Source organism: Bidens hawaiensis, unplaced genomic scaffold (genome assembly GCF_021521415.1).
Source record: "Bidens hawaiensis isolate Kalapana, Puna unplaced genomic scaffold, B.hawaiensis_p1.1 tig00026643_1, whole genome shotgun sequence".
NCBI classification, from domain to species: Eukaryota; Viridiplantae; Streptophyta; class Magnoliopsida; order Asterales; family Asteraceae; genus Bidens; species Bidens hawaiensis.
In genome coordinates, this window is record NW_027494292.1 from 239,827 (window position 1) to 302,643 (window position 62,817).

Here is a 62,817-nt window from a genome sequence, read left to right on the forward strand (position 1 = left end):
TTAAACAAGGCATTATATGGCCCCGAGAGCTTGGTATGGCACGCTCGCCGACCATCTGACGGATAACGGCTTCAAACGTGGAACTGTTGACTGCACTTTATTTTATAAAAATATTGGTGATGATCTTCTACTCGTTCAGATCTATGTTGATGACATAATCTTTGGCTCTACAAATGATACATTGTGTAAGGAGTTCGAGAAATATATGCAAACCAAGTTTGAGATGAGTTCGATGGGAGAGATGAATTTCTTTTTAGGGTTGCAGGTTCATCAGTCTGCGAAGGGAATCTTCATTCATCAGACAAAATATGTGAACGACGTCTTGAGCCGATTCAAGATTACTGCCGGAAAAATCCCTTCTACTCCTCTTCCCGTGGGTCACAATTTATCACCGGATGAATTGGAGGATACCGTTGAAACGACCATCAATCGTGCCATGACTGGTTATTTAATGTATTAAACTGCTTCTCGACCTGACATAATGTTTGCTGTTTGTTTATGTGCTAGGTACCAAGCTAGTCCCCGAGTGACTTACCTGGCAGCGGTCAAGCGTATTCTGCAATATCTACGGGGAAATCCTGACAACGGGTTATGGTACCCCAAAGATGATACTTTCGATCTTACCGCTTATTCAGACTCAGATTGTGGAGGATGTAAGATCAATTTCAAGTCTACTATAGCGGGATGTCAATTCTTAGGAAGCCGGCTTGTTTCCTGGCAGTGTAAGAAGCAGACAACGGTCTCCACTTCAACCGTCGAAGCTGAGTATGTTGCAGCCTCGAGTTGCTGTTCCCAGGTTTTGTGGATACAACAACATCTTCGCAACTACGGTTTGAAGTTTCTTACTACTCTCATATTGATTGATAATTCTGCTGCTATTAGTATCACCAAGAATCCCGTACAACATTCTAAAACGAAACATATCAAAATTCGATATCATTTTATACGGGATTGTTATGAAAAGAAATTAATTGATCTTGAGAAAGTTCACACTGATTTTCAAAACGCCGATCTACTTACCAAAGCGTTTGATAAAACACGTTTCAAATTTTTGCTTGGTTTAAATGGATTGAAGACCCTTGCTGAGATCCTTAAATTAGGATAATTATCTTTATTTTCAGTTTTTATTCTTGTTTAAATTCCATTTTGTTTTTAGGTTTTAGGGGGTGAATTCTAGAAAATACAAAAATATTGTGTTTTGAGTTTGTATAGATAAAACCCAAAAACATTAGAAAACTTTAAAAAAAACAAAAATATTGTGTTATTTCTTGTTTAATTTTAAAAAAAATCTGAAAAACCAAAAACATTTTAAAATTAGAAAATTTCAAAAAGATTGTGATATCTGTTTGTACAGAAAAATTTCTGAAAAAGTCAAAAAGAATGTGAATTTTGATTTTGTTAAGAAAATTCCGAAAAGACAAAAAGATTGTGTTTTTTTTTAGTTTGTAAAGAGAAAAACCAAAAAGATTTTTGCTTATGATCGATGAAAATTATGTCATTTGTTTCTATTTTGAAGGACATATACTTGTATATGTTTAGTCCTGATAATTTCTTGTAAATCTTCGGGTTAGCCATTTACCTGACGAATGGATAGTACTTGGGGCGTTCTTTAAGCATTCTACTTTACTTTTAGCTGAGAATTTAGTCAGTTATTTAAGTTTGTGAAGCGTGCTTGCATGTTTTAGTCCCGTTCTCTACTTGTAGATTAATAGGATAGCCATTAATTTATGAACTTAAATTAACTGGGGCAATTTAAATCATTTTATTTCATGCTCCTCAAAATTTTGAGTTTTTGAAGGAAAAAGAGAAAATGATAGTACATTGATTATTTGACCCCAAATCCAGAAAGAAATAAGCTTAAAAGACTGTGTGCTTAATCATTGGTGCATTGATAGGTCTTAAACAAGCTGCTAGAGTAAAGTAAGTGATATAAACTGAAACAAATGCCAAATTGAAAGAGGTGTTAGTCTCTAGAAAAAGTCTCGGTAAAGATGGCAGAAATGTAATAACCGGTCATACTCAAGCCTTATAATTGTTGATCACCCAAAAATATAATAAAGAAAATAACAAACGTTAGGATTCTGGACACTGTGAGTCTTTATGCGGCTTAATCATCTGGGTATTCATAAGCATGAATATTTCACTCGCTTTCTAGAGCAAACCCAAAGTAATTAAACTTGATAACCGTTGTACTTTGTACAATCTAAATTACTGACTTGATCAAACTCCACTGTTAGTCATACAATTGTTCCTCCCTTGCGCGCGTCTCAATACCAATAAGAAACGGACCCCAGGGGATACAATGTATGTAAGCCGACAGATGGACTCGTGCATATTCACTCACAGTAAAGGAAACTTGATGCATTGCTCAAATATTCAAAACTTTCAAATTTTGATCAACGTTATAATGGTTTAAGTCAAGTTGGGTGATTTGGCAAAAATCAAATTAAGCTTGAACCGAGATTAGGGGCTGATAGTTTCTGATATTTTGTGCGCTAATTGAACCATAAATCATATCATAAAAATGCTCGAAGGTTTGTTATAAGATTTAAGTGGCCAACAATATCAATGACCGACTTAACGCCAGTCATAATATCGCTGAAATATAAAACTGTGATGGAAGGGCATTTTGGTCAATATGATTCTCTGCTCAAACTCATCAAAAATACAAAAATATGTTTTGTTTTTGATAAATCATTGAAAAACACAAGAAGATTGTCTATTTTTAATGTTCGGATATTCTTTGGTAAATACATTCTTTAATTTTTTACAAAATACCAAAAATATTTTCTTCATTTTCATTTTACATATTATTTAATGGTTTTATGTTATGTTTCGTAAAAATGAAACATTTTTAAAGTATTTTTGTTATCGGGATAAAATGGTTCTCGGAAACTAATTTAAGTTAAAAAAACATTATTGAAATCTATTAGATTTAATTTATTATTTAATTCATTTAATTTAATTTAAAATTAAATAAAGATTTTAAATTCGTTGAAAGTTACTTCGTTACTTATGGATAACGAACTAGGTGATTCTTTAGCGAACTAGTTTCTAGTTCGCTCACCTAATTCGCTTCCGCACTCTGTAACGAATCATCCTTCTTCGTTATACATATTTAACGAATCACAGACACGAATTATGTCTCATTCGCTACAATAATGTAACGAACTGTCATAGCGAATCATCTAATTCGTTATTTATAATTCAAACGAATTGGGTAATTCGTACACTGTGTACCTCGGGTAGCGTGTGAGCCTATATAAGACAAGAAACACGAACAGTCCTTCACTGTTCGTCTTCTTCCTTCACACTAAAGTCACCCTATTCAAATTTTTTCTGAAATTTCGACTTTCACTTTTCGACATTTCAATGATATCTCTGTGTGTCTAAGGTATACATGATCATGGCGATATGATTTTCGTCAAAAATGACTGAGCTTTGATAGTCTAATTATGGATTTTTGTGGTCTAAGGGTTTTCCGAGTTTATAAACCCATTTTATTTATGATTTGTGTTGATGAACTTGATTATTTATGTTTCAATGAAATCCGAATGCATTTCCGATACCCTTGGTGGACTTTAATCGACGTTTGATTATAGTTTGTCGGGTTGATTATGTTTTCATGGTTTCTGTGGTTCTTTTTGCTTCGGTTAACCTCAGTATATTTAGGTTTTGAGCCTCAATCTCATCACCATCAGCTTATGAGGGTGTTTCCAAGTTCAATACGCTCATTATTCTGATGATTCAACGATAGTTATGGACTAATTGATTCTGGGTTCATAGTGTTGACTATCGATGTTCATCTTAATTTTGACTTTGACATTGCAGGTCAAAGATTAAGTCTAATTGACCATTTATTATCCTTAGCGAATTGGAACTGCTTCGTGTCCAATTCGTTAAGGAATTACACGAACTAGCTCAGCGAATAATTTAATTCACGAATCAGATGTGGATTCATTAAAATCATACGAACTAGATCCTTAGTTCGTCATTTTGAAAAGTAATTCACTAAGACTACTTCGTTAGCTTATTTGCCTGATAGCGAATTGCTCGATTCGTTACTGAATAGTAACGAATCAGAGTAATACTTAATGAATGACATTTTAATTATTTAATCAAATTTAAAATTCACTTTTAAATTATATAGTATTTCAATCGACTAAACGCGTAAAATAAATTAAATATGACAATGAATACACCAATTATAAATAATTGAACATATTTTGATGATTAATATAGATTATATCTTCACATTTCTTATAATCATGTATATTTATACAGTTCAAATGGCTGATCAAGGACAACATGAGCAACCACCACCATAACAACCTCCACAAGATCAACCACCACAACAAGACGATGTTTTTTTTGCTACCCTTTGACAAGATACATAATATCTGTGCTTACGTCAATCAAGATGTGGCAAATGTGGATGTGTTTGGGGATATGTTAGCCTTCTTACGACGCTCGGTGATACACTATGCTATAACTGCTAGACCTAAAGTGTATCTGAGTATTATCAGGCAATTTTGGAACACAGCTGAATATGTTGAGGACGATAAATACATTCGAGCTACAATCAATCAAACCCCGATTACGATTGATGTTGAGGTTATTCGACGCGTACTTCAATTTGGTGATAATGATAACAACCCGAGTGAATTTGACAGGACGCTGGTTAAAGGTTTATTCACACGCTTGCGGTATGGTGGCGACATTCATAAATCGATGTTGAACAAGAACGGGTTATATCCACCATACAAGTATCTTCTACATGTTCTACTTCATTGTATGAGTGGGCTTCGTGGTGGGTTTGACGAGTGTAGACTTAGTTTGCAGTCAGCATTTGTTGCTTTGATTCTGAACATGCCGTTTAATTACTCAGAGTTAGTCTTCAACCATTTGAAGGAACAGGTTCAGCAAACACTTCAGTCAAAGAAGTTCTTGATGTATCCTCGCTTTCTTTAGCTGATTATTCAAGATTTAATTCTGAATTTGGCTATTGATCAGACGTTGGTGAACGATGTACTTCATATGGAACACATGACAGCTGAAACTGTGCATCGAATGTTAACTTATAGAAAGGAGAAGCCACAAGATAAATGGATGATTGGACATATAATCAATCCGAACTATGTATGTCCTCCTAATGAGCGTTGGATCTACGATGATTCGGATTCCGAGCGTGAAGGGGGAGAAGGTGGGAACGATGATGGTGGAGATGATGGTGGAAATGATGATGGTAATGATGGTGATGGTGGAGCTGGTAATGTTGCGTTTCAAGAGCAACAAGAGGCAGTCAATGCTTCTTTAGCTGCCACCATTGCAGCTCAACAAGAAAGGAAACGGAAAGGGAAAGCGGTGGCAACTGGTGAGCCACAGAAGAAGAGACGTGTTTCAGAGGGGGTTGGGGTAGTTATTGGGGTTCCACCACCACGTCAATCAACGCCCCATTGCTCGGTAGTGCCGCCTACTACTAGCACTCCGATGCTTACATTGACGACAACGTTGGTGTCACATGAAAGGCTTGGTTTAATCCCTCAAATGACATTATCCGAGATACCAAGGCCTCCTGCTACATTATCTACCGTTCTTTCAACACCATTGATGAGGCCTCCTCCTCCTCGTCCTCCTACTCCACCACCTCCTAGTGATGTCTCGTTTATAAGAATCACTCGACCTCACGAACCGATTCAACCTGTTCACCCCTCATTATACAACTTTCCATCAAACCGTTAGACGGAGATGCTGCTGAATCTTCTACATCTTTATGAAAACCAAATGGCAGCTGACCGTCAAAATCAAGAACGACTCATGGAGAATCAAAGACGGATGATGAGTTATATTTCATTTTCTCATAAGGAGACTAAGTCGTTGCGTACGATTGTTGAGTCTCAGGGGGTGAAATTAAAGGAACAAGAGGAGTTAATCCTTCAACTGACATGCAAAGAAGATGCCCTGAAGAAAATCAAAGATGATGATAAAGACCCTGACGAGTCTGGTGCAGGAGGTGAGCCTAAACAATCATATGGCTCATCTTCCGGTGCTGGTACTAGTGGCGGTGAAGACTCGGATAAACAGATTATTATTTATCAAGATCCAACTGCCGCCAAGCCAATTGAGATGATTGCGGCTAATACGGTGATTTTTGTGGATGGATCAGGGGTAGTTAAAAGTGTGGTGAACAAGGATGAGATAGAGGTTGGTGAGTTTGTGGATAGATCTCTAACACGGGAGCAGATTTCCTTACTGCTTGGGCTGAATGACTTAATTGTGTTAGAAATTGAACCTGATGTTGAAGTGGTGAATGAGGAAGATTTAGAAGATGATCCGTCAATTCAGATGAATACGGGCTTTATTTATGAAGACGAGGATATTGAGATGGAAGACGTCACTGCTGAGGAGTACCCTGACTTGTTTCAACACACTAATGTTGATTAAGGTGCTCCAGTATTCGATGAGCAGACGTTTAAAGAAACTGAGGATGAGTTGGAAAAGATCTTGAAGTGTAAGCGGACAGTTCACTCACTTGAAGTTATAACGGATGATGATATTGCACGATGGTTTAAACATCAAAAAGTGGGTAAAATTATTAGTGCGTATCGATATGTAGATCGAGAACGGAAAGACACTGCTGCTGCATGGGTCAAAGCAAATCAAGTGACCTCCTTCAAGACTGTTTCCAAGGTACATGGTGACATTGTCTCCTGGTTGTATGATTCTGAGCTAAAAGTATGTATAATCAAATGGGAGAAGGGGATTCAGTATTACGAGACGATAATGGATGTTCTTACTTTGCCGCGGTGGGATGTTCGTACCCTCGCGAGACGTCCATTTATCAATCGTGGGGGTTACCGAACAGCTGAGTGATTTCACCAACACTTACTGTTCGAGGTCAATCACGGCTTCTAGTTCTTCAAGCCCCAAGTCCCAAGGCATAAGCGTATTGACGAGATTGATCCGAGGACTGGCTGGAGGAAACTTGTCCTGAAGGTAAAGCCGCCAAAGATGATGAAACAGGTTCCTGTGAAGACGATTCCCCAACAGTTGCATCTCTCATTCAACCGCTGGTACTATGACAATCGTACTGGCGAGGCCGTCATTGTTCTTGGTAGAGGACTGAAGACTGAGCTCATCAAGATAATCGACCCGATGTGGTTGGTTAATTTTTCAGAGACAGACAATGACGTGCTCCAGAGAAAGCAGATTTTGTTCGAGCGCCAAGAAGACTATGACCTGGCTATGCAGTTCCAACGAGTTGTTCGTGTGTGCCATGAGCATGGAATTCATAGTTGCAGAGACTGGCAGTCCAAGCGCTTCAAACAATTTAAAGACAAAGAGCTCAAGACGAGGGGGTGTCTGTTAGTGCACGGTTTTGCGTCTTGAGTCTTTGTAATTATCGTTAACATTTTGTTTATTATTTAATGTAATAATTAGTTAAATTATTATCTAGTTCACTAGGGGATGTTAGCGAACTAAGACATTAAGTGTATTACCTCCTGATTCGTTAGGGGATGTTAACGAATCAGGGGGTGTTTCGTCAAAATTAATGTATGTAACGAAGCAGTGTCTGGTTCGCTAGGGATGTTAGCGAACCAGACCTCCTTCTATATATAGTGAACACTGTTCACTGTTAATTTAAGTTTAGAGAGTTAATTATCGAATCTCTGTCCAATCGTTCTCTCAATCTTCAAACTAATATTTTACGAATTACTAGTATACATATACTAATAATATATAAACACATACAACACTAAATCTATAGTAATTATGAGCTAGATCTATATAAACGTATTAATCGATTATCCACAGATCTGAGGTCTATTAGTGTTATAGTTATTGGATTAACAAGAAATGATGTGGACTTGATATAACATCAGATTATATTTCTTGGACCTTAATTTTAGTGATTTAGGGTCGTTTAGGAAGGATTATGCATAAAAAACGAATGAACTAGTTGAAAAAAAAATTGCAGACAAGATTTTGGTGATATGTCGTGACAAATTTCCTGGATTCCAGAATATGTTCTTTTTAGTCCTTTGTTTTAAACGTTTTTAAGTGATTTTAAAGTTGATATTAGGCCTAAAATATCTATTTAACATTTTGTTAGTGCACGGTTTTGCGTCTTGAGTCATTGTATTTATTGTTAACGTATTTGTCGTTTTGTTTTATGTAATAAACAATTAATTTATCTTGTAGTTCGTTAATGTATGAGTCTAGTTCGCTAAGGAAGTTTAGCGAACTAGATCTAAGTTAAGTCACTCCTGATTCGTTAAGGATATTTAACGAATCAGGGGGTGATTCGTTAAAGTTTATTTCGTTTAATGTATGTAACGAAGTGGACTCTAGTTCGTTAGGGTATGTTAACGAACTAGGTCCATCTTCTATTTATATGTGAACACTGTTCACAATTAAGTTAAGTTTTTGAGTTAATTAACGAACCTCTGTTCAAATACTCTCTCAATCTTCATACTGATAATATTAACATACATACAATCGATACATAGATATAGATAACGTATTAACTATAGATCAATGGCAATCATGAACTAGATCCTTATATAGGTTAATTTATATACAACTCAGATCTGAGATCTGTGTTAGTAAATGTAACAGTGAGATCAAACAAGTGGTATCAGAGCTTTCGGTGCTCTTTTGCTCTTGAATTTGATAGCTAACTCGTTATTTTAGAGGTTTAATTGTTAGTTTATGTTAATTTTATGTTCGGTTTGAGTTTGAATTGAATTAAGGTTGAATTGGATTAAGTATGGAAGGATTGGACTGGATTTGAGGTGGTTAAGGTATTGGTAAAAAATTGTGGATTGGAATTGAGGTTTGGACTGTGTTTGTATTGTTGAGATTGGATCTGAGTTTGGCCGAGAAAAACAGCGTATTGGTTTATGGTCAAACTGGATAGAGGTTAAGTGTAATTGTGTTACAAGATTGATACGATGAGATTCGTGATTGATTGACGAGTATTGTGGTAATTGATTTGTGCGATTTGGTCAAGTATTAAGTGTGTATTACAAATTTATGCTTTTGGGTTCATGTTCTTCATTTCCAGATTTCTGGAAATCTTCTTTGAAGATTTGAAGATTTGAATATGCTTATAATTCGCTAAGTATTTTCCTTAATTCGTTAACATATTCACGATTGATTCGTTAACCAATTTAGCCAATTCGTTATAAGATTTGGTTAATTCGTTAAATAGTTCGCTTTATTAGTTTATTCGTATCACTTGATTCGTGATTCATGTTAACTGATTCGTGTGACACGTGTTTACCTTGGAAGCTGTGTTATAACAACCTTTGCCACGTGGCATTAGGTGTCAGAGTTTGTTATAAACGGTTGTACAACCTGATTCGCTATAGATTGATTCGCTATCAACTGTAGCTGGTTCATCATCTTATTCGCTAAGTTTATCTTAGTGATTCGTTACAGAAAACTCTCTAATTCGCTAAGCCTGTACTGAGTGATTCGCTGAGTCAATTCGTTAGTTGGATTCATTCGTTAACCATCATATTCGTTAAATTTCAATTCTGATTCGTTATTTGATAAATCTTAACTTCGTTAAGGTTTAATTCGTTGATAACTGTTCACAGTTAGCTACAACTGTTCACTGTTCCCATTCGTTAATCTTATTTTTCAAAATTACCCCTTATAATTTTCAAAACTTGTCAAAATGGCTGGTGTGCAACAAATGTTGCAACTTGATAGAATATGTTAATGCAACAAATGTTGCAACTTGATACCGAGATAGGTTCACATTCGAAATGTCCAAGGTTGATGAAGTTTAGTGACTTTACCAAGTGGGAATCTTGGTTTCGTGCTCATCTAGGATCAGTCCACCCTGACTGTTCGTATTGCTTAGATGAAGTTTATATTGTTCCAATGATTGGAGATGAGACCACAGGTTTTAGACCTAAAGCTATTTCTCAATACTCACAGGATGAGAAGAAAGCATTAGAGATAGAGACAAAAGCTTATTCTACTCTAACCATGGCTCTACCTGAGAACATATTTCACCAAGTGGGTAGTATAAAAATTTGTGCATCTTTGTTTCAATATATCCGAATGAGAAGTATGGGAAACACTGCTGAAAGCAAAAAGGTTATGCTTAAGTTTCAATTCAGAGACTTTAATTTTCTCAAATGTGAGACGGTCAAAGAAATGACGACAAGATTTAATCACTTGATTGCAGAGATGGATAAAATGAAGTTGGAAATTTCTGAAATTGATAAGATTGATACTATTAAGAGTGCACTACCAAGTTCGTACTTTACTTTTCTAATGGTATTAAAAGAAAACAGTTATTTCAATGAAGACTTGACTGCAAGTGAGTTTTTACAAAAGATTGAAGCTCGTGAATATGATCTCAAGTGTCAAAAATCATCCAAGGAAAGTCAAGATCCTGCTTTCTATGATGGTAGTATGCCTCTAAGCTCAACCATTTCACCGATTACTGCATTTCTTACATAGAATGCAAAAGAAAATGAAACAAACATCAATAGTGATCCTAGAGCATGTTTTTATACTGCTGGTAACTCTGGATCACCAAATGTTTATGCTGGTTCGGGAAGTTCATCCACTACAAATCAATATTCGTCAGCTCCGAATGTCAATATGAAATAAGCTGAACAAAATTTTGCTTTTCTATCAGCTTTCATGACTTCTTATGAAAATTTGGTGAGTAACAAGATTGCCACTAGTGATCTGGCTGATGAAGATTATGATCAGATTGATCCAGACGACTTAAATTTAAAGTGGAACATGGCAATGATTGTTCGTAAGGTGAAAAGATTTATGCAAAGGACTGGAAAAGACCTTCCTGCCTTGAATAAAAAATTGGGATTTGACAAGTTAAAAGTGAAATGTTACAATTCTCAAGAATTCGGACATTTTTCAAAAGAATGTGACAAACCGAAAAAGGAATATACTGGTCCTCGTGGTCAAAATCAAAATTCTTCAACACCACGAAGTAATGATGTTGAGAATAAACCATCAAAATTCTTCACCTCCGAATGTCAATATGAAAGAAGCTGAAAAAAATTTTGCTTTTCTATCAGCTTTCATGACTTCTTATGAAAATTTGGTGAGTAGCAAGATTGCCACTAGTGATCTGACAGATGAAGATTATGATCAGATTGATCCAGACGACTTAGATTTAAAGTGGAACATGGCAATGACTGTTCGTAAGGTGAAAAGATTTATGCAAAGGACTGGAAAAGACCTTCCTGCCTTGAACAAGAAATTGGGATTTGACAAGTTAAAAGTGAAATGTTACAATTGTCAAGAATTCGGACATTTTGCAAAAGAATGTGACAAACCGAAAAAGGAATATACTGGTCCTCATGGTCAAAATCAAAATTCTTCAACACCACGAGGTAATGATGCTGAGAAGAAACCATCAAGTTCTGGATCACAAGCAATGTTAGCTGATGGTAATGATTGGTCACAACGACTACTGTGTAATGATACTCAAGCTAATTTGGCTTTGTTTGGGCTGACTCAAGATTTTCAAGATGCAAGTAGAAGTGAGTTGTCTTCTAATAATGATTTTGGATCTGATTCTGATGACTCATGCAACAAGCCTACAACTGTCTTTGCATGCATGGCTAAGATCAATGACGTTAGTCATTCTATTTCTGCTACATCATCGGTTAAAGTAAATTGTGTTGACTGTGAATCTAATAAACCTAAGTTAGAATCTTTAAAGAATCACAATGATAACTTAGTCGAGAAATTGCTTCGCTAAAAGATACTTATAGACAATCTCTCGAATCTAAAATGAGATCTCGTGAAAAGATTGAAGCATTGTCAACAAGTAACCATGATTTCAAAGCTGAATTATCGGTGAAAATGACAATTAACGACCAAAAGTTTCAAGAAATCTTGAAACATCGTTTAAAAATAACCGAACTTGAAAATGAGGTTCTTGAGTTGAAGAACAAATTGGGTAAATTTCGAAATTCATCTTTTCTGTTGAATGAAATTGTTGAAGTATCTGGAAAACAAAAGGATTCAAAGAAAGGTATAGGTTTTGTTGAAATTCCTCCACCGTTTCACAATAATTATAAAATTAATCCTTTTGCTCCTACTGAGGAAGATGTTATCGTTAAAGAACCTGTGATTTTAGAAAAAGCAAAACCAGTTACTACCAAAAATGTTAAAACCCAACCTTCAATTCAAAAACATCATGTTCAAAGTAACAAAGTCTTTATTGAAAATGTTGACAAAGTTATCATTGAGGATGTGTTCGAACATGAAATCATGCACAAGAATAAGAACATTCCAAGTTCTAATCACATACTTTGTGAACCTCATGAATTTGAGGAGGCTGTGTATGGTTCGTACACAACCAAGGTGAAACAAGATACTCATGTCAATGTTAAACCAGTAAGGGCTAAGAAATCAGAAAAACCCAAAATTTCTGATGAGGATTTGTTGCGTTTCATAAATCCAACAGTTTCCAAGCCATCTACTGGTAGAGTATTTAAGTTAAAGGCGATAGACACGATGTTCACAGAAAAAGATATTCCAATAAGTATCATTAAACCAGAACTTATTGAAAGTGTCTTTCAAAATGAAACTTCCAAGATTCAAGATCTTGAACGTCGATATGCTCAAGCGAAAACATCAGCCCCATCTGATCCATTGACTAAAGCAAAGCAAGTTTTAAAACAAGCTAAGAAAGTTCAATTTGTGAAGTCAACTGGGACAGATACATTAAAAAGTTTTTCAAATTGTTCTAACTTAGAGTTTTACTTGAAAAAGAAATCTGAGTTATCTGATGATTTTGCTAAGAACATGACCAAAAATGTGAGTCATCATTCATCATTTGTGTCACATGTTCCAACAAATTCTCAACATCATCATGTTGACATGCGAAGCTGTTTCCTTTGCAGTCAACAAGGTTATGTAGTGAGAATTTGTGGCCAGAAGAACTATCAGAATCTTCATCCTTTTGTCAAGGACCATTCCAAACCGGTTCCTTTGGTAAAAGAGATTCTAAAATGACCTATGTCGTATGCTGATGATACTCATATTATGTTTTCTAATGTACATCCTCGAAAAGTTGTTCATATGAATGAAACTCTTGGTTCCGTTAAACCTAAGTTTATTCCAACTGAACCGTTATGCAAAAATGTTAATTCAAATGTAGTTAAAGCTGCGTATCTAAGATGAAAGTCTAAGAAACTTGTAACTTATTCTCAAGTTTCTGAACAACAATTGAATGCAACAAAGTTTAACTTTTCTCAAGAAAACCAAAAGGTGCCCAAGACTGAGGCCTTGGCTGCCTTTTTGAACTAATCATTTTCATTTTTGTGTAGGGTACATCCAAGACCATTTTTGGTGAAAACTGGATTATGGATAGTGGATGTTCTCGTCATATTACTGGAAATCTCGACCTCTTAACAAATGTAAGAAATATTCAAGGGGGTTATGTGGCGTTTGCTGGGAATTCTGGGGGTATGATTACACAATAAGGTGATGTTTCGAATGGGCATATTACTTTTGAAAAGGTTAACTATTGTGATAAAGTGGACCATAATTTATTGAGTGTGTCGCAAATCTGTGATAAGCAATACACTACAGTATTTACAGACAAAGAGTGTTTGATTTTAAAACCGGGTTACGTGATTCCCGAGGACATGATTTTCATTTGATCACCTCGATCAAATGATATTTATGTCTTGAACATGAGCTCTAAAGTATCAACATCGATCGAAACATGTTTTCTCTCGAAAGAAACCGAGAAAGATTCTATTCTATGGCATCATAGAATGGGTCACATACATGTTCGAAAGATGAACTATCCCATGGCTAATGACTTCGTTGATGGCGTCTCGTTGGAGAATTTTAAGTTATCTGATCACTGTGTTGCTTGCAAGAAGAGCAAACAGGAGAAGAAGCCGCATCCATCTAAGTTATTAAATTCCATTGATACTCCTCTTGAACGACTTCATATGGATTTATTCGGTCCAGTGAATCGTGCGAGTATTTCTGGAGATTGGTATTGCCTGGTAGTTACTGATGATTATTCACGATACTCATGGGTCTTGTTTATGAGTTCAAAAGATCAAACACCGGTTCTTGTTCAAAATTTAATCACTAAGATCGAATCACTGTACAAACAGAAAGTGATAAGAATTCGAAGTGACAATGGTACTGAATTTAAAAATACTGTTTTGGACTACTTTTGTTTACAAAAGGGAATTCATCGAGAATACAGTGCCCCATATGTACCACAATAGAACGGTGTAGCTGAAAGAAATAATAGAACGTTGATTGAAGCTGCTAGAACGATGCTTGTTGATTCAAAGCTTCCAGTCCAGTTTTGGAATGAGGCGGTGAATACTGCTTTTTATACACTCAATCGAGTTCTAACTGTTAAAGGACTCAAGAAGACCAGTTATGAATTATTGAATAATCGTAAACCTAATTTAAAGTACTTGGAACCATTTGGGTGTCCTTGTACTATGTTGAAAAAGGATGTGGGAAAGTTTGATGAAAAATCCATTGAAGGTTATTTCTTGGGGTATGCGTCACCTAAGAAACGAGTGTTTAATTTTACGTCTGGTTGTGTTGAAGAAAGGTACCATGTGGACTGCCCAAAGTACACTACTCCTCTTCAAGGAAAAGGTCCCGACTGGATGTTTGACTATGATGGCTTATTTAATTCATTTACTCCAACGACCAATCATCCAGATGAAGATTTAGTTCGTGCTTATTTTGAAGAACACCTGGAAATTCCAAGGTTTGCAAGTTCTAATGATGTTGAAGTTCCGATTGATGCTCAAATTGAAGAACCTGATGATGAAACTCCTGTTCATTGTGATAATGCTTCTACTTCATCTAATGATAATGCAGTTGTGGATCAAGTTATTGAACTTGATAGTGATGTTTCATCTCATGAATTGGGTGAACATTACACTAATTTATTTGAAAATATTGTTGTTTCTGAAAATCCTACTCTCAGGATTCATAATTACCATCCACAAGAAAACATTATTGGAGAACTTAATGTGGGAGTTCAAACACGACATCAAGTTGCTTCATCAAGTGATAATAATGTCGTATGTGCTTATGCAGATTTACACTCGTCTGGAATTGTAAATCTTGCTAAATTCACTTGTTTTCTATCTCAAGTTGAGCCAACGACTCCTCGTGTGGCACTTCAAGATCCTTCTTGGGTAGAATCCATCCAAGAAGAATTACAGCAATTTGCACGTTTAGGTGTTTAGGATCTTATCAAAAAACCTGCTAGAGTCAAAAAGGCGATTCCGACTAAGTGGGTATACAAATGTAAGAAAGACGATCGTCGGGCAATTGTGAGAAACAAGGCACGATTAGAAGTGCAAGGTTTTCATCAGCAAGAGGGTATTGATTACACAGAAGTATATGCTCCAGTTGCAAGATTAGAGTCGATTCGAATCTTTCTGGCATATGCTGCCTACAAGAATATTAAAGTATATCAAATGGATGTCAAGAGTGCTTTTCTCAATGGTGAACTTCATGAGGAAGTGTTCGTCTTACATCCTCCAGGTTTTGAAGATCCTGATTATCCTGACCGTGTTTACAGATTAAACAAGGCATTATATGGTCTACATCAAGCCCCAAGAGCTTGGTATGGCACGCTTGCCGACCATCTGACGGATAATGGTTTCAAACGTGGAACTGTTGACTGCACTTTGTTTTATAAGAACATTGGTGATGATCTTCTCCTCGTTCAGATTTATGTTGATGACATAATCTTTGGGTCAACAAACGACATATTGTGTAAGGAGTTCGAGAAATCAATGCAAACCAAGTTCGAGATGAATTCGATGGGAGAGATGAACTTCTTTTTAGAGTTGCAGGTTCATCAGTCTGCGAAAGGAATCTTCATTCATCAGACAACATACATGAACAATGTCTTGAGCCGATTCAAGATTACTGCCGGGAAAATCCCTTCTACTCCTCTTCCCGTGGGTCACAATTTATCACCGGATGAATTGGAGGATACCGTTGATCCGACCCTCTATCGTGCTATTATCGGTTCTTTAATGTATCTAACTGCTTCTCGACCCGACATAATGTTTGTTGTTTGTTTATGTGCTAGGTACCAAGCAAGTCCCCGAGTGACTCACCTGGCAGCGGTCAAGCATATTTTGCAATATCTTAGGGGAAATCCTGACATCGGGTTATGGTACCCCAAAGATGATAATTTTGATCTTACCGCTTATTCCGACTCAGACTATGGAGGATGCAAGATTAATTTCAAGTCTACCACAGCGGGATGTCAATTCTTAGGAAGCCGGCTTGTTTCCTGGCAGTGTAAGACGCAGACAACGGTCTCCACTTCAACCGCCGAAGCTGAGTATGTTGTAGCCTCGAGTTGCTGTTCCCAGGTTTTGTGGATACAACAACATCTTCGCGACTACGGTTTGAAGTTTCTTACTACTCCCATCTTGATTGATAATTCTGCGGCAATTAGTATCACCAAAAATCCCGTACAACATTCTAAAACAAAACATATCGAAATTCGATATCATTTTATACGGGGTTGCTATGAAAAGAAATTAATTGACCTTGAGAAAGTACATACTGATTTTCAGAAGGCCGATCTATTTACCAAAGCCTTTGATAAAACGCGTTTTCAATTTTTGCTTGGTTTAAATGGATTGAAGACCCTCGCTGATATCGTGAAATAAGGATGATTATCTATCTTTTTTGTTCACTTTGGTTTATCATTCTATTTTGTTTTTAGGTTTTAGGGGGTTGAATCTTAGAAAATACAAAAAATATTGTGCGTTTCGTTTGTATAGATAAAACCCAAAAAAATTAGAAAAATTTTAAAAAAAACAAAAATACTGTGATCTTTCTTAATTTCTTGAACTTAATTTGAAAAACAAAAAACATCTTAAAATTTGAAAAATCAAAAAGATTGTGTTTTCAGTTTGTACAGAAAATTTTTGAAAAAGTCAAAAAGAATGTGAATTTCCTGTTTATAAAGAAAAATCCGAAAAGACAAAATTATTGTGATTTTAGTTTGTAAAAAGAAAAACAAAAAAGATTTTTGCTTACGTTCGCTGAAAATTATGTCATTTACTTCTATTTGAAAGACATATACTTGTATATGTTTGGTCCTGATAATTTCTTGTAAATCTTTGGGATAGCTATTTACCTGATAATGGAAAGTATTTGGGGTGTTCGTTAAGCTTTCTATTTTATTTTTAGATGAAAATTATGTCAGTTATTTAAGTTTGTGAAGCATGCTTGCATGTATTGGTTTTGTTATCTACTTGTAGATGGACAAGATAGCCATTAATTTATGAACTAAAAATTAACTGGGGCAATTAACTTTTGTTTATGCTCCTCAAAATTTTGAGTTTTTGAAGCAAAAAGAGAATATGATAGTACATTGATGATTTGACCCCAAATCCATAAAGAAATAAGCTTAAAAGACTGAGTGCTTAATCATTGGTGCATTAATAGGTCTTAAACAAGCTGTCAGAGTAAAGTAAGTGATATAAACCTAAAGAAAAGCCAAATTGAAAGAGGTGTTAGTCTCTAGCAAAAGTCTCAGTGAGGATGGCAGAAATGTAATAACCAGTCATACTCAAGCCTTATAGTTGTTGATCTCCCAAAAATATAATAAAGCAAATAACAAGCGTTAGGATTCTGGACACTGTGAGTCTTTATGCGGCTTAATCATCTGGGTATTCATATGCATGAATATTTCACTCGCTTTTAGAGCAAACCAAAAGTCATTAAACTTGATCACTACAGTACTTCGTACAATCCAAATTACTAACTTGATCAAACTCCACTGTTAGTCATACAATTGTTCCTCCCTTGCGCGCGTCTCAATACCAATAAGAAACGGACCCCAGGGGATACAATGTATGTAAGCCGACAGATGGACTCGTGCATACTCACTCACAGTAAAAGAAACTTGATGCATTGATCAAAGGTTCTAAAGTTTCAAATTTTGATCAACACTATAACGGTTTAAGTCAAGTTGGGGTGGTTTGGCAAAAATCAAATTAAGCTTGAACCGAGATTAGGGGCTAAAAGTTTCTGATATTTTGTACGCTAATTGAACCTTAAAATCATATCACAAAAATGCTCGAAGGTTTGTTATAAGATTTAAGTGGACAACAATATCAATCACCGAATTAACGCCAGTCATAATATCGCTGAAACATAAAACTGTGATGGAAGGGCATTTTGGTCAACATGATTCTCTGCTCAAACTCAACAAAAACACAAAAATATGTATGCTTTTGAAAAATCATAGAAAAACACAAAAAGATTGTCTATTTTCTAGTTCGGATATTCCTGTAAATACATTCTTTAATTTTTTTACAAAATACCAAAAATATTTTACTTTTTCATTTTACATATTATTTAAGTTGTAATTTAAATTATGTTTTTAAATGAACGTAAAAACTTTTTAAGTTATTTGATTTTCGAGATAAACGACCTCGGTAATTCCTGTAAGTTAATTGGATACAATTATTTATTTTTATTTAATTCTTTTATTTATTTATTTAATTAGTTAAGTTAAAAGTAAATAAACTATGATTCGTTAATTATGGATAACGAATTAGATTGTTTTCTAACGAACTACAGTCTAGTTCGCTCATCTAATTCGCTTCCGCACTCTATAACGAAACAATTATAGTTCGTTATACATACTTAACGAATAAGCCACGAATCATGGCTAATTCGCTATCACATGCGTTCAGTTTGAATAACGAATCAGCCAATTCGTTATTTCAAATCTCACACGAATTAGGCCAATTCGTACATTGGGAAGTGTGTAAGGACTGGGTATAAAGGACAGGTGTGAAACGAACCATCCTTCACTATTCATTCATCTTCCTTATACCTAAAGACACCCTATTCAAAATTTTTTTAATTTTCTCGACCTTCGAAATTTGAATTTTTGAGTTTACCAGTGTATTGCTAAGGTATAGATTATCACTTCTTTATGATTTTCGTCAAAAATGACACTGTGTTGATACGCTAATTATGCAATTTTGATATAAGGGTTTAACGATTTTGAATACTCCGTTTAATCTAGGACATACTGTATTAATTTAGTTTATTTTGATATCATTGTGAATGGAATGTGATTCCGAGACCCTTGGTGGACTTTAATCAGTTTTTGATTATCGTTTGTCGGGTCAATTATATTGTTTGAGGTTTCAGGTGTTTATGTTTGGTTAAAACCTTTAATAACCTAACTTATATCATGCTTTTGGTACCTCAATTCAACACCATTTGCTTTGTTTCGTGTTTCAGAGATCGTTACGGATGTCAACTTGATTATTCAACGATATTATGGAGTAATCAAACCTTGATTTAGCATGTTGACTCTCCGTGCTCTTGTGTAATTTTGACTTTGGCCAGGATTGTCAAAGATCAAGTCATTATTGACCATTCGTTACTTTTAGCGAATTGGAACTCTTTTGTGTCCAATTCGTTAATAAGTCACACGAACTAGATTAGCGAATAAATTAATCAACGAATTAGATATGAATTCGTTAAATCATAATGAACTAGATTCTAGTTCGTTTCTTTGAATAGTAATTCGCTAAGTCTATTTCGTTAACATATTTACATGATAGTGAATCAATTGAGTCGTTACATGTTTGTAACGAATAAGATTGATAATCAAACGAATGACATTTCAAAATTTACTTATTTAATTAATATAAATATTTTTTAATGTAAATTAACAAATGAATGTTTCTAAGATCTAAAATGTGTCGAAACATTGATTAAATACGAGATCTAAAATTAATTATACTGTCACATGATAAATTCATTTAACATGCTGAATTATGTTGTATAAATGTTCACCAATAGTTATCAAATACATTAATCTTGAAAATGTTAAATATAAATCACCAGTCACAACACAAATAACAAGTAAACCTCCACATGACTGATTTTCGTTCTTATTTATTCAGTATAATGGCTGATCAATTAAATCAAGATCCACCAGTTGCTGATCAAGGGCAACAAGAACAGCCACCACAAGAGCAACCACAACAAGAACAGCAAGAAGAAGTAATTTTATTACCATATGACACAAAACACAACATCTGTGGTTATGTTGATCAAGATGTTGCGGACGTTGCTGTGTTTGGAGATATGTTGGCATTCTTACGACGCTCAGTGATACTCTACGCAATAACTACTGACCTACGGTTTATCTAAGCATTATTAGGCAGTTTTGGGATACTGCTGAATTTGTAGAGACTGAGAATCACATTCGAGCCACGATTAATTGGACTCCTATTACTGTGGATGTTGAAGTAGTTCGTCGTGTGCTTCGTTTTAGAGACAATGATGACAATCCAAGTGAATTCCACAACCAGCTAATCAAGGGGTTGTTTACACGTGTACGTTACATTGGAGATATTGATGAATCTATGTTAAACAAGAATGGACTGTGCCCACCATACAAGTATCTGTTACATGTCTTGATTCATTGTATGAATGGTCGTCATGGTGGATTTGATCAATGCCGAAGCAGTTTGCAATCGGCTTTTGTGGCACTTATCCTAAACAAGCCGTTTAACTACTCAGAGCTGGTCTTCGATCATCTGAAAGAACAGGTTCAGCAAACGGCTCAGAAGAAGAAATTTTTAATGTATCCACGATTTCTACAACTGATTATTCAAGATTTAATACCCAATTTGGTTGTTGATCAGACTTTAGTGAATGATGTGCTTCCTATGGAACACATGAAGGCTGATACCGTGCGTCGAATTTCGATTTATCAAAAGGAGAGACCACGGGATAAACGTATGATTGGTCACATTATTAATCCTGTTTATGTATGTCCTCCCAATGAACGCTGGATCCATGATGACTCGGATTCCGAGCGTGAGGGAGGAGAAGGTGGGAATGATTATGATGGTAATGATGGTGGAGATGGTGGTAGTGGTGGTGCTGGTGATGCAGCTCTTCAAGAACAACAAGCTGCAGTTTATGCCGCATTAGCTGCTACAATTGCAGCTCAATGTGAAAGAAAAAAAAAAGGGAAAGCTCCAGATTCTGAAGTTCCAGCCAAAAGACGTGTATCTGCTGGAGCTGGTGAAATTATTGGTGTTCTACCGCCTCGTCAAACCATGTCTCATCGCCCGGTTGTGCCGCCTACTACTAGCACTCCGGCGCTTACATTGACAACTACGATGGTCCCTCATGAGCGGCTTGGTATGATTCCACAGATGGCACTAGCTGAAATACCAATGCCTTCTGCTACACCTTCCACTGCTCCTCCAATACCGTCAATGAGGCCTCCTCCACCTAGTGATGTCTCATTCATGAGAATTACAAGGCCTCAGGGACCAATCCAACCTGTCCACCCATCCTTGTACAACATGCCACAGAATCGTCAGACAGACATGCTATTGAACTTGCTACACTTGTATGAGAATCAGATGTCTGCTGACCGTCTGAATCAGGAACGTCTCATAGAGAATCAAAAAAGACTAATGGGATATGTCTCTTTCTGCCAGAAAGAAACGAAAGCCCTACGTGAGATTGTTACGTCTTAGGGGGTGAAATTAAAAGAGCATGAGGAACTTATTCTACAATTGACTTGTAAAGATGATGCACTGAAAAGACTCAAGAATGACGATGAAGACCCTAATGAGTCTGGTGCTGGTGGTGAGACGAAACAAGCTCACGACTCATCTACAGGTGCAGGTACGAGTGGTGGTGATGACTCGGGTAAGCAGATTGTTGTGTATCATGATTCAACTGCTGTTAAACCGATTGAAATGATTGAAGCCAATACCGTCATATTTATGGATGGATAGGGAATGGTTAGGAGTGTGGTGAACAGGGATGAGATTGAGGTTGGTGAGTTCATTTAAAGGTCTCTAACACGAGAGCAGATTTCCATACTGCTAGGGTTGAATGATGAACAGTTAACCGTGTTAGAGACAGAGCCTGACGTTGAGGTGGTGAATGAGGAAGGCATAATAAATGATCCGTCTATTCAAATAATACGGATTTTATTTATGAAGACGAGGAAGTTGAGGTAGAAGACGTCACTGCTGACGAGTATCCTGACCTGTTTCAACACACAAATGTTGATCAAGGTGCTCTAGTATTCGATGAGCAAACGTTTAAAGCTGCTGAGGATGATTTGGTAAAGGCTTCTAAGGGTAAACAGGCAGCTGATGCAGTATTTAATTCACTTGAAGTCATAACCGATGCCGATATTGCTAAGTGGTTCAGCTATAAAAAGGTGAGTAAGATTATCAAGGCATATCGGTACATCGATCAAGAACGGAAAGATGAAGCTGTAGCCTGGGTCAAAGCAAACCAAGTGACTTCTTTCAAGACCGTATCAAAGGTTCATGGTGATATTGTCTCCTGGCTATATGATTCTGATCTTAAGGTATGCATCGTTAAATGAGAGAAGGGAATCCAGTACTACGAGAAGATAATGGACGTTCTTACCCTACCGCGTTGGGATGTTCATACCCTCGCGTGTAGTCCGTTTATCAATCGTGGTGGTGACCGGACAGCTGAGTGGTTTCATCAACACTTATTGTTCAATGTCAATCATGGTTTCAAGTTTTTCAAGCCCCAGGTCCCCACACGTAAACGAACTGATGAAATTGATCCAAGGACGGGCTGGAGGAAGCTTGTTCTTAAGGTAAAGCCGCCAAAAACGATGAAACGTGTGCCGGTGAAGACTACGCACCAACATATGCATCTATCGTTTGACCGCTGGTACTACGACAATCGTACTGGCGAGGCCGTCATTGTGCTGGGTAAAGGTCTGAAGACTAAGCTTATTAAGGTTATCGACCTGATGTGCTTGGTTAACTTAACTGAGACCGATAATGACGTGCTTCACAAGAACAAGATTCTGATTGAGCGCGATGAAGACTATGATCTGGCTATGCAATTCCAACGAGTTGTGCGTGTTTGTTATGAAAACGGGATTCATAGCTGCATACACTGGCAGTCCAAGCGTTTCAAGTGAAGATCAAAGACAAAGAGCTCAAGACGAGGGGGTGTCTGTTAGTGCACGGTTTTGTGTCTTGAGTCATTGTATTTATCGTGAACGTATTTGTCGTTTTGTTTTATGTAATAAACAATTAATTTATCTTGTAGTTCGTTAATGTATGAGTCTAGTTCGCTAAGGATGTTTAGTGAACTAGATCTAAGTTAAGTCTCTCCTGATTCGTTAAGGATGTTTAACTAATCAGGGGGTGATTCGTTAAAGTTTATTTCGTTTAATGTATGTAACGAAGTGGACTCTAGTTCTTTAGGGGATGTTAACGAACTAGGTCCATCTTCTATTTATATGTGAACATTGTTCACAATTAAGTTAAGTTTTTGAGTTAATTAACGAACCTCTGCTCAAATACTCTCTCAATCTTCATACTGATAATATTAACATACATACAATCGATACATAGATATAGATAACGTATTAACTATAGATCAATGGCAATCATGAACTAGATCCTTATATAGGTTAATTTATATACAACTCAGATCTGAGATCTGTGTTAGTAAGTGTAACAGTGAGATCAAACACATTTTTAAACATTTTGACCAACTTTATAGCCCAAAAGTTTAAATGGGCCGGGTTTTCGGATTTTTTTTAAATTCGCAAATGTTACAACCGAATTCCTAAACTCTTGGTAAAGATACTGGTACGGAATATGTGTGTATGGTCGTAGGGTACTACAGAACAAGTACATGTACAAGTATTTATAGAAAAAATCACATACCTAATTGTTATTTTTTTTATTCTAAACTCGGCGGGTTGTCCTGACACCTGTCGCTCCATGACAGGTTATTATGTGTTTACTTCGTTAATAACCTCATCTCCTTTTCGTCAAAGAGACAAGACACCATTTATCGTTCGAGTGCTGAAGCTAAGTACCGAGGTTTCGCAAATGTTGTGGCCAAAATCTGCTGGCTACACAATCTTCTCCTTGAAGATCATCACCCGCTCTCACTTGCCACGCTTGTCTATTGTGACAATGTGAGTGGCATATATATATTCGACAACTCCGTTCAACACCAGCATACAAAACATACCAAGCTCAATATTTCGTCTGTGAAAAGGTGCAACGAGCACGGGTTCGAGTCCTACACATCCCCTCTCGGTATCAAGTAGCAAATATCTTCACGAATGGTCGTGTGCACTGTTTGAAGATTTTCGATCCAGTCTAAGCATACGGTCTCCTCTAACTTCGACTACGGGGGTATAATAGAAATAGAAGTAATGTCACTGTTCATGAATAGATTATTCCATAGCTATGAGGCAGTTCTTACCAAAAATATCATGTAATTATTTATACACATTGATTGTAATGAAAGAGACAAGGATCGTAATATTCATACAAGTGTATAATTATAATTAAACCCGTTTCTTATCCGGAATAGACGATAAGGTTGATAACCGAAACTAGTTAGACAGGTTATTTTATTTCAATCCCAGAAACTGCTTGCTAAGTACAACCATTTATAATCGATTAACCCGTATTTGCAACTCTAATCACATATGTGAGATGGGCATGAAACTACTTTTAGTTTTGGCTATTTGGTTTAATTTATTATGGTAATATGGATCACAAAATCTTAGGGAAGAAAAATAATGATATCTAGTTTGATCACTTGGTCTGGCACTCTGGCTTCTCGGTTCAACTCAACTAGTTGATTCAATTGGAGGCGGTTTAAATAAGGACGACAATGAGACAAATATTTGAATATCAATCTAAGGGTCAGGTTATTCTATAAAATGAGACAACAATGAGAAGGATTTGTAGCAAAAAAAATAATGAGAAATTAATAAAAAAAAATCATAACTCAAAATTTAATAAATAAACGAAAAATATGAAAACACAAAAATGTTTCCATCGTCTTCCTCGTTCAAGAAAATCTCGAAAAAGACACAATGTTGAGGAAAAAAGATTATTTATCATTGTGTTTTTTTGTTTATTTTCGTCACTAATTGTGTATTTTTTTTCCTTGACATTGTGTCTTTTTCTTGATATTATGTTGTAATTCTCAACATTGTGTTATATTTTGTTCGACATTATGTTATATTTTACGACATATTGTGTTTTTTTATTTATCATTATGTTGTTTGTTTATTTTCTGCATTATGTCTTTCTTTCTCGGCATTGTCTATTTTTAGCATTTTTTTTTTGGAACGGGAATGACGATAGAAACATTTTGGTTTTTTTAAATTTTTTTGTTTTTATTTATATTTTTAGCTATGATTTTTTTTATTATTTTTTTTTAAATTTGTTAGAGATTTTTTGTGTGGCCACAAATCTTTTCCACATTTCTCATTTTTTTCTTCCTTTGTATATTAACTTTTCCCTTAAATACAATTTGTAAAATCGCGTTCCAAAACCGGTTATGTGTAAGATAATTAATTACTTACGTATCAGGTATACCTATTAGTTTGTTAAAAATTATATTAAGATTCTCAAATATATATCCTACTATTTTAGCAAGAAAAGCTTTTATAACTTTGAAGCAAAGATTAACAAATGCCCCAATACTTGCATTACCAGAAGAAACTGAAGATTTTACAGTTTGTTGTGATGCTTCCAAATCATGATTGGGATGTGTATTAATGCAACGTGAAAAAGTTATTGCTTATGCATCCAGACAACTAAAGAAACATGAAGAGAATTACACAACACATGACTTGGGTTAGGAGCAACAATGTTTGCCCTAAAGATCTGGAGACACTATCTGTATGTAGTAAGTAAACTGTATTTACATACCATAAAAGTTTAAAATATATTTTGGGCAAAAGGAGCTCAACATGAGACAAAGACGCTGGATGGAAATTCTTAGTGATTATGATTGTGAAATCCAGTATCATGAAGGTAAATATAATGTAGTATCCGATGCATTAAGTAGAAAAGAGCTTGAGAAACCTAAAAGAGTACGAGCTCTAAGGTTAGAACTTCATATCAATTTAATTAATGAAGTGAAGAATGCTCAAAAACAGGCAATGGAAGAATATAAAACTCCTGATGAGAAAATAAATGGTACCATTGATCTACTTGAAAAAGGAAATGATTAAATTCTTCGAATGAGGAACAGAATCTGGGTACCAATTATAGGAGGATTACAAGAAAGGATTCTAGAAGAATCCCATAAATCCAAATACAATGCATCTTGGAAGAGATAAAATGTATCAAGATTTGAAGAAAATCTATTGGTGGATAGGAATAAAAAAGGACATAACTAATTATCTTTTGAAATGCGTAACTTGTTCGTAAGTTAAAGCTGAACATCAAAAGTCATCAAGATCACTTCAACAATTAGAAATGCCATAATGGAAATGGGAATTAATAACAATGATTTTGTTACTAAATTACCTACAACAAAAAGTGGAAATGACAAAATCTGGGTGATTGTGGATAGATTAACAAAAACAGTTCATTTTATACCAATGAAGGAAACTTTTAAAATGGAACAATTAGCTAAGTGTAGACAAATTTGTCTCACTAAATGGAGTTCCATTATCCATCGTGTCTGATCAGGATAGTCGTTTCACTTCTCATTTTTGGAAAAGTTTCCAAGTAGCCATGGGAACAAGGTTAAATTTGAACACAACATACCATCAACAGACTGACGGTCAAAGTGAAAGAACCATACAACCATTGGGGGACATGCTAAGAGCATGTGTAATAGATTTTGTTGGAAACTAGGATGACCATTTACCACTAATAGAATTCTCCTATAATAATAGTTATCATACAAGAATTAATGTTGCCCTATTTGAAGCACTTTATGGACGAAAGTGCAAAACCCAAGTGTGTGTTTTGAGCAGAAATAGGAGCAAAACAATTATCAGGTCCTGAAATCATACAAGAAACTACTGACAAGATAAATCAAGTCAAGGAAAGATTAAAGACGGCACGAGATCGTCAGAAGAGTTACGCAAATAATCGACGTAAACCATTAGAATTTCAGGTTGGAGATAAAGTGTTACTGAAAGTATCTCCATGGAAATGAGTAATTCAATTCGGCAAGAAAGGAAAGTTGAGTCCAAGGTTTGTCGGACCTTTCCAAATTATTAGACGAATTGGAACAGTAACTTCTCAGCTAGAGTTACCAGAAGAAATGACAAGTATACATGATGTATTTCATGTAAGCAACTTAAGGAAATGCCTAGCTGATGAATCATTGAAAGTATCCCTTAAAGATATAAAGGTAAATTAAAAGTTGAAATTCGTTGAGAAGCCTTTACAAATTGAAGATAGAAAAATCAGGAATCTCAAACATAAAAGAATAATTCTGGCCAAAGTGAAATGAGATTCAAGGCGTGGACCAGAATATACTTGGGAATTAGGATCAGAAATGAGAAGAAAGTATCCACACTTATTCTAGTAGATCTCGAAGACAAGATTCAAAATAAGCAGGGGAGACTAGAACAACCTATAATACAAACAAAAGGAAAAATGAAGAAAAGAAAAGAAGTAAATTCCATCCCACATTGGTAGAGGAAAATAAATGGAATCCTTCACCTTGGTATAAATAAGAAAGTGAGTTTTTGTCTCGCATCGCTAGATTATAAAGCTAGTAAGCTCTTTATAAGAAGTCTAGTTTATATGATAATGTTCTTATAAGAAAAATCACACCCAGTGGTCCTAGCGGAGGGTGCTAAGAACCCGCCGCGCACGGGCACGGGCTCGGGAAAGGTGCGATGGGCGCTTGCTTTGATAGCGCACTTTGCACTTCGCCCGCTTGAGAGCCACCTTAATGTTTTTGAAAACTTCTTTGTTGGTGCAATTTTTGACCGTCGCTATGCAATTCCGACTAGTTGGGGAAAAGTTGTGGAGGGAGCCAACTTTGTCATTGGTGAAGTTAGAACAACTTCACATGTTGGTGAAGTTAGGAACAACTTCACGTGTTGGTGAAGTTAATACAACTTCACGTGTTAGGACAAGTTCGCCGTCTGGCCCAAGCCCAAGCCCACGAGTTTGTGTATCTATATATACGTGTGTCATGTTTAGGGTTTGGTATCCAGAAAGAGTTAGTAGTTCAATTGTTAAGTTGTTTAGTTTCATAGAAAGAAACACAAAGATAGAGTCGGGTGGGCAGACCTGAGGTAGAGCTCACCTCGGGTCGGCCGTGTTTTGTTTTCTCGTTCAGTATGTAATGCGTTATGAATATTATATAAAGGATCTGCAGATTCGTTTATTTCGTTCGTGTGTTTGTTTGTGTTTAATCGTGTTATTCGTCTCCAACACCATAAACGAGTCTAGGTGGATTCCGCACTCCTAGACATCGTGCGGATCTCGTATCGATCACCATCACACCGGGGACTTACATTCTTCCTTCGCGCTATGCATAGGAATACATTCAAGATCCTTTGCGATACGCGAAGTAGTATCAGTTATTTGAAAACTATTTTGTCTTTCGTGTTGCGCTAAGTAATCCTTCGCGATACACGACGTGGTAGTCACGCAACAGTGAGACACGTGACGTGCCACGTGGCATAGCTAGGGATGACTTGGCAAAGCTATGGTTGCGTCATGCTAAGCTAATTCGTTGATTATGTTGGTTCGCACTGCGCGAACGGGCAAAATTTCAACTATAAATAGAATGGAAAATCAACCATCATGCTCGTCCCACATTTTCTCTCTCTCACTTTTCTTATATAAAGGTGTTAGTATTATACCCGAGCAGTCGTAACAATACCCTCTCCGATCGATAAAAACTTGTATGCGCGAATCTGAAAGATCTGCCTGTACAAGGTAAGACATTGTGCCATCGTGTAAAGTTTCTAATCTCGCGATTATCATTAAATTATTGGGTTTATACTAATTTAAATATGCTACATTGTGTTTAACCTAGGTGTTTAACACCAGGAAGCGCTCGTTTATTATAAACTTACAAGAATACAAGGTGAGATATTCGAGATTTTGTACAAGTCACATTTGTGTGAGACAACTAGTTTTTCAATACCGTCATGATGATTTTGAAACCTATTAAACTCATGACGGATAATACTTTCAGATATATTTTCAAAGGATTTTATTTACATTACAGTGATTAAGTCTCTGTAAACTTACGGGATGGTTACTACTGGTATTGTGGGGTTTGTATACATGGCTTGCCTATTGGGCTATTACACGTTACTTATTGGACAAGTATTAGCCAATAAGTAATATGACCATAGTCATAGATACAGTCGAGTGACAGGTACCTTTCGGTAATTTGTAAGAAGGCAGATGTAAAAACATATTAATGTTGTAACTGTAAAATGTGTCATTTATAAATGAATGTACTCACCAGTATTTCCCGCTGATCAAATATTTTTAAACATGTTGCATGTGACTTGTTAGAGACAAAGAAATGATGCATGCGGAGTTCTAGGTTAAATAAGTGGCTTGTCACTAGAATAAAGAAACGTCTTTTGAAATTAGGGTTTATCTCTATAAAACCTATGTTTGTATAAAAACTGGTGTATTCTCAGTTTATGAAATAAGAATCATGGTGTTTTTATAACTCTGATCATTTTTCCTAACTAGGAGCCTGATGAAATATTCCGTTGAAAATTTATTTTAATAAACACCGATACCATTAATCAATGTTCACAGCTCCCTCCCGGGTATAGGAATCGGGGGCTATGACATTTTGTCATCCTTAAAATATACACGAATGAACCAGTTACGTAGTTGAATCTTCGTCCGATCAGTCTGATCAATTTCTGAAAACATTTATTTTATAACACGTATAGCCATCGTAAAGGAAATGGATATTTGCTTAAAATAATATCCTTGAAACCATACGAATGTCGTTACTCATTTGGGTAAATATATTAGTATAAGGCTAATAAAACATCATATAGTTGACGTATGTGAGCTAAGTATGACAACCACCAGTGACGTAGCCAAGAATTTTTCCTACGGGTTTGTGGACAGGCAACAAATAGTTTATCACTTAAGTTTGGGTCTTCTATAGGTTCAATGTCAAAAATTTCTACGTATGCGATGTCAAAATACATGAAAATATAGCATTAAAAAGAAATTTGTACGTGTTCGGCCGAACACAGCCCCTACTAGTGTCGTGATGGTGATTTTAATGTGATCATTATCTTTAAGTAATCAATATTTACTTGTAGACCAAATATAAATTCTTAATACATATTGATTTGAGTTACGAGATGTGTAGTGCATATTTGCTCAATAATATTTTAGCTTTGATACTAAGGAATCCTTATAGCTTTGCTGCCATGAGGGGTTTCAATGGGACAACCAATGGTCAAGAGGTTGTGCCCTTTTTTAGGTGTAAGAGACTATCCCATTGTCAATTCAACATGAAAATTTAGATTATCTTAAAGGCGCTTCATTGTTAACACATCAAATCAGCATGGATGGCGAAAAGTTCTGTAAAGAAAGATCTTCAAACGATATCAAACATAAGTAGCAAGTTGCTACTAATAGGTAGCAACATGGATAATAAAGGTGAGTGGCGACCTGTAGTTTGATAGCAACTTTAAAGCTTGGTAGTAACCTAAACTTAAGATCAGTTGTATCTTTGACCTGCAATGACTTAGTAACAACTGAGATGCGGTAGCAACCTAAACTAAAGATCAGTAGTATCTTTGATCTGCAATGACTTGGTAGCAATTGAGATGCGGTAGCATCTTGTACTTTTGTAGGATCTTAGAGCATTTTTCATCCTATTCTCTATCCATAAATTCAAAATTATATTAAAACACATTACATTTTTAATTAAATAATATTCTTTTATACATTTATCATTACCATTTCTTTTTCCTTCACTCACAACCACTTTTAAAATATATTAAAAAATTATATAAGGTGTACATTAGTTTTTCAAATATACTATAAATCATTGAGTTTTCTAAAATATAAAAAAATTTCACTCACAACACCATAAATCACTCTATAAATTATTAAACACCCCTCAAATAAAATAGGGATTGAATGAAAATGCTCTTAGAACTTCGATAGAAACTGCAACACATTTAACTGTCATAGCTATTTATTTTAGCTGCGACATTTTACCCGGTTATTGTAATGGTCCGACCCATGTATAACAAATTAGCAAACCAAACGTGATTATTTTGTCAACTAAATTCATCACGTGCTACAATTTGTGTTTGATAGATTCAATCACTTCATATTACAATTCATTTGCTAGATTTCAATTCTTTAAAATAAAATTGTGTGAACCAAACCCCTCCCCTCTGATAACACGCATACTAACCGATAAAAACATGGGTAACTGATTACTTGCTCAGATTAAATCAAATCAAGATTATGAAAATGACCAAGATTTACATATAATTCTGCAGACATGATGGCTTATTATATTACAACAGCTCATTTCATTCACGTATAACAAGTTAACCGATTTAGGATCAGCAACCTCAAAATGATATTTTCCTTTCATTTTCGAAATGAATAAACTAGAGAAACCAAGATTTGACATATTAACTCCTACCACCAATCAATTGAACATATCAAATTAACTCCTACCACCAATCAATTGAACATATAAAACTATGGGTGTCCATCACTTCATGTAAATGGGTTTCGTGTTTGCGGGCTGAATTCTTCAACTCTAGCCTGATCCACAATTTATTAACGTTGTGTTAAACTCGTTTAAATTTGTGACCCGTTTGATGCTCATTTGTGGATACAAGTAATAACTAGTGACTTTGTGACAATTTATACAATCAACTACCACGACTCAGATAAAATCATCTGTAATTGTGTGGTTTAACTAACTATTTTTGTTTCTTTATCATTCACTCACAAGTTCAACCTTTGGTTTATATATTTAGCTTAATATAAAAAGAAGCCAATAGACTGATTGGAGAATCGATACTTAACTCAAAATAAATACGTTGTAAGTGAAGAATTCATGAAATACTTAAAAATGTAATATTCATTTCACTTGTAAAAGTAAGCATTTAGGAGGAAAAAATAAATCGATATACTTAACTTCAAATATTAACACTTTTCATATCTAAAATCTAAATACCTACATTTTTAAAAACCATTAAATGGGTTGACAATTTACCCACTTGTTAAACGGGTCGTGCTCGGGTTAACTTATTTATTAAATAGGTCGTGTTCTGGTTGACTTTTTAATCAAACGGGTCATATTAGCCGACTCAAAACCTGCATTTTCCGTGTCCTACTCGTGATGTGTCGGGAATTGTCACCCACATATAAAACTAAGATGCTCAAATGGGCAAAAAGAGTAAACAGGTTCCACGCAAGATGAGTTAATGTCAAATAGGACGTTTTAAAAAATATTGTGTCAATTTGGTTCGGTCAAAATGGTTTCTGACAAGGAATAAAAAAGTATAAAAATGGGTTCAGCTGCTATATTTCATATGGCGTGTGGAGTCACGACAGTGACAAGGTTGTGCCAGCAGTTGAATGATGTTTGCATTCGAGAATCCCTAGCATTTCATCAAACTCCATTTGACATTATGGATATACTTCAGTTTATTGCATATCACTTTCTTAATCGACCCAATATTGTAATACTTTGCTTGATTATCTAAACCATTGAGCATCAAAACTTCATCAACATGAACATACAAATGAATAAAGTTGCGTCAAGTGGGCAATGACTTGGCTGTATATCGAGTGGAGGCTACCGATAAAGTTCTGATACCCGATAGTTTTGATCATCTAGCAGAGCATGGCAATCGTGTTTATCTAAGAGTTTAAAGCTATCAAAGTATAACCAAACTAAAGAAGACAAAATAAAGTATGCGTAGTATGCCAATCGGGTTTATAAGTAATAAGATGAGCGCATTTTAACGGAACACATTTTGATACTTTTGTAAACTGCATGCTTTGACCTGGACACATTTTGCTCAAAACCAGTTTTGACCCAAACATGTTTCGACTCTTACCTAACCAACCTGACCCGACCCGCATGTTTTGTCAGGATTACGAGTATATCACAAAAAAAGTCCATAAACCACGTTTAAAAACGTACTAAAGCCAGCAATTAACTCAACTATAAAACCGAAAACACAGAATTCTACAAGTATTAGATCATGGAAAAGATAAACAAGAATCCATATTATAAGTCCACATACTTTTTAAAGCCTAAATTTTGAAGGAATAACATGTATAGTTAAGCTCATGCAGCCATAGCTAAAACATGAAACTCGAAAGAAGACGCAACAAACCAGTATCGCAGCCTCTTCACCAACTCGAAGGCAAGTACGCATGAACCGCATACCCCGTCTTCCAATTATCCAAGTACACGACTTTCCTCACAGCCCAAAACGAAACAACCATCGCTATAACCATAATAATCCTCTGCGCAACCAAACTCTTCACTCTAACCAACACATGAGTCACAAAAGCCAGCAACAGCCCAACAATCGTGTACAAAAACCCGATCGCAAAGCCCTCAGCCCCCAACTGCATTCCCGACCCCTGGTAAAAGAACACAAGCTTGCTCGGATCATTCCTGTCCGATATGAACAACGGCATTTTCCTAATTATGTTATGCATAGTGCCCGACACGCTAAAGAAGTACACAAACACCGACCCGGACAGCCAAAACCGCTTATCGTGAAACAATGTCTCACCGGCTAATAGCTTTCTAAGCAGGAAGGGTAAGGATATTAAAAAGGCGACGATCAAGAAGCCGACTTGGGTCTTGGATAGAATCGGTGGGCGGTGAATGAGACCGATGGCGAGCTTAGTCCTGGACTGGATAAAGTGTGCCATGGAGTCGGCCAGGCCCGAGAAATCGCCTGCGTCCATGGGGATGGAATCGGAGCTTAAGTTATTGGCCTCGGGCGGGAGGAGGCGGATATGGGGCAGGGCGTTGACACCGAATTGGGCGAAGGAAGGTTGGGATTCGCCGAATTCGATGTCGCAGAAGAATAATCTGGAGTGGGTGGATTGGGAGTGTTGGTTGTTGGTAGTGAAGGATTTGGATAGGGGGAAGAATTCAGACTTTAAGGACTTGAGGTGGAGTTCTGATTTGTCGTGGAGTTGGAGGGCGTCGAAGAATATTATTAAGTTGAAGGATCTGGGTTTGGTGGAGATGATGCGGCGGAGGAGGGTGTCGGAGAGGTGGATGACGCCGGAGTTGGAGCGTGATCGGATGGATTCCAGTTCGGAGAGTAGATCGGCGTCGGCGCTGGCGGTGAGGAATGGTGGTGCGGATAGTAGGATTAGTAAGAGGAGAATGGCTGTAGGCGACCTCGGTGGAATCGCCATGGCTGGATCTGGTGAAATGGGTTAGGGTTTGGTTGATGAAGAAGACGATGACTGGAGTTGACTTGGAATTTTGGGTTGGGGGATGAATCACTCGTTCCAATCAAATGTTGCCACGTGGTTAGTTATAATGACACGTCTGAAATATTCAAGTGTTTTAATGGTTAACGTTACTATTTGGACAAACAGATTTTTTTTCAGTTGTCTAAATACTTTGTAGGGGTGTTCAAAGTGATATAATGGTTAAAGATCAACGTCGTCTGGTCAAATTCAGCTTACGGAGCTCTTAAGCGTTTCTAAGTTATTTTCAGTTTTGTGGAAACTAATCCGTCCGAAGGTTCAGTTGTGGTAAAACCCGGACGTCTTCAGGATCGAACTAGAGAGCATAAAGAACACAGTCTTTCTTCTTTGAGCCAGTCATAACCCTCCAAAGTGTTGTTTGTCAAGATTGAACATAAGTGTTTATTGAGAAACTCAAGTTTCCTACCACTATACCACACTGAAAATGATGGTTATAATGATAAATTTTCCAAACTAACTCACTCATTGTCACGATGAGATTGAGTTCAATCTCAACATGAAAGATGAGATTTATAGCCACGTTATAGTTTCTCATTTTCAGTTGAACTTCATTGTGAAGGAATTTTTCAAAAAAGGTGGATTATTTTAGGAATCTTTATCCTTATTAATATATTGATAAATGATAAGTGACATGTAGACGAAGATAAGAGAACAACTTAATGTTGATGGTAAGTTGTGACTACATAAATAGTGTTTTATTAGTTATGATGAGTGGTTTTGGTTTACATAAACACATAACATAGATGAAAAGAATTAAGTCGAGTTATTACTCAGGTTAAACCATCTCAAGTTAATGTAATGTTATATAAATCTTTTAGTCTGGGTGATTCATTTTGGGGTGTTCTACCTAAGATAACAGGACCGACAAGAGATGTAGTTTATTATTACCGCTAACAATGATACGTGACATTCGTGAAATAGGATTTAAGTATTGTATTTGTATATGAAATTCAAGTGTACTTTCGAAGGATAACATTGCGTATTGGTGAATGATGATTTTGTAAGCTAAAAGCAAGACAGATGAAGGGACGTCGAAGTTGATTTAGGCTTTTAACATGATGAGTTGCATCAAGACATTATTCATTGAAATTGCAGTTTTGGTTAAATTCGATAACCCGTTAGAATACTCAAAACATAGCAGAACACATCCCAAGTCGAATGGACATAAGTTGTAAACCGCAATAACAAACATCCTCATAAACGATTGTCGTACTGCTATTTGATTTCCTAAATCCTAAACATTAAAACAGTCTCATGAGGTGAGAAGAAGTATGAACAATATTTAACAACCTATTTGGTCAGCGAAACATGTAAACGGGCTGGCCTTTATCGCGTTTAACTAAACACGCTGACCGGTTTAACCCCATTAACTAAACGGGCTGACCTGTTTGATCCATTTACTTGGTCGACCCGCTGGCGCCAACCTTTTTATGACCAACTTAATCCATTTTTTTCCAGCTTTAATACCACCATCAATCAACCTGTCTGACATGCTAGGTTGTGCAAGTGCTTGCAGGTTAAGTTGGATATTTTTACATGAATAAAAATATAGGTCGTGTCCGGGTTGAACAGCTAAAAACAGAACACTGATAATCTCACAACAATTTTACTTGAAATTACAAATCAGTCGTCTATACACTTTCGGGCTCGGTTTCAATCCCATCGCAAGCATTTCATCATGCAATTTCATGGCTTTTTTCAACTCATTCTCACGACAAAATCCATTAATCATGATCACAAAAGTTTCACCGGTAAGCAAGTTCTTCATTCTCATGTAATCAAAGATTTTTTCGGCTTCTTTAACCCTCACCACTTCCAAAAGTCCATTGATCAATGCATTGCAAGCCATTGAATCCGCATAGTAATCATTCTTCTCCATTTGATCATGCAAATTAACAGCTAAATCAATTTGTCTTTTTCTACAATAACGCTTCATTAAAAGACCACAACACGAAGACTCAAGCAAAATAGATTCTTGCATAGCCAACTCTGCAAGCTCCTCTGCTTCTTTCCATCTGTGTGTTTTGCACAGAGCGGTTATAAATTTTGATATCGTGTTTGGGCCCGGTTTAAACCCTTTTGAGATTAAATCTTTTAGTAAAGAATCAACTTCTTTTGATGCATTTTCATTGCAAAGAATGTTGATAAACTCGTTGTAAAAGACCGGGTTGACTTGAACTGATTTATGTTCAATAATGTGATGAATCTCGATTGCTTCTTTTACACGAGCTTCCATGGACAAGGCTCGGATCATACACCCGTAAGTCCTGTTTTTTAAAGATTGCTGTGAATCACACGCGGTCTTAAATAGCATGTATGCTGCATATGCTTTTCTCAAGTCACAAAGCTTTTGAATAAGTGAATCATGTTTGGTTAATGGTTTTGAAACGTATCCCTTTTCAGCCATGGATTCCATTGCAAATTCGATCATTTCATCGTTCTTGTATCTGCACGCACCGTTAAGAACCGAAGCAAAATTATTAAACCCTGGATTTAATTTTCTCTCAGACATTTCATCGAACATGTGGAGTGCATGTTCAAGCATCCCCAATTCACTGCAACGATCGATTACTAAATCGTATATTAACGGATCACTTGTATTGATACTGATCAATCTAAGCATTGCATTGATCTTCCCCTGTTTACTGAATATTTTGGCGATTACACGCAACGCAAACCGATCCACCGAAACCCCATTTCGAATCATGAAACCGTAAAAACACAAAGCCAGCTTAGCCTCATCGGTTTCGTATAACGCAGTAAGCAATGTATGATACGAACGAATCGAATATGTAGTAAAATCTCTGGTTAAATTAAAAACCTCCAGAGCTTGGATACACAAACCCTTTTCGCAATACCAATCGATAACACAATCGAACACAGCTGAAGCATCTTGACTACAAAAGTTTCGATCTTTTCGACACGAATTGATCAAAGATTCAGCAATTTGAGCAGGTGGGTTGTTTTCAAGTAGTGAATTTAAGATGGGTTTTGAAGGATCAACCAAACCCGACCCGATTAACAGATGGGTCATTCGGCATTGCACAACAATGTCCGGTTGAAAAGATGTGTTCTTGATTGCCCAATTGTAGAAATTAAAGGCGGTTTGGGGTTGGATTTGTGTGGTTTTGAGGATTTGGAGGAAAGTAGATGGGGTTAATGTGGATTTGAGACTTAGGGTTTGTAGAATTGAAGGCCAGTTGTGTCTTTGTTCAAGAATGGATGAGATTTGAGAGACTAAATGTGTCTGCTTGATGTGGGTTCTCCAACTGGTGGTTTTTGGTGTGTTGTTGGAGAGTGATTTGATCAAGAGTTTGGTTTTCCGCATACCTTACCTTCTGCGGGTTTTGAGTTTGGGAAACTATGAATGACATTTCTTCATTTTACTTTAAATTTTGAGTTTCTAACTTTCTATAAGGGTATAATCGTAATTTTATATTTGATGTTCTTTTTAACTTCAGTGCATGAGTCGTTTTAATATCTAGCGGAGACATTATTATTGGTTATTTGTTATCAACACATGGTTTAGTCGGTTAATTTGGTTAACTGAATTTCAAACAAGTTTACTGATGTTTTTTTTTTTTTAAATTCAACTTGAGGCCAAATGTTATAAAGATACTCTCATTACTTGTGTGTATAGCATTGTGACATGCTCTCTTATCGTCACATTCACACAAGTACACACCACAACTATGAGAATGGTCATTCATAAACTAATGGTTAACACTTGTAAAAAAAATGTGCTCTGGAACCCTTTATATCATTCACAGCTAAAGATCCTAACTTTAACAGTTCCAAACTTCAAACATGATTGAATAGGTTTGTTTACATAAACCGACATGTATAACTGACTGATAAACTCTACAAGTGAATTATTAAAAGAAGTCACACTTTATAACTAGTCTCAACTTTGACCTTATATACACAAAAATCATTTATATGATAAGTACCAACTCTAGTAAAACACACTATGCCAACAACTTTGTCCCACTAAATATTGTAAAGAACTTTGAACAGTGTTGAATAGGTTACATAAACTAACATGTAGTAACTGAATGATAAAGTTTATAAGTGATATTAAAATAATTTGTGTTTTAAAAGCAGTCTCAACTTCAACCTCATACATACATAAGATTATAACAATATCATACTTTCTATGTATAACTATCATTAAACAAGAATATACTTATAGATGAACTACTATTATATTATATATACTACACATAATTATTTTATATGTTAATGAATACACCTGATTAAGTTATTCTCGTTATGAGACACCTCAAACCAAGACAACAGTTGGTTTTGAGTTAAATTTGGCTCTATCGGTTAATTCGCTTATGGTTTGCTTATTCGGTTTTGCTTACCCAGATCAACTTATTTATCTATATTTATATCTATACTATATATAAAACAAATAGCAATAACCTCTTAAAATTTAAGAGGTACCACAATTTTCAACGTAAACTTTAATTTAAAAAAAATATAAATACAACCTTAGTCCCTCAACTTTACACACTTTTGGTAAATTTAAATAAAAGTTACACATTTAACCCTTATTATAAACTAACTACCCTCACGACCTATTTAACGAATATAACTTTTTAACATGCCAATATTTTTTTTATAAAAATTACATCATAAAAACGAGCATTTTATTCACTTTAATTTGAGTATTGTATTGATATACTTAACAAATTTGAAAAAATCAACATGTTACGTGATTACCAGTTTAGACGGCAAAAAGTCTAACAGACTCGAGTCAGGGGTTAATCCTTATTAGTGTCGGAACAAGTCGATGCATAAAATGGTTAATTTGGTTCGGGTAGGGTAAGTGCGGGTTTAAGTCGAAAGGGGTCATGTTAGAAAAGGTTTCTGTTAGAACGATGTTAGGTCGTAACGGGATTCAGGCCAAAACAAATTGGTCTAAAATAATGATGTTTTTTATATTGTTGCTTTCAGCTCTTGATTTCACCAAAGGTTACATGCGTTAAGGCATCAGTTATGTGTATGCCATTTTCACCCTTTCTTTTTTATCTTGGACCCATACTGACTAATTCCAAATTTTTCATTCTTTTAGTTTTGATTGATTCTGACTCATTAAGCATTTATGTTTGGTATAGGGTAATGGAATGGGTTATGGAATGGAATGAGCGAATGATTGAATGGACGAGGTAAAGGAATGATTCATTACCATTCCATTGACATGTTTGATTACCATGTGGGAATGCAATGAAATATTAGTTTTATATTATTTTTTGGTAAGCTAGAAAAAACCGGAATAAAATAAAAACGATAGCGAGTGGCGGTGGGATGGTGGTGGCGGTGGTGGGCGGCGGTGGCGTTGGGCGGGAGCCGGGGGAGCCGAGAGCGATTGTTGTTAGTGGTAGGTGGTGGTGATAGTGGGTGGTGGTGGCGGTGGTAAGCGACGAGTGGTGGGCGGTGATGGTCGGTTAGTGGTAGTGCTAGTGGGAGGCGCTGATAGGTGGAAGAGGGTGGTTGGTGGTGGCATCGGAGGTGGGTGATGGTGGTGGCAGGCGGCATAAGCGGTTGGTGGTGGTGGTCGGCGGCGGAGGCGGGTGGTGGTGGTCGGCGACGAAGGTGGCAGTGGGTGGTGGCAGCGGCAGAGGCGATGGTGGTGAGAGTGCAATGGGTAGTGGTGGGAGGTGTAAGGCCCCGTTACCGGTAGCCCTACTTTGGTGTTGGATTTACTTATAAACACAGTTCTACAAATCAGAGTTAATTAAAACTTTCGCGGAATAATATAAAACATCAATCATTCATTACATATATCCATAATTTGTCTTTCAAAACATAACCTAAATCATAACATTCAAAACATCATGACAATCTTCGGATGCCAGCCTCTTCAATCCTGCCATGTGTCCATCTCAAACTAGCTGTCTCAATCTGTTAACCTGCGTGCATACTAAAAGTCAGCTACGCTGAGTGAGTTCTAGTTAATCACATCACTTACTTTACATACACATATACGTGCCCGAGGGTACGCATTACTTACTTAACCTGTCCATCAATCATCATACGCAATCATAACTAACCTTATGTTATAAAGAGCATTCGCCCTACATACCTCGGATATTATTAAGGTCTGGTACCCTTCATCCTCGGATATTATTAGGGTCCGGTACCCTCCATCATCGGATATTATTAGGGTCCGGTACCCTCCATCCTCGGATATTATTAGGGTCCGGTACCCTTTCTTTCATACCTCCTTAACATACTTTTCTATATACATAATCGTAAGTTTCATACATACATCATTCATTCTTCATTTTACAACATACATATAACATCAACCATTTCCTGGCAATACATGCAATTCAGAAGATCGTTCATGTATCGACAAGAAACCATTCATTCATTTCACATAATACATATATGGCATACACTTATCACTTAGGATAAGTGTATTAACTAATCACATCGAGTATGCACACAGCCCCGAAAACATAACAAGGAATGGGGCTAGAAACTCACCTGAAGTCGGTTACGTTCGCCGTTAATAGTTATTCCCTTCTTTAGCTGTGCGCGACTAACTGTATAACAATTACTCGTATCACTTATCTATCACTAGCCATATCACGTTTCTATTCTAATTATAACCCTCAACGGACGGGGGTCCGGGGGCAGCGCCCCTGGCAGCGAGGTCTAGGGGCGGCAACCCCTAGCAGGGTCCAAGGGGCAGAGCCCCTGGTTGGGATCGAGCTTCCAGGTCAGTTTGGAAAAATTTTATTTCTATTAACTGGCGTAACACATTTTCCATTAGGATTTTAAATCATTATTTAATTCGCTAACTCAAAGTTCAAGGGCTTATTTGTAATTAATTCATTCTTTTAGAAGTCAAGGGACTGTTCTGACATTCTTTCAAAGTTCTAATTCGTTATGCAGTCCTTAACGAATGGGAGTTCATAGCGAATTAACTATTATAACAAATCTGGCTTTGTAACGAATCAAGCATTATAACGAACTGGTCCTTATGACGAATTGGACCCTTTCACGAACTGGTCCATATAGCGAAATGGTCCATCTAATTCGTTTTCTCTTTTAACGAACTGGTCATAACGAATCAAAGGTAATTCGTTACTCATTTTCCTTAACGAATTCGATATACGAATTAGAGCTAGTTCGTTATGCTCCCTTGTACGAATCAGCTAACGAATCACCTATTAATTCGTTAGGCTCCGCTAGCGAACTAGGGTTAGGTCAGAGAATGTCAGAACATTCTCTGACATTCCCCTTAACCTCGTACCACTTTTCGGCGCCGCCTTTGCAGGAAAATCGGGTTTTCACTGGAAAAACGAGATGTCACTCGTTTTTCCACCGTTTTCATCGTTTGTCGTCCCGTTCGATCCAGATCTGAGCTAGGGCGATTCCTCAGCTCATCTTAGGTTCGGTTTATACCCGATTCCACCCGGATCTCGTGATTTAAACGGTTTAACGGTGTCGGCTCGTCGTTTCGTTACTATATCTAACGGGTTAAGCTCATACAATATTAAACTATCATTACCTCGGGTCGGTGCTCTGATTCTTTCTTGGTTTCGGCTAGAGAAGGAGAGAACTAGAGAGAGATCTTAAGTGTGTGTTTTGGGTGGTGTATGGAATATGCGTAGAATGGAGAATTAGATGGCGATTAAGCTTTATATATTTATGGATCATGGGCTTAAGCCCATGGTCTTTCCTTCTTTCTTTATAACCCAAGTCCATAACCCATATCCATTTAACCCAACACTAGCCCAACTCGTATTCTATTTATCTAAACCGATAACGAACCATTATAAATAGACGAAATTTATATTATTGTTATAACCAAAAGTAGGAAGTTACAGGAGGGTGGTGGAGGTGATATAGTGTGAAAGATGAGTGGAATGAAAAAAAAAACAAGGGGGGTGGATGAAATGAATTTGGGGTGTTTTAGGGGGAATGAAATGAACATGGTAATGAGTGATTCCATTCCATCGACCAACCAAACACATCTTTTTTCATTCCATCGTAATGGTTCATTCCATTCCACCTCTCATTCATTCATACCAAACACTACCCTACTTTAACACATAATACCTTAATGAGTATATTTAGCAGGCTTATCTTAAACTGAACAAATAATTTTTTTTATTAATTTTATCATATCAAATGAATCTTTATAAGTTTACTTACAACTATTATGTGAAATATGTATGAGAAATGACGAAGCTGGAGAATCACATCACGCATAATCAGTTGTATGAAGCTCACTGGAATGACTTCAAAAGGCAGATTAAATAAACGTAGAAAATCCAGAAGAAATAAACATCGGCTACCGTACTATATGATATATCGCAAGAGGATTGATAAACTAACAAGAAACATGTATCGCGTTGTAAGTTATCGACGCCGCCGCATCGCGCGGGTGTTTTGCTAGTTAAAATAAATAAATAAAACTAGTAAGAGTGCCCGCGCGTTGCGGCGGGGACACATTTGTGATTCAGTTCGTAGCGGCTCGAGCCGGCGCTTTGCGACGGGGTCGTATGATGGTTTTTGATAAAACTAAATTACTACTTTTCTAAAATGAATCAAAAGAGATCATGACATCATAAAACGGATAATCAAGTTATTTTCTGATGCGTAAAACATCATGATATAGTATTTTCTGATGCGTAAAACATTAGCAAAGAAAATAAAAAAGAAAGAAAAGAATAAAAGAATTGCTTGAACATTACATACGAAGATTTATCCTTGCATTCTATACGTAACTCATCTAGAACATCAAAAATTAGTCAAATTAAGTGTTGTCAATTTGCATCACCCAAAAGTAGTGTTGAGCCTAATTTACAATCATAAAAATCCTATTTTGCTATTACAAGCCACTAATGTAAGCTAGCTGTAATAACTTTCGTTTTCCTGTATAAAGCCAAGTTACCCTTAATTGTTGCAGCATTTTCTGTCCTTCCTATAAGCCGTTCGGGGATGTGCATGAGTTCACATGTATCTGCAAATGGAGTTCCCTGCATAACCCAAAACATTCATCTCAGTATACACTACACACATTTTCAACACTATAGTTTCAATATGATTTAATTTGTATTTTTCCTCAAAATGTCACTTACTGACCTGTTTTTGCGAGCATTTTCAACACTATAGTCCTAAACCCTAAACCCTTTCGGGTTTCTGGGAGGCGACTCTGCTTATCATGCAAGTTAGAGTCACGTAACAAATCTAGATGTCATAAATCATTAAAATGCAATAAAAAAAGTCATCTTCAAGCTCATAAGCTGCTCATATGAGCCTAATATTTACATACTTTTAAGATTGTATATTTAATATATGTTTATACAGTCATATATTATTATAAACGAAAATAATTATAAATACGTTTACTAATTATTTAAAATGTATAAATTAATTAAAAACAATAAACGATCCAAACTCGAACTCGAGCTCAAGCTCTCGTAACTTAAACGTGTCGAATTAGAGCCTAGATGAGGTTGGGCTCGGCTCAGATCAACTCATTTACACACCAAATTTAGAAAGTTTTATTCATCAAAAACGCAAAGTAGCAACCTGGAGTTGACTCACCTTGAAATCGCCGATGTCATCGAAAGCAAATTCACCCTAAACCCTGAAATCGAAGACACACAACCACAGTTGTTATAAAGCATTAAAACAAAAAAAAACTTATGCTTTGCAAAGGAATGAAATATCCGGCCTATCGGAACGATAGAGCACAGTAGCACAACATTAGTCGCTAACATAAACAAAATCAAAACACAGTTAACACTAATTTAAATGTGTTTGGCGAAACTCCAACCTCAAGTAAAACCATAAATCGCACTTTCATGCTCAAACCGATCCAACAATGATATGACATAACACAAAAAGATTAGGTAGCCAACACATTTGTAATTGTTCTGAGAGATAATGGTCAAATTTGCCTAGTATTGTTCACTTGACCATGACTTGGATGATACTGGGTGTACCCGGTAAAGAAATGACCAACAGTCTATAATGAAGGAACAGGCCAGCAAGAAAACCCACAAATTAACATTAAACGAATTCCCAGTTCCAAGCTCTCAACCCAATTTCAAAAAACTTAAAAGACTAAGAACATAACCTGATAGAATGCAAGGGTTCCAATAAAACGTCAACGAAAGCAAGAGTAATATTAACATCTGTAAAGAACATGATTCGAGCCGATTATAACAAAGCTAATTACAAGCAAAAAAAGTCCATTTTTAAACTTTTGTACATAAAAGATACCTCCATTGCCCCATTATGCGGCGGGTACGCAAGGACTATTATTAAAAGTAAAAAATGAAAATCATACCTAATTGTAGGGATGTAAACGAGCCAAACCACTCGTGTGCTAGTCGAGATCAGCTCGCAAAAAGCTCAAATGGAATCGAGTTTAACCGAGGTCGAGACTAAAAATAAGCAGATAAATGAGCCCGAGCGCGAGCTTCACTTATCATGCTCGTGCTCGCTCTCGAGCCTAAACGAGCCTATTATACATACTTTTTTATTAAAAATATTTAGTATATACTTATTTAATTAGCATTAACCTGACCAGAACATGACCACACAATTTAATTAGCTACTAAACAAAATAAAAAGAACTGTTAAAAGCATAAAATAATATAAATTTTTTGTAAGAGCTTTAAGAAAAATTTTTAGTTACCTGTAGCTGCATATGGCCGTCTGGTTAGTTTAATGCGGCCCATCTAGGCGTCTATATTTCGCCCCACGCGCCTACTTCACCAACAACCAACTTTTTTTGTTCGAATTCTTGTACATTTCAAGCGGAATCAAATTAAAAAAAAAAAAAACAAAACAAGATACACAACTATTGTTCACAAAGAAGCACGTGTATGACATAGCACTTTCGGTTATTAATTTTATCTTTACTGTTGCATAGATGAATTTTGCATAATAAACAAGACTTCTTTATGCTACAGAGTAACACTAAAATATGCTTTTAAATATATTATATTCAAACAAGGTTCTGGAACTGCTCATACATAATCCTCATCGTGAAATTTCCATCTAATAGGCTGCTGATCCAAAATAGTCTTGCTCTATGCAAATTTAGAAATCAGAATACATTATTGTTGATACACTATTATAACTTTATTATAAGGTTTCGGGTGTACTCAAGTTAATTTATTCTATAATAATAATGCATGCAAAATTTTAATATAATGTATTATCACATTCTAACACAATGAATACAAGACGCGTGCTAGGGCGTTCAACGCATCTGTTAACCCTCTTCGAATCAACTTAAGGATCCAATGGGAAATTCCAATGGTCGTCCAAGAACAGAAAAACTTCCCAGGTAGTTCAAGTCTAACTTTAAATCCAGTTGACACAATGTTCGTAAACATACAAAACGCAAATGCTGCAACTTTGGTCACGCATTCATTAGTATAAAAGAAAATTATATAGGTGTCCATGGGTCGGTTTCATGTTCAAACCAAATCGAAATTTTGGTTTTTGAAAACCGTTTGGTTTGGGGTTTTTAAGTTTGTGATTCAGTTTTGCAATCCGGGTTTAATTTTTAGGCCAGAAAACTGGTCCAAAATAATGAATTTGGACCTAAATGTTTTTGTTAATTAAAACATATTATCAGATCTAGTCCCAATTTCACACAATTCAAGTTTAATAGCCAAAAGTTACACATACATACCGTCCAATTGCGTCGTGTTCAGAAGCGATTGAAGGGGAGAAGATTGACAGTAAGCTGCCGGTGGTTGGTCCCATGCTTCAAGTGATTTCATTTCAATTTCATCCTATTGAAGATTGACGATGATTGCACCATCCAATTGAAGACTGATGATGTATTGTAATTGCACCGTAACCGTTCAATTCAATTAATTGCAATTGAAGGTAGAGTGGCGCCAGGTAGACAAATATCGGAACGCTTGAGATGGTCGCCGGAGTTGATCGGAGAAATTATGAGGGCAACAAATTTTACGGCGTCTCTCTCACCAAGAAGCTGAAAGGTTGTCTTTCTATATTATAATAATGTAATATTAAGGGTATTTTCGTAATTTAAAAAAAGAGGTTTCCCATCGGATTTAAATACCAATTAACATGTTCGGGTTGTTACTGAGTTTTTTAACCAAGGAAATGAGAGGGAGGGACAAAAAAGGGAAAGGAATGGAAGAAATTTTTTTTAATTAGTTGTGTTGTTGAGTTTGAAGAAAATTAAAGGAATGAAAAAAACAACTATATTAAGAAATAGTTATCCTTAGTAATTATCCTATTTTTAAAAAGATAATTAATTAAAAAATATATTAATATAATCCCTCCTGTTCCTTTCTTTTCCCTCCTTTAAAAAAAACTCTAACAACTGGGGCGATTATTATGTATATTATTGATTCGTTTCTCTTCTCCCAGGAAATCCAATAACATCCACAATGGTTTGCGACAAGTGTAAGTCTTTAATCTTGATCCGTACTCTTCTAAGCAAAATATGTATTTTCATTCGTTTGCAATGATATTGATGTGATGTATGTTTCGTTTATTATTCAAAATTCGATTCGCTTTTATTCAAAATATCTATCTAGGGTTTATAATTAATTTAGGGGTAAATTGAAACAGGTGAGAAGAAATTGGCGAAAGTGATAGTGCCAGATAAGTGGAAAGAAGGAGCAAGCAACACTACCGAAGGCGGTGGCCGTAAGATCAACGAAAACAAGCTTCTCTCCAAGAAAAACAGGTACCACCATTCAACCACCAAACCCCCCCTATAAACTTTAAGCCATTGAATGAATTCATCTTCAACCACAGGGATGTGAAAATGATAATAGGTAACGATTCAGCCGGTTTTATAACCTTTAGGTATTCGTGATCCGTTGACTAAGCATTTGATTGTTGGCCTAAGGGTTACAATTGTTAGGATGTGAGATGAGTTGTATTTAATTATGCCTTTATTTTGAATTAAGGGTGTAAACAAGCCGAGCGGAGCCCGAGCTCAACTAGGCGTTTTGACCTATGAGAGCTCGAGCTCGCCTCTTTTCGAGCTCATATTTTAAAGCTCGAGCTCGGTCTCGGTGCATTTATTGTTAGTTAATTAAATAATTTATATTTTATATACATTTTTACGTATTTTTATATATATTGAGAAAAACCTTTAACGATCCAAAGCTCGGCTTTAACTCGATTGTGCTATGTAAAATTAATACATAGAAGTCAAAAAGAGGTCGAACTTCAAAAACACAAAGCTTGGTAAGGCTCGACGAGCCTGAACGAGGATCCCTTACAAGACTCAAGCTCGGGCTCAATAACTAAACGAGCTTTATTTGAGGCTTGGGCTCAGCTCGTTTTGAGCTTTTTATCGATTCGAGCTTGAGTCGCTTGTGAGTGGCTTGGCTCGTTTGCATCCCTAATTATGATTATATATTGTATTGGTAACTGTTGGAAGCCTGTAAATTATACTGGTAATTTAGTGGGCACTGGTTTTTGCGATGTACATTAATGCTGAAATTAACATTCTAAAAGTAGCGAAAAGGGATTTAATTATCTGGAAAATGACTAATGATAGTGCCTTAAATACGAGTAAGTGGATACATACAGCTCTTGTACACGAGTTTGTATAGGTTGGTCCTTTCTTTAAACTGTGTGTGTATGTACTGAGTGTTAGCATAGTGGCACTTTAGGCATCATTACTTATGGAGGATATTGATTTATCCATGTGGAGACTATTTTTATTCTATTTTTTTCACACTTGATACCTCACGTCTTCACCAACTCTCTTAAAAAGTGAGTTGATATAGTCATAGTTCATCTCTTAGATATAGCATTACCGCTGAAGAAACACTAATCGACCCCGGGCAGATTACGGATAATCTGGGGTTAAATAGATGTTTCCCACGAGGGGTTAGACCCGGCAAAGATGGTTCTTCTGATAACCTGCAAAACAGACACCGTGAGCTCGTCACTGAGAAGGGGGGTACCTCCTTGTGACCACCCTCCGGCGTGAGAATCAGACTAGATTGCTCTTGAATATAAGGGTATATTAAGAGATTGCTAGAGCAGATATCAGGTATAAGATGTAAGATACAAGATAAGATGAGATGATCATACCATTTGGGGTCTTTATAGCCGAAGGTAGGTTTCCAAGAGGGTATAGCCGGTTGAATAGTATTCCTATTCTACCAACTGTGGCCTACGCACGTGCCATGCTGGTAGTTGGTGGGTAGGCAGCGGCTGACAGTGACCAGGCCTGCTGTGTACTATTCCTTTTCCACCAACTGCAGGCTATGCACGTGGTATGACAGGAGTTGGTGAGTAGGTAGCGGCTAATAGTGACATACAGTACAAGAGCATGCTGCTCGCCATACTGTTGTCAATGGGCTGTCGTATCTCTGGTCAGATCTTTTGCCCATACCTCGTCAGGTACAGTACAAAAGATCTTCTAGTATCGTACGGACTGGCTCATTTGGGCGGGAGTATTCCCCCTCCCGCCTTTGTGCGGGATTGTTCCCGGCTTTGCTCATTCCTTCAGGTGACTACTGAATTATTGAGAGCTAAGTGCCTTGTGCGTGTAGCCTTGCTGCGCGGGTGGCCTTCCCTGATGGCTTGTATCCGCAGCTGCGGGAACAGGCGGAGTACTTCACCATTGGGAGGCATTTCCTGCGGGAACAGCTTGCGTACTGCGCGTAAGGACGTCACGTCTCTGAGCATGGTGGGTCTTGCGGATCCAGTTGGTTTCTGCGCAGACGTCTCTCTTCAAGGTGAGTTCTGTGGGTCCAACTGGGCTCTGTTGGGACCTACCTCTTCAAGTCCCCCTAGTCCAATGTTCTTCTCATGAGTGTTTAATAAGTGAGGTGAACTTTTGGACTTAAGCAAAGGGTTTTTGAAAAGGGTTTAGTTTTAAGGTTTTCCATGGGGATTCTTCCCGCGGAAGTCCTTATGTCACTTGCAGAAATTCCCGACTTTCCTGCTTGATCTTTGGGTATGATGCGGGTAGGTCTGTAACCTCCTCGCAAGTCAGGAGCGTTGAGTCCCACTTGTGTGGATTCTCCATGAGGTTTTGGTAGTTTTGAACATAGTGATCAATTATGTTAAAACCACCAATTCCATCTTGGAGCTTCAAACAATGTAGTTCTCGACGTTCCCGCTATGCGGGGATGTTATTCCCGTTTCCGCAAGCATTGCCCAGAAGATCCTTCTTGGTTTCAATTCCCTGCGGAGCGCTAGGTATGTGAAGGGTTTTGCCTTGACACTGTACCCGCACTCGTCTTACGGTTACTTTACTTCCAAGGTATTCCTGGCGTCAATTCCCTGCGGGTGCTAAGTATGTGAAGGGTTTTGCCTTTACACTGTACCCGCACCCGTCTTATAGTTACTTGGTCGCCGAGGTATTCTTGGCTTCAATTCCCTGCAGGTGCTAAGTATGTGAAGGGTTTTGCCTTAACACTGTACTCGCACCTGTCTTACAGTTACTTGGTTGCCAAGGTAAGGGGTATTTTCCCGCTTACTTTTGAATCTTTTTGAAATTTTGAAATTCGAAGAGTTGGTGAAAGGATAAGAACAGTCCAAACTGTTGAAATGTCGTCCGACGGTTTCTTCTGACTGTGTCAGGACGTGCAGGAAGTTATGGTGACGTGACAGTACATGGTCATTCCAGACACTTTTTCAGACGCGTGGGCGCGATTTTTAGGGCGCGTGGCCGCGAAATTAATGGCACGCGTACTTTCAACAGCTGTTGCCAACTTGCACTTTGCCACGTGTCATAGTTTCATTGCACCTGCGATTTCTCTCCCTTCCGCATTAAATTCATCGCATTAATTGCGATGAGTATATAAAGGGGGAGAGGGTCCTTTGCAATCCACACTTTCACTTCTCTTCATCTTCTAAACGATTTCCGGCGAATACTCACTATTCCGTCGAGCATTCTTCTGAAATCGTTTTTCTGTACATCCAAACATGTCTTCTTTAGCCGAGAAGTGTGACGTGTTCGTCGAGAATCCGTCGTCCACTTCTGATAAGGACGACAAGAGCACTGCTGGCGAGTGCCAGTGCGCTCTTCCTGCCGAGCTTTTTCAGTACATCGTCCGGAAGTTCATGCTCGAGCCGTTCGAGCCTGAGTTTCCGGAGCCACACCAAGGGTGTACGCTGCATTCTTCGTTTATGGGAATCTCAGGTTCCCATTGACGAAGTTTGTATACCGTGTCTTGGAGAGGCACAGCGTGCATCTGACGGAGGTACACCCGATGGCGATCGCCAAGATCCGCCACTTTGAGTGGGTGTGCCTCATTCTGGGCGTGGAGCCCCATGCTGACCGGTTGATGACCTTCTATTCTTGGAGGTGCATCCAGGGGTGGTACACCTTGGTCAATCGGATCAAGGGGTTGAAGATCTGCGCTACCGAGCGCAGTCTTCGGTCGTGGAAGCGTGAGTTTTTTTATATCTCCGCTCGCGTCATCCCTCTTGCGATGACCTTTAAGAATGGGAGAGCACTCCCCGCCCTTCACGCCCTCAACTACCAGGAGGCGGAGTGGTTCGCCAAGATCTCCCGTGTCCAGACTCCGGTATACCACTTTGCGGAGTCTGGGATGGTGATGCTTGGGATGAGCCGGGTGTGGAAGGAGGCGTCACAGGTTCCCATCGTCCTCGAATACGGTTTGAACTCTGTCCCTTACGGTATGCTCTGTCTTCTTTGTTTATATAGGTTTGTCTTCTAACTGTTTTTCTTTTGTTTCAGAGGGGAATGACTTGCAGTCGCTCCTGCATCCGCGGGAGGCTGATAGTCCCGCTCGGATGGGTACTCGTGCTCTAGATGAGAACGAGTTGCCCATCCTTGAACAGACGGCGGATCGGTTCGTGGAGGTCTACCCGCCAGGCCACGAGATCCTGAGCGCCAGGCGGCCAGGTAAGGAGTTATTCAACCCTCGACCCCTCAATGCTGAAACCTCTGCTGGAATTCCTCTAATCTTGTGTTCTGATGAGGAATCCGCAGATGGTCCTCCGTTGGTGCGGAAGAAGAAGGCTGCCGGCGGGAAGGGGAAGGCGAAGGTTGCCTCCACTGCCGATCCGGTGCCTCGGTCTGATTCAGAGACTGACAGCGAGGAGGTGGCGGGGAACCCTGGTGGTGATAAGACCACTGCTCCGGAGGCTGAGACGACCGTCCCCTCTGAGCAGCCCAGGACAACGACGGTGAGCGGCGTGAAGAGGCCGGCTCCATCGGGTTCGTCCCCGCCTGTTCGCACTTTTAGGCTCAAGAAAACCCGTAAGTACAAACTTCTTTTTAACTTCATATCTTTCCGCCATTATACTTATATCTTCTTTGTGCAGGCGTGGATGCTATCGCATTCCAGGGTGGAGCGGGGAGGAGCACCTCCGGACCCATGACGGTAGGTTTGGTCAGAGGTGCACAAATCGTTTTTTTTTAAAAAACCGGTTCGGTTATTAACCGGACCGGTTTTTTTTTGCCCGGAAAATTAACCGGACCGGTTAATAACCGGTTTTTGTCTGTCAAAACCCTAACCGGATAAACCGGTTAGGACCGGTTTAGAAACCGGTTAGAACCAGTTAATAAACCGGTTTTTTTATTAACCGGTTTTTTAATAACCGGTTTTTAGGTTAACCGGTTTTTTTTTTTTTTTTTTTTTTAATAACCATTATTTTTTCACAGTATAAACAAACCGGTAACTACAAGGCAAAACGGACTGACCGAAGCCATTCTTTGGTTTCGTTGTTAGGGTTCTTTGCTTGGAAGATGAGTATGAGTGTGTGTTGGTGAATGTGTTTTCAACAAACCAAAGATTAAAAACACATAACTTTCATTTATAGTTTTTACATTAAAAATACAAACATTAAATCGTTATCGCATATTCGTAACTCAAAAATACAAACACATAACTAATTTTCTTCGCTACCCGATCCCGAGCTATTTCTTAGGTAATCATCGTACGCGGCTTCTTCATCGGTCATTGGTTGAGTGTGTCCTTCATTGACCTCGTCTTCATACAAGCCCGCTTCATACTCCATTTCCCCCTCGAGTGAGCGTTGATGTTGTGCGCTATCTAAAGAGTCCAAGTAATCCTTGTAGCAAATCGACATCTCTATAGCTGGTGGAGTGAGTCGAGTCCTCCTAATCGATATAACCCTGCCAGAAACAGAAAAAGCAGACTCCGAAGCTACCGTGGAAGCTTGGACCGTTAGTAAATCTTTGGCCATGGCGGCGAGGATCGGAAACTCATCCTCCTTACCTCTCCACCAAGCCAGCAAATCAAGACTTCTAAATTCATCCGGAGTCATGTGTTTCACAAAGTTGGTACCACCATACCTTCCAAGTTCACTGCTTGGGGTGTTTACCTTTTGACGTTTACCGGCGTCTTCCCAAATCATGTAGTACATCCCCATTTCAAGGTCGGTTTGGGATTGGGATTGGGCAACAGCTCTTAACGAGTCATGAATTTGGGAAGACGACCCGTATTTTGTAAGGTAGACATCATACATGTTTGACAAGGTGGTGTTGAAAGCATTTTTTAAAGTTTGGCTATAATAGGGGTTTTGATCGTCGTTTAACTCTAGCTCATCACAAATTTTTTCTATTAAAGCTTCAACACCACCAACATTGATGCAAGGGTTTAACGCAGCAGCACATGTCAAAACAGCGGGTAGTTCTTGAAAATATTTTCAAACATATTACAAGTCGAGTTCCATCTTGTTGGACAATCCCAATTTGGCCCCAACCATTGACAATTAGCTTCTACACAAAATTTTTAGTATCTTGAAAATGTTTGATTGTTGCTAAAAACATCTCGTAACATTCTTTTAAAATTGTTTCTTTGCGTTTCGATCACGTTTAACCCATCTTGCACGGCCAAGTTGATAATATGTGCAATGCATCGGCTATGAAAAAACGCTCCATCACAAATAGGTTTATACTTTAATTTTAAATGGCCAACCGCGGCCGTATTGTTGGACGCGTTATCAAACGAAATTGAAAAGATTTTATGTTCAATCTTGTATTGTCGAATGACTTTATCCAAGATTTTAAAAATATTTCTACCCGTGTGCGGGTAATCAAACAATAGAAACGCAACGGTTCGTTTCATCATTTGCCACGACTCGGGGTCAACCCAATGAGCCGTCACACAAATGTATGAGTCGGGCGAACCATGAGGTGCCGACCACACATCCGTTGTTAAGTTTACACCAGTTTGTAAGTTTGAAAAGTATAAATTAGTTCGGATTTAGCGTCTTTCCATGCTTTAAGACAATCTCTTCTAAGGGTCGAACGACTTACGTGTTGGTAGCGTGGTTGAACATAGTTTTGCATCATCTCCGTGAATTGAGGGTTGTCGAAGTGGTTGAAAGGAAGACCTTGTTGAATCACAAAGTTTGAAAACTTTTGACGTACCGCTTCAAGGTCGTACGTAAACACCGCTCCTTGATTCGTCATCTCCGGCTGCGAACTACTTCCCGATTCGTCCTTCAAGGCATTGCAAAAGGGCCTTTGTACATGCGCTTTTAAAGTGGAGTTTGCATCTTTGCCATAAAACTTCAAACAATGTTTGCATCGAGCTTTTTGGCTACCGTTAGACATTTCGCATAGGTCGAAATGTTGCCAAACATCTTGGTTTCGTTTCGTGGGGATGACCCGAACGACCGTTTCTCCCGTGTTCGAGGCACCCATGTTGACGGATGAAGCAGCACTTTGGGAGGCCATGATAATCGACTACGAAATAAGAGCGTATGGAGTAGTAATGTGGTATAATTGAGCGTGAGATAACAAAATAATCGCGTATGAAATAAACGTTTAGAGCGTTTGGAGTTGTATAATCGAGTGTGATCTAACCAATACCCAACCTAAACTATATATAGATGTTTGTGGGGGTAAAATGGTAAAAAAAAAAACGGTCAAAAAAAAAACGGGCATATAGCCGTTATACAACGTTCAAAACCGGTTTTTAACCGGTTAACCGGTTTTTCCACAACGGTCAAAAACCTGTTTTATTTATAAACCGGTTAACCGGTTTCTCCATAACCGGTTATTAAAAAAAAACGGTTTTTTCATTAACCGGTTCGTTAACCGGTTTTGGATCTAAAACTTGTAACCGAAATACGAACCGGCGGTTTGTAAACCGGTCAAACCGGTTTTTAAAAAACCGGTTTCCGGTTTAAACCGGCAAACCGGTTGGGGAACCGGTTTTTTTGACCATCTCTATGTTTGGTCAACCTACCCGAGGCGATGACCCAGGCGGCTACGCCTGCTTCAGTTGTTGGTTCAGTTGCTCACCCAGTTGAGCCAACTGTTCCAACTGCGATGACATCTCCGCCGGCTGTCAGTGCCATATTTACTGAATCTGTTACTGAGTCGGCGGTGACTATTCCTGCGGGTACTTCCGCAGCGGCGACCACGGTTGTGAGTTCACCTCCGGTGAGTTCACCTCCGTTGGTTTCTACCGCGGCGGCCTCCATGCCTCCTCCGACTTCGGCAGCTACGGCCGATCCTCCAGGTATGCTTGGGGCTTCTCGCCAACCTCTGCCTCCTTCCCATCTGCCTGACCTCTTGGATGGATTTCCCTTGGGTTCAGGTGATGGGTTTGGCGGCTATCGGCCTGTTGTCGACCCTACAGTTGCGTAGGGTTCTTTTGGCCTTTTTTTTTTTTTTTATATATATCATCTTTTCCTAACTGCTTTTTGTTTTTTGCAGTGTCGGATTCCAATGAAGTGTATGTTCCACGATGGAACATCCGCCGAGGAACAACCCTTCGCACGCCTGTGGAGTGCGTGGAGTGGGCTCGTCACGCAGCTCCCAGTGGTGCGTTGGGGGAAGCCATGGCTAGCTACCAGGAGGGTAGGCTAACCAATGAGCTTCTGGTTCTCCTGGCCCGGATGCAGCCGCGCGTCGAGCTGCTTTGTCGTGAAAACGACAAGTTAAAAGCAGCTCGCATCCAAGAAGTAGCTCAGGCGCGGGCTGTCCGGGAGGAGAATAGGAGGCTTACCGCAGTGGCTGCGGAAAAGGAGAAGGCCTTCAAGGCCCTCGAGGTTGAAGTTCAGGCCCGGCTCGAGGCCCGTTCCAAGGCTGCCCAAGCTGTTAACGAACAGCTTCGGCTGGCTAAGGAAACTGCACGGAACGCAACCGAGAGGGCCACCAAGGCTGAAGCTGTTGCTGAGCCTTTACGCCTCGAGAATGAGGAACTTAGAGCCAAACTAGAGGCGCTCCAACAGGCTCATGATGCCTTGGCGATGGAAGACGCCAAGAAGCTCCAAGAGATCTTGGACCAGAGGGGGGTGCTTGACCATACTGAGCGGAAGCTAAAGGGCGTTGAAGAGGCTTCGGCTAAAGAAGTGTTGCTTGCCAACCTTAACAAAAGTGAAGCCGAACGCGCCCGTAACCAAGCTCAAGCTGCCCTCCAGGAAGCTCTGGTTACCAAGGAATGGCTTCTTCGAGAAGCGTTGTCTCAGGTAAGCTTAGCTTCGTAATGTCTTCACGCTTTTCTTTGTAAATAGAAAAGGTTTTGATACTTGTATATTTTTTTTGTAGGTTGTGCATCGAGTCTTCACGGACACATCATACGACGATGCCATGAGCGCAGCCCTCAACGCTTCTCATGAGGATGGGGAAAAGGCCGGCTTCCTGCTTGGTCTAGGGTTCGTTGGGAAAGGCATCCCGCCTTCCAACTTCCCTTTGTATGATGTGGATACTGAAGCTGTTTGACCAAGCAGTGAATCAGTATGCCGCTTTCCCGCATCCGGTGGTGGAGAAGGTGAACGAAGTTGCTGCTGCTGATGATGGGCTAGCTATCCTTAAAGCTTTCCTTGAACCGCCACGCTCTACTGATGGTGCTGGTCCAAGTGGAAGTGGTCCTGAAGCTTGATCCTGAAGATCCCTTCCCACTGTTAGGATAGGTTTAGCTTGTATAGATTTATATTCTTGTAGGCGGGTAGTTACCCGGCCCTTGTAATGAATATTATGAAATATAAATCTTTGTGCGGGTAAGACCGCTACTTTCACTGGATGACTTGCTTTATAAACGTTATATGACTTGCTCATGCATACTTTAGTTTAAATTAGCAATTTTCCAAGTGTTTAGAATAAGTTAACCTTTGAACGTGGTAGATAATAGGTTGAAGTTTTGCTTCCTCCTTCGTGATTGTGCGGGTAGGACCGTCACTTGCACTTAGTAGGATGGCTAAACTTTACCTATATCTGACCTGCGTGGAGGTTTTCCTCATCTTTTTAGAAATTTTCTAAGTGTTTAGAATAAGTTAACCTTTGAACGTGGTAGATAATAGGTTGAAGTTTTGCTTCCTCTTTCCTGATTGTGCGGGTAGGACCGTCACTTGCACTTAGTAGGATGGCTAAACTTTACCTACATCTAACCTGCGTGGAGGTTTTCCTCATCCTTCTGTTAGAAATTTTCTAAAGTATTTTGAATAAGTTAACCGTTCGACGCGCGGTTGTCAATAGGTTCGGTTTCCTCTCATGATTTGTGCGGTTAGGACCGGCACTTTCATTTAGTTGGATGACCAAAGTTTACCTATGACTGACCTGCGTGAAGGTTTGCCGTTTTTTGGGTTTATGCGGGTTTTGCCGCCTTCCCCACGCAACGACTTTCCACGTAATTATGCGGTGAAAACCGGCATATCAGTGTTGAGTAAATTAACCGTTCGACGCGCGATTGTTAATAGGTTAGTGTTCAGTTTCCTCTATCATGATTCGTGCGGTTAGGACCGGCACTTTCATTTAGTGGGATGACTGAACTTTACCTATGACTGACCTGCGTGAAGGTTTGCGTTTTTTGGGTTTATGCGGGTTTTTCCGCCTTCCCCACGCACGACTTCTTTCACACTTATGTATGCGGTGAAGACCGGCATATCCGTGTGGAAAGTTCATAAATATAAATGTAAAATCATCAGCGTCGATGTTTTAAGGAGAATCATTTCCATTAGAAGTGGCTCTGGGCCTTTTCTTTACAAATTTGGAATTGATCTACATGCAAACTGTGTAATTGAGCTCCCTTCCATGTTGTTGTGATGGGAGTGCCATCGAGCCGATATGCACCTGGTTCGGGATCTCGTTGTTTACGCAGTATGTAGTCTTCGGCATTGAAGCTGCAATTTTATTCGTGTTTTCCCCAGCTGGGGTTCTACACGCATCAGCCTGCTCAGCGTTCGTTACGCCACGAGGTGTGCGAGCGTCCCATCTCTGACAAATGCTTCGACGATGTCCTTTACGTCTGTGCATTCTTCAGTGTTGTGGCCTTTTGTCCTGTGAAAGTCACAGTATTTGCTCCGATCAGCATTGTGACGATGTCGGATTATTGGAGCCTTTGGCCATGGGAGCTCCTCAGTGGCGAATATCTCGGTGACGCTTTTGGTGAGTGGCGTCCATCTGGAGTTCTGGTTCGACTGTATGTTATCCCTTCCGCCTAACCGATGTTGCAAGCCGGATGAGGTGTCAAAGTTTACCCTTGACTGCCAAATGCCTAGCTTCCGCTTTTTGTTTAATCGGGCGGTAAGGGACGTTGTCTTCTCTTGTTTTCTGGGTGTAGAGGTTTGTGCTCTGGGGGAGATCTCTACCCAGTTGCTTCTCCGTTTCCACAAAGCGTTTAGCTGCTATCATGATGGCATCCCATGTGGATGGCATGCCATCTTTACCCGTTAAGGTGCGGATGAGCTCTGGGTCGTTCGTGCCCTGGATGAAAGCAGCGCGAACAAGATCTTCGCTAATATTACCCAGACTTAGCTTCTTTGAGTTGAAGCGAGTGATGAAGTCTGGCAAAGATTCATCTTCCTCTCGAATGCATTTGAGGATTGTCCATTGCTCTTCGGTATACTTTCTTTGTTGGCTGAAGTGTTGGCTAAACTTCTGTTGGAAGTCTGCCCAGTCGTAGATGTGGTTGACCGGTAGACGATCGAACCATGCTCTAGCTGGCCCAACAAGCGTCATTTGGAACATGTAACACCACGTAGGTTCCGTCCAATTACTGACGGTTGCCCCCGCTATGAATCTGTTTAAATGATCGTCTGGATCAGATATACCATCGTAAGTGCCGATGTTGGACATCTGTTTGGCACTTTTCGGGGCGATTGCTTCCGCAATGTCCCTTGCAAATTTGGACGTTCCCGCATTTGCCGCAGTTGGTCTAAATGTTTTGAAGTCACGTGGGTTTCCACCCGCGTTTTTTGGTTTAAAGGTTTTTCCAAAATGCCTTCTCGGTTGGGAGTCCGTTTCCTTACGCTTCCCTTTCGCCCTATGACGAGGGTTTGCGTCACTATCGGATTCCTCCGAATCATCGTCAAAGTACTCTACGAATTCATCAGCCTGTTGGAGTAAACGTAAGCGTTCATCCAACTCAGCTTGAATTCATTTTGACGTGCTTCCGCCCACGCTTTAACTTCATCGAGTGTTTGGCGGGGGAGCCTCGTTCGTTGTCTCTCTAACTGGGTATCGGTGAATCCCAGTGAGCGATTGTTTACTGCACTTGCCCCAGCTTGGGTAACTGGGGTAGTGTTTGTAAAATTTACTGCACTTGCCCCGGCTTGGGTAACCGGGGTAGTGTTCGTAAAAACTGTGTAGTCGCCGGTATTCCCCCCAGTAGCTGGGGTTGTGGTTACCGGAGTTTCTTTAACCATCTTTCCAGAAGTTTGAAAAAACTGAAAAGAAATGAAGTTCTAGCTTTTATGCACGGATGGCGCCAATGAAGAAACACCAATCGACCCCGGGCAGATTACGGATAATCTGGGGGTTAAATAGATGTTTCCCACGATGGGTTAGACCCGGCAAAGATGGTTCTTCTGATAACCTGCAAAACAGACACCGTGAGCTCGTCACTGAGAAGGGGGGGGGTACCTCCTTGTGACCACCCTCCGCGTGAGAATCAGACTAGATTGCTCTTGAATATAAGGGTATATTAAGAGATTGCTAGAGCAGATATAGGTATAAGATGTAAGATACAAGATAAGATGAGATGATCATACCATTTGGGGTATTTATAGCCGAAGGTAGGTTTCCAAGAGGGTATAGCCGGTTGAATAGTATTCCTGTTCTACCAACTGTGGCCTACACACGTGCCATGCTGGTAGTTGGTGGGTAGGCAGCGGCTGACAGTGACCAGGCCTGCTGTGTAATATTCCTTTTCCACCAACTGCAGGCTATGCACGTGGTATGACAGGAGTTGGTGAGTAGGTAGCGGCTAATAGTGACATACAGTACAAGAGATGTTTCCCACGAGGGGTTAGACCCGGCCTATGCTTGAACTTCATATTCATAAAAAGTAACTAGCAACAGTGCAACACAAACAAAATAAGTAGATTATCATAGAGTTATGTTAAAGAAAATAAGAGAATATGTATCGAAGCTTCTAGTGAAGATGCGCATGAGTTTAGTCAGGTATAGTTTCATGATGATTGGTAGTTTAAATCAGTACAAAGGAGTTACGCTACCTTCACTTCTACAGTTCTACTTGACTCGATTGTTTATAGGTTGAAAACAAACGGGTTGGTGCATTGGGTAGTGGGTCAAATTGGATTGTGTTGAGTGTTAACTTGAAACACTTTTTCCGTTCAAAATAACTAATATATATGTTGATAATCTTATTTTTTTGGATAATTCTATTTTGGATACACTTTGGACAACTCTCATCCTGCTTGACCAGTTTGACCCGTTGTTAACTTGCATACACAACCCATTGAAAAGTAAACAGGTTGAAATTGACACCTATAAGTCAAAATATGCAACTATGCACAAAGAGCAGCATGTGATTGATCAAATTTAACATTTTGTGTAACTAATATTATTATTTTATTTTTGTTTGTAGATGGTCACCATTAGGAACAACCAAGTGTATCATCTGCAAGCAGCAAGTGCACCAAAATGGCAAGTATTGCCATACATGTGCCTACTCTAAAGGTAAATGTCACATTATAATCCATATCTATTCTTTCGTTTCTCATTTTTAACTTTCATCATCTTTACAAAGTTGTATAATAACATAAAATGTTATCAATGATTGTGAATGCAGGGGTTTGTGCAATGTGTGGTAAACAAGTTCTGGACACTAAGTACTATAAGCAAAGCAATGTGTGAATTTAGACTGTTTCTTGCTGTTTTCTATGAAAGCTGTCTTTTGTTTCCGTTGACTTCTATGGCTTGTTAAAATTGTAATGTTGACCTACATATTAACAACAGTGTTATTGTCTATATACTACTTTAATTTTCTGGATTTTAGATATCTTTGAATGATGAATAATTACTGCACCAAAGTTTTTAATTCGTCTTTCTAATTGTTTTTTTCTTTAATGATACTGTTTTCTGCAATCATATTGTAACTCTCTTTTGAGAAAGAAATGCTTTCTTGGTTTTAAACACTGTAGGTGTAGGTACGTCAAACCCGGTACGACTTTTTATATATTACATAATATGTTATGTTTATTACATTATTATTATTGTCTACTAATTAGGCTCATTGGGCTGGAGGTTTGTGGAGGTAACCCCTGACCGGGCCTGGCCCAATAAAGGTTAGGGTTCATGATGCTAGCCATGGAGTCCCTATATAAGGAGTCTTTATCATACATTGAAAGGACCTTCTCTTGGACCATTGGCTCTCACATATTTTTGTGTTTGTTTAGTTCATTCTCTTAGCAGTCACCTCCACTCCCCCACTTTTATATGGCAGATCTGATCAACCGGAGAAGAAGATCAAGGCGTATCGTATCAGCAGTTAACCGTATCCTACCCTGTTGACTCATCGGATCTAGGACCCGTTAAGGGGAGTAGATCCATGTTTCTTCAATGGCGCCATCCGTGGGACACGACAACGAATCACTCTTTGTTCTTCTCTATTCCGAGCCTCAGATCTATTTTACAGATTTGAGATTTTAAATTGCAAATTTCAGATCTGAATTTGGTTTCAAAGTTTTCAATGGGAAAAATTTTCAGATCTAGGTTTTCACGTATGTAGATCCCAGATCTGATTCCAATTGTAAAACTCACCTAATTCTCGTGGTCAAAAATTGCTAGATCCACTGTTTTTTATTAGATCCAAACTTCTACAACTTATGAAACTGTGCATCTAGAAATTGACAAACGGCTTGTGGCTAGAAAATCAATTAAGTTTTTTTCTGACATGAGTGCTTATATCATAGTACAGCCTAAATTGACTAGAAATTGCTTCGGGCAGTACACATGCGAGGTCACATCAAAAGTCAGATCTATACATTATTGTATTACGGTTGAGACCGTGATGGGTTTACAAAAACCATTGGAATTGAGGCCACCTTCGCCAGGTAAACTCGCCATCCCGCGGTATCGAAACTCGATTCGGTAACCAAGCTGTTAACTCTAGCAACCCGCGAGTACCGCGATCCGCATGTCAAAACTCTGGCGTCCGCAACGCGACCTGCGAGTACCGCGATCCGCATGTCAATACTCCGGCGTCCGCAATGCGATCCGCGAGTCATAACCGCGATCCGCATGTCAAAACTCGGCGTCCGCAACGCGACACGCGAGTACCGCGATCCGCATGTCAAAACTCGGCGTCCGCAACGCGACCCGCGATTACCGCGATCCGCATGTTAAAACTCCGGCGTCCACAACGCGACCCGCGAGTATCGCGATCCGCATGTCAATACTCTGACGTCCGCAATGCGACCCGCGAGTCAGAACCGCGATCCGCATGTCAAAACTCGGCGTCCGCAACACGACCCGCGAGTACCGCGATCCGCATGTCAACACTCCGGCGTAAAGGTTGGAGACCCTTATAAAAAAAACTCGCATTAAGGTTGGAGACCCTTACAAAAAAAAACTCGCATAAAGGTTGGAGACCCTTACAAAAAAACTCGCATAAAGGTTGGAGACCCTTACAAAAAAAACTCGCATAAAGGTTGGAGACCCTTACAAAAAAAAACTCGCATAAAGGTTGGAGACCCGTACAAAAAAACTCGCATAAAGGTTGGGGACCCTTATAAAAAAACCGCATAAAGGTTGGGGTCCCTTATAAAAAAAACGCATAATTACATGTGCTTCGCTCCGCAACAAGAAGAGCCGCATGCGCGTTCCGACGATTCACGCCATAGCAGGCCACATGCGCGCTAAACGTTAAATAGCGGATCACTTATGTGCTCCCGCATATCCAAGACCAGCCGCATGCGCATTCCGGCGATTCACGCCATAGAGGGCCGCTATGCTCGCTAAACGTATCTACTTTATTTCTGTGGTCAGAAAAATCTAGAAAAATCTAGATAAAAGATTATTCACCTGTGCATTTGGTCACTCCCAACTAGATCTGCACCTATTATTAATCTAATAAAAAGTTAGAGATCTATATTTTCGAGACTTAACGTTTGATTTTCTCCCGATTTATTATAATATACAATGGGTGAAAAAGCCAGGGCCGTCTCAACGTTTTTGAAGGCCTAAAGCGAACGAAAATATTGAGGCCTTTTTTTTAAAAACACTTTGATATAAACCCTCCTCCTTTACTCGGGCTTGGGACTAGCGATAATAAACTATTAAGTTTATAGTTGGCGG

At 38.4% G+C, this 62,817-nt stretch overlaps 3 protein-coding genes across 3 annotated transcripts; 1 reads left to right on the forward strand and 2 right to left on the reverse strand.

The window, feature by feature from the left end:
• Nucleotides 1–32,993: 32,993 nt before the first annotated feature.
• Nucleotides 32,994–34,306, reverse strand: LOC143573792 (putative dolichyl-diphosphooligosaccharide--protein glycosyltransferase subunit 3B). The gene has a single exon (XM_077058591.1). It carries the CDS (start codon nucleotides 34,248–34,250, stop codon nucleotides 33,219–33,221), a length of 1,032 nt encoding a protein of 343 aa, XP_076914706.1. The 5' UTR covers nucleotides 34,251–34,306; the 3' UTR covers nucleotides 32,994–33,218.
• Nucleotides 34,307–35,934: 1,628 nt separating this feature from the next.
• On the reverse strand, nucleotides 35,935–37,362 carry LOC143573789 (pentatricopeptide repeat-containing protein At4g21170-like). Its single transcript, XM_077058587.1, has one exon. It carries the CDS (start codon nucleotides 37,360–37,362, stop codon nucleotides 35,935–35,937), a length of 1,428 nt encoding a protein of 475 aa, XP_076914702.1.
• A 9,320-nt stretch (nucleotides 37,363–46,682) lies between these two features.
• Nucleotides 46,683–60,514, forward strand: LOC143573793 (uncharacterized). The gene is made up of 4 exons (XM_077058592.1): nucleotides 46,683–46,757; nucleotides 46,926–47,043; nucleotides 60,107–60,198; nucleotides 60,311–60,514. The coding sequence occupies exons 1-4, from the start codon at nucleotides 46,742–46,744 to the stop codon at nucleotides 60,373–60,375; spliced, it is 291 nt and encodes a 96-aa protein (XP_076914707.1). The 5' UTR covers nucleotides 46,683–46,741; the 3' UTR covers nucleotides 60,376–60,514.
• The last annotated feature ends 2,303 nt before the right edge of the window (nucleotides 60,515–62,817 follow it).

Coding starts and splice junctions, on each gene's coding strand:
- LOC143573793 (XM_077058592.1), top strand. Junction 47,044..60,106: donor CTTCTCTCCAAGAAAAACAG/GTACCACCATTC, acceptor TTTTGTTTGTAG/ATGGTCACCATTAGGAACAA. Junction 60,199..60,310: donor TACATGTGCCTACTCTAAAG/GTAAATGTCACA, acceptor TTGTGAATGCAG/GGGTTTGTGCAATGTGTGGT.
- LOC143573789 (XM_077058587.1), bottom strand. CDS start 37,362: ATGACCCATCTGTTAATCGGGTCGGGTTTGGTTGATCCTTCAAAACCC.
- LOC143573792 (XM_077058591.1), bottom strand. CDS start 34,250: ATGGCGATTCCACCGAGGTCGCCTACAGCCATTCTCCTCTTACTAATC.